Source organism: Triticum aestivum, chromosome 1B (assembly GCF_018294505.1).
Source record: "Triticum aestivum cultivar Chinese Spring chromosome 1B, IWGSC CS RefSeq v2.1, whole genome shotgun sequence".
Classification (NCBI taxonomy): Eukaryota; Viridiplantae; Streptophyta; class Magnoliopsida; order Poales; family Poaceae; genus Triticum; species Triticum aestivum.
The window spans coordinates 158,441,527-158,513,615 of record NC_057795.1 but is presented as its reverse complement, the minus strand read 5'-3'; the positions used below and the strand labels follow the sequence as shown (position 1 = coordinate 158,513,615).

At 43.7% G+C, this 72,089-nt stretch overlaps 1 protein-coding gene, 1 long non-coding RNA gene and 1 other non-coding gene across 4 annotated transcripts; all 3 read right to left on the bottom strand.

Moving 5' to 3' along the window:
* Nucleotides 1-24,820: 24,820 nt before the first annotated feature.
* Nucleotides 24,821-29,157, bottom strand: LOC123113383 (probable mixed-linked glucan synthase 8). The gene is made up of 3 exons (XM_044534603.1): nucleotides 28,702-29,157; nucleotides 26,855-27,602; nucleotides 24,821-26,764 (listed from the first exon to the last, which is right to left on the bottom strand). The coding sequence occupies exons 1-3, from the start codon at nucleotides 28,911-28,913 to the stop codon at nucleotides 25,154-25,156; spliced, it is 2,571 nt and encodes an 856-aa protein (XP_044390538.1). The 5' UTR covers nucleotides 28,914-29,157; the 3' UTR covers nucleotides 24,821-25,153.
* A 5,058-nt stretch (nucleotides 29,158-34,215) lies between these two features.
* On the bottom strand, nucleotides 34,216-34,289 carry TRNAN-GUU (transfer RNA asparagine (anticodon GUU)). The gene has a single exon. It is a non-coding gene; the product is annotated as a tRNA-Asn (tRNA).
* A 1,289-nt stretch (nucleotides 34,290-35,578) lies between these two features.
* On the bottom strand, nucleotides 35,579-39,656 carry LOC123113373 (uncharacterized). 2 transcript variants are annotated; one of them, XR_006455996.1, is made up of 4 exons: nucleotides 38,996-39,656; nucleotides 38,634-38,910; nucleotides 37,894-38,509; nucleotides 35,579-37,787 (listed from the first exon to the last, which is right to left on the bottom strand). It is a non-coding gene; the product is annotated as an uncharacterized lncRNA (long non-coding RNA). The 2 variants fall into 2 exon arrangements; XR_006455995.1 differs by having other exon boundaries at nucleotides 35,579-38,509.
* Nucleotides 39,657-72,089: the final 32,433 nt, after the last annotated feature.

Here is a 72,089-nt window from a genome sequence, read left to right as displayed (position 1 = left end):
CAAAAGAATAAAGCGATTATGAGCTGATTAAAGAACACTTGAACGAAGCACCGGGATAAATAGAGAACGATAACTGGAATGATGGCCTCCGGTGAAAGAAATAAAAAAACAACTCCTGACATGCTCCGGATGGGTAAGTAAAGAGCATCTGACAAATGAAATAAATCGAGAGGATAAAATGAAGCTAGAACCACGAAACTTCTAGAGAACAGACAAGATTTAGAGGAAAAACTCTTCTTCGGTCTTCAAAATGACGACGAGAAACACCACCAAAATTACTGAGATACTCCGGAAGAATGAAAAAGCAAAGAGGTTGAGCCGACGATGAAATGATTTGAAAGAGATCTTGGAGAAGGCAAGTGACTGATGGGATCCATTCTTACATCACAGTTGAAAAGAATTTGAGAATAACTCCGGGGGAATTAGAAGAGTCAGGTAAGATCCTGGGAAAAGACCTGTGGGTTAGGGCCCACTGAAGAGATAACACCATTGAAAAGGTATGTTGAATAGATAGATGATGCACCGGAACAATTGAAATATTTGAATGAGGTGATAACCTCGAATTAATTAGAACACAGACGAATCTCCTGAGATGTCTTGAATTTCGGAATGATTGAATGGCGATATGCAAACGAGCAAGGAGAACACTTTAACCAAGGGAAAGAATACGATCAACACTAGAAAACTTGAATTGAATCCACCGGAAGAGAAATGGATGAAGAATGGCGAACGAGACGAGAATCCACCGGTTGAAATGATTGAGGGAAGACTGAAGAGGCTCCACACGAATGGAATTGATGGTCGAAACAGACTTAGGCTCCGGGAAGAAGAGGGGTGGGAGGGCGGGAAAACAAATACAACTTGGAAGGGGAAACCGACGAATATCTTGAAGAGAAAGCACTGGTTGAAATCATTGAGGAAAGAAAGCAAAGACTTCGCACGAGTAGAAAGCATACTCGATTAGGGACTCCGGTTCCGAGAAGAAAAGGGTGGGCGGTGGGAAAAAGAAAAACAACTGACGATTGAATATGGCAAAGATGAAGAGGCTTGAGTCGACTTGACGAGAAATGCACCGGTTGAAAAGAGCTGAGGAACAACGATCGAAAAACCAACTGCGTGATCCTAAAGAAAATTTGAAAGGGAAGAGAAGTAATTTAAAACACCTACGTCAAGATTCCTCACCAGAGCGACGAAGGGGCAGATGAGTAAAAAGAATTCCTACTGTCCGATATAACTAGACTCCGAAAACAGTTTTCTTCTAGACTCAACAACGACCAAACTACACGATCAATCAAGGGGGCTCCTAGGGTCGGTCGAGGCTCTGATACCAACTTGTCACGCCCAATATGCGACCCTATCCAAAAGGAACTCGAAGGTCCCACCAAGGATAGACCCGCATATTGAAACGCTTTTGCAAGGTGGATATCATTACATCAACATTACATAATAGATGGGGATACATACATAAGGCATACAATGCCACACGAATACAACATCATCTTACAAGAGATCAACATCCGACTACGGATGGAACACCAACAGAAACTCAAACGACATCCACCCTGCTAGCCCAGGCTGCCGACCTGGAACCTATCCCCTGATCAAAGAAGAAGCAGAAGAAGAACTCCAAAACAAGCAAACATCGCTCTCGCGTCAAGATCATCGCACAACCTGTACCTGCAACTGTTGTTGTAGTAATCTGTGAGCCACGAGGACTCAGCAATCCCATTACCATGGGTATCAAGACTAGCAAAGCTTAAAGGGAAAGGAAGGGGTAAAGTGGTGAGGTTGCAGCAGCGACTAAGCATATATGGTGGCTAACATACGCAAATAACAGCGAGAAGAGAGCAAGCGGAACGGTCCTGAAGCTAGCAATGATCAAGAGGTGATCCTGAACTCCTACTTACGTCAAACATAACCCAAAAACCGTGTTCACTTCCCGGACTCCGCCGAAAAGAGACCATCACGGCTACACACGCGGTTGATGCGTTTGAATTCGGATCTGGTGTCAAGTTATCTACAACCGGACATTAACAAATTCCCATCTGCCCATAACCGCGGGCATGGCTTTCGAAAGTTTATAACCCTGCAGGGGTGTCCCAAGTTAGCCCATGATAAGCTCTCGCGATCAATGAAGGATATACCTTCTCCCAGGAAGACCCATCAGTCTCGGAATCCCGGTTTACAAGACATTTCGACAATGGTAAAACAAGACCAGCAAGACCGCCCGATGCACCGACAATCCCGATAGGAGCTGCACATATCTCGTTCTCAGGGCAACACCGGATGAACACTACGTACAACTAAAACCAACCCTCAAGTTTCCCCGAGGTGGCGCTGCAAGTGGCTCTGGTTCGGACCAACACTTAGATAAGCACTGGCCCGTGGGGGCTAAATAAAGATGACCCTTGGGTTAATTACTCCCAAGGGAAATGTAGGTGGTGGTGAGGCAAATGGTAAAACAAAGGTTGGGCCTTGCTGGAGGAGTTTTATTCAAACCGAACTGTCAAGGGGGTCCCATAAATCACCCAACCGCGTAAGGAACGCAAAATCCGGGAACATAACACCGGTATGATGGAAACTAGGGCGGCAAGAGTGGAACAAAACACCAGGCATAAGGCCAAGCCTTCCATCCTTTACCAAATATATAGATGCATTAATTAAATAAGAGATATTGTGATATCCCAACAAAATCATGTCCACCATGGAGTAATCTTCAACTTCACCTGCAACTAACAACGCTATAAGAGGGGCTGAGCAAAGCGGTAATATAGCCAAGCAATGGTTTGTTAGGAAGGGTGCAAAAGGTTAGAGGCTGACATGGCAATTTGGGAGGCTTGAGGAGCAAAAGATAGGTAGCGCAGCAAAGCGATAGAACGAAGCAACTAGCATAGCAATGATAGTAGTGAGATCTAGGGTAGCGGTCATCTTGCCTCAAATCCCGCAAGGAAGAAGAGCGAGTCCATGAAGAAGATGAAGCCACGAAGACGAACCAAGTGTAGACGAACGAATCCTCACGATCGCAACGAAACAGGAATTATCAAGAAGAAGCACACAACATGGTAAACACACCACACATGAACAAGACATGATGCACAACAAGCATGATGCATGACAAGGCTACATGAAGCTACTCATGGCAAGAGACGATGCAAACAAGAGCAACACATAAAGGCAAGTTTAAATGAGGTCAGGAACAACATATAACAATTCCGGTAAGTCCTCATATGCAAGTTTCGAAATTGTGTCCAGATCTGAATAACCCTTATGTTTAAGTTGTTAAACAGCAAGTTAAGATGCACCAAGATGATCTACACGAAATTCTAGTCAAGTTACATATAAAGTTCATTTAGTTCGGAGCTACGGTCTAGAAGATATGAGCAAAACAAGTTAAACATGGCATTGATGCAAAATGCATACAAACATCAAGCAAACACCTCAAACAAGGATGCAACATGATAATATGAAACTATATGCAATTCTAAGCAAGTTTCATATAGAGCACACTCAAAACAAAGCAACGGTTCAACACATACACTCTATACAAGATATGACAACAATCTGTCCAAAACAGCAAGTAGGAATATTGCAAGCATCAAAACAACATTCTACAACACCTCAATATGAAAACAAAAGGCATGGTCATGAAGTACAGGTAGAGCATAACAAAACATGAACACTGAGCTATCTCCAGAAATCACTAGAACATGCTCAAACACACATGGCAAGATTGCAAATAATAACAGTTTCAGACTATCAGGAAATAACATCAGGTTGCAATATTTAGATCTATCAAACAACATGTTACAGGAACTTAACATGGCAAAAAAAGGCATGACATGAAACTACTAATTGCATAGAACAAATGTCCCTTACTGACCATGAGCCAAAAAGGATCAGAAGAAATGATGGCATCCATGTAAACATAGCAAGTTATATGACAGATTCAAACATGGCAGGAACAACAATAAGTAGGCATGTTGGTGAGCTTGAACCACTCACCACAGAGCAATACATGGCATGACAAGGAAACCAACAGTAAGAAGACATGTTTATGAAGCTAAGCACGGCAATATCAAGTTCATAGGGTGCATGGATCACTAGCAAAACACATGGCAAAACTAAACTTAATGCTAACAGGCTGACAACAACATTATTTAGCAAGTTTGGAGCATGATATGAACAATCTACAGCAAGCTATAAATGCAACCAGGGGCATGGATGGATATCTCATAACCATATGTACAAAACATCCTTACTGAAGTATCTCAAAATAAGCATGGATCTCTCTGTAGCATCAAGTTTACACGGCATAAAAATAACAGCAGAACAGGGACTGAAATCAGCAACATCACGAGGCCTAGTTTACATGCTTGTGCTAGTCACCACATTGATCACAAAAATACATGGCATACACCCCTGTAAAGATGGCATGGCATAGTTCAAAACATATGTAGGGCTTAAGTTCATAAGATGCACACATCAATCATGGCAAAAATGACAAATGAGCATGTTATAACAGTTTCAGCAGATTAACAACAACATGCACTCTTGCAACGTTGATTCGGGCATCAAGATGAACTCAAATGAACATGATGCAATGGAATGAAATGAAGTACTCGTTGAGGCGAACAATTTGACATATTACATGCACAAAACGGACAAGTACACATGAAGTTATGATGCGATGAACAGGACATGAAAATACTGCAGATCTGGGGACTTAGACGAAAATATACCCTCCGAAAAGTCAACGCGGCACGGGACGGAGCGGGACGGAGGGATCCGGGTTGCAGGACGGCGTTTGGATCGGCGAACGGGTGGATCTCATCCACCCGCGGCGGATCTGGCCGGAGTGGATTCCGGCGAGGGGCGGGCGGCTCTGGCGAGCTCCGGGCGGCACGGATCCGGAGGCCGGCGACGCGGGCGCGACGCACCCGGCGAGGAGGAGGCCGACCGCGGCAGGGGAGGACGGCGGTGGGGCGGCGACGGCGCGCCGGCGGGGACGGGTCGCGCAGCCGGGCGGCGGCACGGCGGCGCAGCTGGGACGCCGGCGCCGGCGCGGGAATAGCGGGGTGCTCAGGCGGGCGCACGCGGGCCTCGGACGCGGCTCGGGCGCAGCAGGAGGGCGGCGGCGGAGGTCCGGGCGCGGCAGGGCGGCGGTGGTCAGACGTCGACGGGGAGGCGCCGGCAGCGGAGAACGGGCGGCGGGGCTCGGACGCGGGGGCACGAGCGCCCCGGGCTGCGTCGGCGGTGGCTCGGGCCTGGGCGACCCACGGCGGGCCGGATCTGGGCCCTGGAGGGCCCGGCGGCGGGGGAGAGATAGAGGGCGACGTGGCTGCGCGCGAGTGGAGGAGGGAGGCGGCGGTGCTGACGTGTCGCGACGGGATTGGCTGGGACGACGTGGAGGCTGGCGGTGGACGCGTCCGGCACGGGCGGACGTGTCCGGCGGCGCGAGGAGGGAGACGCTAGGGTTCATCTGCATGAAAAATCGCTGAGGGGCACATATATAGATAGAGGGAGCTAGGAGAGTCCAAATGAGGAGCAGTTTTCGTCCACGCGATCGTGATCAAACGACCGAGAGCATGGAAGGGGTTAGGATGGGTTTTGGGCCACTTTGGAAAGGGTGTTGGGCTGCAAACAAAAGAGGCTTTTATGGTTACCCGGTTAACCGTTGGAGTATCAAACGACCTCCAAATGGCACGAAACTTGACAGGCGGTCTACCGGTGCTATACCAAGGCCGCTTGGCAAACCTCGGGCCATTCCGAGAAAGTTTAACACCCGCTCACAACGAAAGACCAAAGGGGAACACCGGATGACATAGGAGTGCCGAATTGCAAAACGGACAACGGGGAAAATGCTCGGATGCAAGAGATGAACACGTATGTAAAATGAGATGCACATGATGACATGATATGAAATGCAGATGATGACATGGCAAAATACAACACGCAAGCAAATGACATGGCAACGACGGCGAATAACTGGCAGACACCTGGCGCAACGAATCCGGGGCGTTACACAACTGCAAGACAGGCGGGTGATTGGTGCAAAGTGGGAAGCCAAATATCCTCCACATAGCCTCCGGAGGGGTGACCCATCTTGCGTCAACGTGTCTCTTGATCTCATCAATGTTCCCATCGGCGTCGGGCTGGTCAATGCTGAAAGAAGCCTTATCATGGCCCTTGTAGATGTACTTGTAAAGATATTTGACGGCCTTTATGCTAGAGCAGACCTCAACATTGATGTGGCAATTGAACATTCACAGAAGGTATGGGTTATAAGGCACAACCCATCTATTTTCCAACATCTTCCCTCGGACCTTAGCACGTCTACCGTCGTCTCTACGTTGATAAACTGGATACGAGTCCTTCCCCTATGATGTGTTTTCATTGAACGGCCTCGGGTATCTGCACTTGCATCCGTTTTCTTGCATGCAAACATTATTTGGGTTGAGAGAACCGCATGGTCCGTGCATCATATGCTTTACCACCATTGCATACAATTCGGGATACTTATGCTTGTCTAGGAGCTCTGCTGATATGAGTCGGTCATACTGCTCTGGGACGATAAGCTTATATGCTGAGTCCATGATCAACAAAAAATGTGTGTGGGGAAGGCCCCTTTTTTGGAACTCGACTACGTATACATAAGCGACCACAACACCTAGGATCTGCTTCTTGAACAACATGTCCTTCATAGCCTCTAGTTTGCCATAGAACACGCGAGCCACAATATCAGGTCGGTCCTGCGCAGTCTGACCAGGCAGCAACTCATTAGTTATCTCTTCCCATTTTGGATTGCAAGTCATGGTCAAGAAGATGCCAGGCTTCTCGTATGTGTGGACAATTGCCATGGCATCAATATGCCTCTTCTTCATGTCGCGATCACCGCATGGGTATGTTCCAGGGAGAACTATCCTTGTCCCAACAGCGCTTGCTCGCGTCTCACCGGATGTGATCGCATCAACAACTCCTTTATAGAAGTCGGCCCGAATCTGCGTCTGGTTCGTCCTGAACCACCTCAACCGACAACTCTCAATCTTAACATACATGTCTACTGCCCATTGCTGCAGCAGGCGTGCTCCACAGAGTATGGGATTGAAGATCGCAGGCCGTGTCTGTAGCATGTAACAGTAATAGTCTCTTACAGAGATGCACAACCTGCTATTCCCCTCTGCATGTGATCAAGTACAATCAAAATGAGGTATTATTCGAGTTAAATTATATTATTTGTAACAATACTTGTTGCCTATGGCATACCTGCATCCTCATCATCATCATGGCCCAGTTGGGGATGTAGTACAACCTCCCAAGGAACATCACGTTTAGGTAGCTTCGGATGCCAACCTAGTTCGCCCCTTGGATAAAATAGGGGATAAGACAACGGGTCATATGCCCCGAAGGTCACACGAATACTGTGCCTTTCATTGTTGTTACCACAAAGTGTTATTCTCCGGTCAAACCTTTTTGCTAGGTCGCTACCCTCGACCCAAATTGCAGCGACCTCAGATGACAACGGTCTATTGTATCTTCTTTGGTCAAACCTCTTATCGGTGTTTAGGTCTATCCTATAATCATCGAGGTTGTCCTTATGTGCACCCAAACTCCTAAATTGCTGTGAGTACGGATTTTCTTTAAGTATGTCTACTAACTTCTTCACGACATCCTGGTCTAACTGTTTGGTGGCCGCCTTACGATGAGTAATGGTTGGGTCATCATCATAGAAGTATAACTGCAGATGTTCTGGACGGGAGCTAGGGCCGAACGAGTGCACATTGTGGTAGATGGTGTCGTGTGCCCGGAATGTGTACACCCCGAACCTCATGTTTGTGTAGTTCTCATCGAGGCTGACGCCAAGGGTTGTGAAGGCGAAATGCCCATTGAAGAACCGTATGTTCTCCCGAAAATGTCTAGAATCTGCATCCATGCTAGACCATAGTCTCATCAGCTCCGGGACTGGTTCAGGTTGTTTAAGTTCGATATGTCCATTGCGACAGCAGAACCCGTCAGTCTCAGACACAAACTTTTTGGCATTGCAGTGTTTGCAGTTTGCGTCTAGTTTCAGGACGTGAGTGGTGTCTGGGATGTTTGTGTAGACAAAGTCTAATGGGTCAACATCGCTAGGTATAGCAGACGACATGCTCGTTTCATCAACATCCTCAATTGTGTCATTATCGGATCCTACAGGCATTTGTTGAGGCAGGATTGTGAAAAAAGCAATCACAATTAACTATAATTGTACTTAAGCTCAACGACTTTGAAGTTCCGACTAACCCATACCTTGGTCTTGAAACATGTAGTACTCCTCATCCATCAAGTCGGATGGTATCGGTTCATCGCCCATGATGGGGTCTCGGAACACATCATTGTCAACTGCATTATAGATGTCGCGAATGTGTCAAGAGACAACATGATGCCAGAACAAAGTTGCTGAGAATTAGAATAAGAACAAGACAAAATCAGTTTCCATACCATTGGTGCTAACACCGTAATTTGGCACTACCGGCGGATTGTCGCCATCCGATGAATCATCTTCGGCGCCCCATCCGAGGGGTATTGCACGGCAGCTGGATGCGGGACATTCAGAGGTAGAGTTTGCTAGGTTTGGACGAGGGAGTGCAAGGGATTCTTTGCATGGGGTGTTTTTCCTTTTAGCATAACTGGCCTTCCTTAGAGCACTTGACTGGCCCTTCTCAATAACAGACATGCTTTTGCGGCGTTGCACATGCTTGTCTCGGATCTTTTCATTCATTCCTTCTCTGTCATCAACCGTTAGTTCACCCTTTTTCTTCTGATAACAGGTTCGGCTACGTGAGTTTCTCTGCTCCCTCATAGCTCGGTCATTGTCATGGGTAACATCAGACGCTCCTAATGATGAAGGGGGTAATGCTGCTTCAATGTGTGCAACGTCTGTATAGCTTGTGCCATCAGGGGTGTCTTTAGGAAAAACGTTGCGAAAATGTCATTAGAACAATCTGATGTAGTGGATAATGAATATTACCACTACTTGTTGCTACTCAAATATAAATCATGTGCATTAAGATCAAGCATTTGACGCTATGCTGTGTGCCTAGTATTCTCTAAAAGAATATGCAGGTATGAGGAAAAAAATGATTACTTCAACGTTAAACTAAAGGCATTGTTTTACCTGATGTAGATATTGGGTCTTTATTTTCATCTGCTTTCAGCTGATCCTTTTTCCACCGATAAGAAGCTCTTCTCAGTGCATTTCTATGATCTCTCTTTCGCTCTTCCTCGGTTAATTGACTGGTTTCTTCAAGAACATTGAAGTGAACGTCTGCTATCATTCATGGCACAGTATAAATGTAGAGAGCAAAACGTAATCTGACCTCGCATTATGACATATCATGCTCAAGTTGTTTACCCTTAAAAGTATTGTCATAAACCAGACCAGATGTGACCGTAGTTGTAGCAGTGAAAACTGTTTCATTATTTGACAATGCTGTATAGTCGGAGCTAGACGGGTTGTCTGGTAAAAAAATGTTAATAATACATACTCATAACTTATTAGTTAAAACCTTAATCTACTGCTACTCTTAATGTTGGTTAGAAGATTTAAATCCTACCAGATAAATTAAGGGCCCGGAAATTCTCTTCTTGCAGATCCCGATCCTTTTTCCGCCGATAAGAAGCTCTCCTCAGGGCGTTTCTATGGTCTCTTTTGCGATCTTCTTCCGTTCTTTGCGGATTATTTTTGTTCTCAATCAACTCATCTAATTCAACAAGCGTGGTGAGTATTTTAACTTCATATATCAACGGTACTATGACCTTGCTCTTATATATACCATGAGTACCTGATGTACCTGCTATCGCATTAGTAGGTTGACAAACGTTCATGATATCACCTAGGGTACGACGTTGAACGATGTGCACATCGTTTTGTTGTTTTTTCAAATTTTCTGTCTTGCTAATGCGATAAGATGCTCGCCTCCATGCGTTGTTAAGTTCCCTATGATCTACAAGATGAATCAATTGTATAGTAGTTAGTGAATGAAATAAGGCCCACTTTTCTATTAAGGTTAGTTTGACAACTCACTTATATCACATGTTTTACCACATGCAAATTTTAGTCAGCACAGTCATGTTAAAGAACTCACCAGAATTTGTCAAGGAGGGCTGATGAACCTCTTGCAACAACACAGTATCTTTATCCTTTTTTCCGATAAGCACCACGCCTTTGTGCGTTGAACTGATCCTTTGTTGTCTCAGCATAGTGTATGCAATTGACGTAGTTTGCATCATGACAAAATTAATAACTACTAAACAGATAGAGCAGAAAACACATATGTTCAATGATGAGCCACTACCGATCACGTCAGTATCGATTGTGGATAAGCGTCCATGTGCATACCTTTTACCACTGTCGCCCCATCTAATGCATCGTTTGAAGGTTCACAGCCTACAGCTTAGCAATAAAAAAACCAGGGTAACATGTATCAGAAGATGAACACACTTGAATATAAGTTAGAGCAACTGAAATGCCAGAATCAAGAATTAGATTACTCAAAGACAACAACGAAGCATCGTGCTGATCCCCAACCAGTTGCGATAATGATCCAACTGTAGAGTTGATACAAGTAGGAAAATAAACACAATGTTATTTAGGAGAAAATATATGGAGCTATGATTCTTGGCATCATAATTGCAGATGAGTAAGTACCATTTTCATCTGTGCAAGATTGTCCTGTTAGTATACTCGGGGCCGAGAATTGAGCATCATTAAGCTCTACAACCGGGTTCGGGAGTTCTATAGAGTTCTATCCAGGATTATTAAAAGGCCAATGACACAGGTGACAATGTATGCGGCAACAAAATGAACAATATTGAGAGAAGCATCTTACGTGGAACCGTAGCATAATTTTCAACAACATTTTCAGCTACGGGGATGATGTTTGCATTCTTATCATCAACATTTCTCCCGCTTGAAAGGACTGCAAAACATTGTGCATATAGCTTGTCAATATAATAGAACCCATGATTTTCACTTTTTGATAGAATTGCAGCATACCGGTAGTAACGTCAACTTCTGGTATGTGTTCTACTGGCTTGCTTTTTGAATTACCCATCCGCACCTCTATAAGGGCAACACACTAACATTGAATGACATTATACTAACGTGAAATATGAATTGGCACAATCTCAGATAAGTAGAATTCTTGATTTACACAGTTATATTATTCTTATGATTCAAATGTTGTTCATTGGAATGTCGTATGCATTCAGTTTCTTATATATGGTATATACATCACAATGGAGTCAGTTTCTTTTTACTTATCAGTAATTGAAAATCATTTGCCTATTTCAATAAGTGTGCTCACTTTATATTGTTTTTGTCACTTATTGCTGGTGATGTTGCTGTGAGCTGCAAAATCAAGAAGAGTTGTTAGTTGCTGCTTCAGATGACAAGGCACAGAGGTAAATCACCACTTGATAACTCCTAAAGTGAGTGTCACTTATGTCATGCCTATCAGAGATTATGCAAATAGAAAATTTGCTCCTGGTGTAAATGGCATAAACTCGGCTTATATGTTGTGATTATTTGCTTCTGCAATCACTTTCCAGCATAACACATATTTGATCCTGGTGTGAATGGCATATAATCTAATTTCCTCTTACTTGGGATTTGTTGGGATTTGTTGTCACTTGCTGCTTCTCTGCTTCTGATGATCCGGCACCGAGTTCAATCACCACCTGCAAACTGGCAAAGTGAGTGTTTGTATGTACATGCAAATACAAATATGGTTATGATGTTTGCATGTAAACTTGGTGTCAGTTATGCGCAGATGGAGCATTGTGATGAAGTTGTGAGATGCATAACTGAAAATTGTTGCCACCGAGATGACTCACCACCTCCAAAACTGGAAAGGTGAGTCATATTTTTTAGATGATCCAAAAACCAGAAATACAAATCATGGTATTACTTGCTGATCGTTTGAACAATAAACTGGAAATAACTCAAGTTTCTGTCTAAATTTGCGGTGGCATTCTGAAGGTTTGCGGAATAGTTGATCATACTTCATGCGTACTCAAATTTGCTTCTGATGTTTGTATGTAAACATGGTCTCAGTTATGTGCAGATAACCGTTGCGAGCTGCGTAACTGATAACTGTTGCCACCGAGACGACTCACCACCTGCAAAACTGGAATGGTGAGTCATATTTTTTAGATGATAGAAAAAACAGAAATACAGATCATGGTATTACTTTCTGATCATTTGAACAATAAACTGTAAATAACTGTTGTTTCTATCTAGATTTGCGGTGGCATTCTAAACGTTTGTAGAATAGTTGATCATACTTCGTGCGTACTCAAATTTGCTTCTGCTGTTTGTATGTAAACATGGTCTCAGTTTTGTGCAGATAACCGTTGCGAGTTGCGTAACTGATAACTGTTGCCACCGAGACGACTCACCACCTGCAGAACTGGAAAGGTGAGTGCTAGTTTTTAGATGAACTGGAAAGGCAAAGAATTTTGAAGATTTAAACTTGGATTCAGTTCTGTGCAGATATAGGCAAATAATTCTGAAGATGTAAGCTTGGATAAAGTTACGTGCAGATATAGGCAAAGAATTCTGAAGATGTGGAAGTCAAACTGGGTGACATCAGGATGAATGCCCATAAGATTTGTAAACGGGTTCCAATCCCCCGTACCTAGGTCTCCTAAAATTCAAAAAAATTGTAAGATTTGAAACGGTTACCACTAATTTGTATGGGTTATTAGAGGCATACCTAGATGATAGCGGTCGACGGCGGCCAACCTTGAAGGGTGACGCCGATCCTGATGATCAGCGGCGTATCATACGGGAAAGGGGTTGGTCGCTACACGGAACAAACGGCTTGCAGTCCGGTGGTGGCGTGAAAGGGGTTGAGCGGCGATGGCGGGGGCGACTGGTTGAGTGGCGATGGTGGCGGCGTAGGGTTGAGAGGCGGTAATGGGAGAAGAGGGTACGCAGCGAGGATAGGGACGAATCGAGGGCAGGACGGTACGGGTGCGAGGGTTTCAGCTGGGACGAATCGGTCCGCCGGTCTCAGATGGGACGAAACGGTTAATTTTCGTAGGTTAATCGTTGTAGATTTTTTAGGGCGGTTTTTTCAGGACGTTTTTCATAGATTAGCATGTTACCATCCCGTTTTTTCTGTCGGTCCGGACCGAGGAAGTGGGGAATCGGTGGGTAGCGGTAGGTTGCATCGAGGACGAAAATTGACCGCGCCTGGTGGGACGAAAATTGACCGGCGGAGACTACCAACTGCTGCATTAGGAGTAGAGATGCAACACTAAAAAATGCATTGTTCCTTGTTTGGCTTTCTTCTCCTCTTTCTTTGTTACTTTTTTCCTCCTTTCTTAAAAGCACAATTTTAATGAATTTGTTAATTTTTTCAAAATAATGAATTTTTATTAAATTCATGAATTTTTCTTCAAAATTGGTCAACTTTTTTTTGTCCAAAATTGTTGATTTTTATAAAAATATTCATGAACTATTTCTCAAAAATCGGTGAACTTTTTTGAAATTTGATGAAATTTTTCTGAAAATCAATGAATTTTTTTCAAAATTGATGAACTTTTTTCAAATTTGATAAAAAAAATCAAAATGGATAAACTTTTATCAAATTCATGAACTCTTTTAAGATTTGTGAACTTTTCTTTCAAAATTCGTGAACATTTTGGAATTCTTGAATTTTTTTATTTTTTCTGGATTTTTTATATATTTTTTCACTATTTTTTCAAAGTCAACAGTTGACCGGTCAACTATCGACCGGTCAACCGAGATCGAATGAACGAGGCGAGAGGTTGAGCCAACTGAGCGACCTAGGCCGGCCCAGTTTGCGGACGCGTGAGTGGCAGTGATGAGTTTGGGCTCCTGAAGCACCCAATAGGAGCTCCTGGAATAAAATGCTTCCGCAGCACGAGCAGTGGCCACCGTGGCAAGCAAGAATCCACAGGTTGGTTTGCATTCGGTTGCATCTTGCATTGCCTCAGGACATATGGGTTGGGGAGCACTCCATCTCGTGCACTGAGGCCCCACGTAGAATCTTCAGATCCTGGTGCAATGCAAAAGGTTTAGTTCCACTCCCACACCGCCGAGGCTAGGGAGCGGAGACCACCTTATAAGGGATCTTAAGTGAAAGTCTAAACTGTTTCTCAAAAAAAAGTGAAAGTCTGAACTAGTAGACGCATATGGATGAAGCACTATACACATCGCTTGAGTTTTCCGTGAGATAGACATAGCAGTTTAGACATTTGGCGCCCTCGTGGCTCCCTTGTGTTCGTAAAGCATGTTTGTATTTTTTGTTTCACATGCAAGGTGCATATCGTATATGGTTGTGCCAAACTAAGTATCTTTGAAAATTTTAGCTATATGCAAGTCGCCTGAAATTTAATTCAGGGTCGGTCAATTTGTGTGCCGTTGATATTGCTTTGCGATGTGTATTTTTATTTTTTTTTACTGGTTTGTTCTTCAGCTGTTTGGCTTGTGTTAAATCGACTGATCACGTATTTGGGTCAGTCGATTGCTTAACAGTCCGAAGCCCATTACCAGGTGCAACCCATCTCCTTTTATTTATTTTTTATTTTTGTGCTTTTTTTTCTTTATTAGTTATTTTTTGTGTGGCTATTTTGTGATATTTGGTGATTGTAAATATATGCAGACAAATACTATACGACATGTGTCAATATTGCACTATCATATGGTTAATCTTTGCATATTAAAAAAGTGTAATTTTGATGCAAAGTTGTGTGCAACTTTTTTGTTTCTCTATTTTCTTCCTTCTTACAGGATAATACATATGCTACTAATTCATTCTTCCTTACAATTTTTTATTTAATTTATTTAGTTCTAATTTATTTTTATTTCTTATATAAGCATACTACCAATGCTATTAATTCACTTCTTTGTAGGAAACTTATTTTTTGCAAAAATTCCACTTTATTCTTACATACCTTGAAAGACCGCAAGTTTTTAAATACTGTGTTTAAATTTTGTCATTGTTAGTTTTATATTTTATTTCATTTTCTTAAAGGGTAAATGGCATGCCACAAATTCACTCTCTCTTATAAAACTACATTATCTTCAGTTTATTTTATATTTTTTCCATTTTATTTCTCCTTAAAGGGTAATACCAATGCCACTAATTCATTCTACCTAAGAAACCCTGATTATTTCGATTTTGTTTTAGTTCTTATTTCATTTTATTTCTTCTTAAAGGGTATTACCAAAGCCACTAATTCTTTATTTCTTAGAAAACTTCATTATTTTGACTTTACTTTAATATTTATTTCATTTTCTTTCTTCTTAAAGGATAATATCAAAGCCACTAATTCATTCTTCCTTAGAAAACCTCATAACTTTGACTTTGTTTTATTTTTATTTCATTTTCTTTCTTGTTAAAAGGGGGATACCAAAGCCATCGATTCTTTTTTTCTTAGAAACCTTCATTGTTTTGATTTTGTTTTTACCTCATTGTTTCAATTTAGTTTTACTTTATGTCGTTTTCTTTCTTATTAAAAGTGTACTACCGAAGCCAATAACTCATTTATTAAAAATCTTCATCATTTTGAATTTGTTTCATTTTTAATTCATTTTATTTCTTCTTAAAGGTAATGCCAAAGCCACAAATTTGTACTTTCTTGAAAACCTTCATTACTTTTATTATTATTTTACTTCTTAGTTAATGGTAATGCCAATGCCGATAATTAATTCCTCCTTAGGAAACTTTTCTCTTTTGCAAAAATTCCACCATTTTATGCTTATTCTTGCATATACAATATAAAGGCACAATATTTGTGTAAGTTGTGTACAAATTTTGTCATTATCACTTTTATTATTTGACATGGTCTTTCTTCTTAAAGCATCCGAATGCCAACAATATTTTTCTTAGAAAAATCATTATATTGATTTAATTAAATTTTATTTCTTATTTAAGGATAACATGAGTGCCACTAATTCATTATTTGTCACAAAACTTCTTTTGTGTGAAATTCCTCTATTATATGCTTATATTTTGCATGTTATAAAAAAGTGTAATATCTGTGTAAGTTGTATGCAAATTTTTTATTTAATTATGCTTTGCTAAAGTGCGATCTTTCATCATGTTAAGGGTCATATTAGATTTGTAAAATTAAGAAGACCGAAGTCATTTTTGTTTGCTTTTGTTTTTTATTTGTGACGTCTATCCTTCATATAATAGTGAAATAATGTCTTTTTTTGCGAGTAAATAATGCCCATGTCCCTGTTAGAGTAATAATAATGAAACTGAAAGGTGTGTTTCTTACGTCAAACACAACTAACACTAGCTCGCTTGCATGCATGCACTACTCACCTTTACTAGATCGGGATCGCGCCTTGGAGCGAGGGTGCCGGTCCCAACATTTAATCAAGCGGGTAAAGCTAAGTCTGTAGGAATCCAGATTTAACATATGCATTCATACATAATAACAATAAATGAAGAAAGAAATATTCAATTGTGATGGGAGCTAGACATAATGGTGCTCAATATCGGCATGAGACTACAAGGCAGAATCAATTTCAGTGCGTTCATAAGAACACAAAAGATAGCCGTTGGACGAAGTTCGAAACCAAAAACGTAACCAGTCGACATGAAGTTCGATACCAAAAATGTTATAATAGGAGAGGGGGTAATAAGAGAAGGAACATAATAAAGGAGAGACAACTAACTACCAAGCCATAGCTACTAAGCATACTGATAGGTGTCTTCATTCAACTGCCTTGTTGATAAACTTCATAGGCGCCACTTCACACGATCCTGATGCAAACTGATCCAAGAAATCAATGCCCTGCCACCATGGCCTGCCTGCTTCCTAATCTATCTATCAGAAAATTAAGCTACTTGAACATGTAAAGAATCTATAACAAAAATAACGACTATGAATTTCCCAGCAATGCAACTACACATGGTCGTTACGAAATAAACAAAAGAAGACGAAATCAATGTAGCCACATCAGCATTTTCTTAATTTTATTAGAAGCATAAATTAGGTGAGAACCTTTCAGCCATGTAATGCAAGTAGTATTAACAATGCAGTTTAGAAATAATTGAGCTAACATTTCAGCTACAACTACCACCATAACTCAGATTTGACCGAGCAAAAAGGCTCCCTATATTAATCAGTTTCTAAAACACCAAAATAAATAACACATTAATGAGTTAATCAAGCCATGGCACCCCATGCAGCATTTCTCTTATTGTGCAAGGTGTGCTTCCAGAGTGGAACTAACAAAATTTAGAAATGATGGACATTGCATATTCATGGTGATAGTTGAACAGAACATTTCCTAGCTCCACATAGATCCTAGCCAGCATCAAGTCAAGTAATTGTTCATTTAACAGAAATGAGAGATAAAGAGAGTATTTTCACCTCGGGCTTGGACCATTAATGTGGTTATGGTGATGCCGTCCATATCGCCACCATGGCAGGGTCACTGGTGCAGTTGCTGCTCCACGACTGGAGCTAGCATAACTTCCATAAGTCAGTCTTGGTAGGAACTCCCGTACTACTAACCTGAAAAAGGTTACTAAAATTCAGAAGCAAACAATTAAGAAAAAGATAGGTTTTCTCCAACCAGATAATCTTTTTTCTTTTTACCAATAGAGAATCAATTATGTCCTAGTTAAGCCTAACTGGTGAAGCCAGTATAACTTCCAAAAGCTAGTCTTGGGCTCTTGGCTACTAACCTGAAAGAAAGCATTCTATATCCAAATTGCCAAAATGATGACAAGGTCCAGATTTAGTTTTGCAAAGTAAGGCATGAGAAATCCTCATCTTTCACCATAAAATCAATCCCATTTATTTTAATTTTTAGATGAGAAGATGTCGTTATCAGCTCATATAACCTTTAGCACAAAATTGGAGCCACATATCTATGAGTGAGATTTTCAAATAAACATTGGAAACTTCCCTATGGAAGAAGCATAATGTGGCGTGACGTACAAGATGCATTTTTCTCTGCTCTATGCTGACCTAGCAACATCCACTGTCTAGTTACATCTAGTAAAATGTTACGATTTCAACTTTATATAGTGTTTTAGATACTACTAAGCAATGCTAACTACTAAGAAACCATAGAAGAGAAACTAATAATTTAGCTATCCTGGACAACTTACTTACCCTCTAAAGCGACCTAATATGGAAGAAAGCTCTCTTTGCTCAAGATAAAATTTCTTCGATAAGATCACTGGAATACCTCAAACTGGATAAAACGGGAGATGATGTCAAGTCGATGTGCATTGCTTTTAGAAAGAACATGTCTTGTACACCAGGGATAAAGGGAAGAAGTGTCCGGCACGCAGCGGGCTGCAGAAGCTCAACCCACAATGCGTCGGAAGTGCCCAAGAAGTCCTCCACGCGGTGGATGGCCTCGGCGTCAGCGGTTACCAGCAGCCTGCACATAATTTATTTCGCATGGGCCTCGAACGATGTATAGGTCCTTCCACCACAACGCCGCCCCATTCACCAAAACTGTCAAAGGGAACCAGATACTGATATTATCCCGCCACCGGGAAAGGGGTAGAGGGGGAGGCACACGGCATTGGATCGGCGACCAGCGATGGAGAGACTGTAGTGGAGAAAGGGCAATGAAGAAATATCAGACGCACACGAAGCCACAGATGCACACAACACGACTGGATCGATCAGAAGAACCACGGCCGGTTGCACAAACTGAAGAAGGCACCAAAATTACTTCTAAAAACAAAAAATTAAACAAAACATACCAGGAATATACTGATCGGAAGATCCACGGCATCAATTCCTTGGTCGAGGCTAGACAGTACCTCTGTGTGACCAGACATAACAGGTTTCAGTTAATGAGAACTTTGAATACAAAAAACTGCACGCCCATTCACCCTCAGACAAAAATAGCAGCAGAGAACAACAATTGGTGAATAAAATAAAAATAATCACATTATGCTTAGCAACAATGAAACAAATTATACCAAGGCTAGCAACAGTTGTTCCTGAAACAGATCCCAAGACCTAACTTTGAGTGTGCGTCTACATGCATTATGATCAGGGAAGGAACCAAGCCTTCAGAAATGCATAGTAAGGTAGGCTAAACCTGATGCTGGAAGTAAGATAGTGATTGTCTAAATGCAAGTTAATCTTGCTTCTGTGTCATTGATAACCAGCCTCCATGATCTAACTGAATCAATCAATTTACCTTAACCAGGATTAAGAAACCCTGTAGAACAATTGAATGCGGCAATTAACCACTAAAACAGAGGCATGCTAGGCTAATCGGGGTGGTTATTGTTTTAGCAGCAGACGCATACAAATCTAACGATGAAGAGAAACAAGCTTACCAGGGGCAACGTGCTCAAGCAGCAAGGCTAGGTCGAGCAGCAAAGGACGTCATCCATTATTCCTGTACAGTCCAATGGTCCTTTTCTCCCTGCACATCTACAAGAGAAGAGCAGACCAATTGTGAGTGTTAGGGATTAGAGAGGGGGAGAGAGACATGGATGAGAAAATGGACCTTGTCTTGCTCACTGAAGAGCTGCATCCCAGGCGAGCAGAAGCACAAGGAGGAAAGGATGTACATGGTGTAGGCACGGAGCAGGCAGCGGACGGAAGAAGCATCCCTCCGTCGAGGGAACCACGCCAGCTAACTCCTGGTTGTCGGGCTGCACGGCGGCCGCCGTGCCCCCCCCCCCCCCAAGGCGGAACATGAACCAGAGCAGCGCGGCCGCCTTGGCCTCCGTGAGCGCGAGCAGGCATCCATCCGTCGAGGGAACTGCGCCGACGAGCTCCTGGTCGCCAGACTGCTTGTTTAAGGTAGTAACTGCCACGGTCAAAAATAGGAGATTTTGGTAATTATAACCCGAGTACTTGACACACTCAGACAAAATCTAGAAGGACCATCTAGCCAAACCATAAAAAGTATATATTCATGTTATCACCTGAAACCAAAGTTCCATGGAAGCATTCAGTTCAATGATAAACCATGCCATCTTGATTCATGCCTTGTAGGTATATGGAAAGGACCAAACAAGGATATCTCACAATTTAGCCCTCCCTCAGTGTGAGCCTCTCCTGCATATGCAGTTTTGAAATAAAGAAACTTAGACAAATGCACCTTTAAATAGCGAGTTGTGCATAATTCTTATTGAAACAAAAGAAATATACTTCGCGAAAAGTAAAATTAATTAATTACATTCTGAAAGATGTTGCTCCAACATCCATTACTGAATCCTACATTGCTTAAGCAAAAATACACACAAAATTCTAGTTCATTGCCTAGATCGAGAACTCCAGCACATAAGAGTAAGAGGGATTGCCCAACTTAAATGATCAAATCATAATGACCCCTGAGCAGACTAATGTATAGAATTGCCCTCTGTTTTTAAGGCGTCCCGCCTTGGACGCTTAGGCGACGCTTAGGCGATAAGGCGCCCCGCCAGCGCCTTACAAATATGCCCGCCTTAGGCGCTTAGGCGTCCGCCTTAGGCGCTTAGGCGTCGCCTAGGCGATAAGGCGCCCCCCCAGCGCCTTAGATCGCCTTACCGCCTTAAAAACATAGGAATTGCCATGAGGTGCATAAAGATAATATGGATAACAATCCCATGTTTCAGCAGGTAGCAACCCTACAAGAGTATGACTATATGTATGCCTTTCATAAGCTATACATACACACATAAGCGCTTCCGGTATCTAAACTCCTATGAAAATAAATTATAATGAGCTCCTAGTTCAAAAACATTTCTCCGAGTATCTTAGCACTATCCAAATAACCAGAAAATATGCACACTGTCTTGACTGATTTACATGGGCACTGATCATATGTATCAAGCCTAAGAGATGGAACACGGCTTAGAAAAACTCATCGCATACAGTAGCCGTTGTAGGCACATTGCTTAACATGATCAGTGGGATCAGAAAATGAAACAAATGTATTTATCATTTGCCTTTATTCACGCATATTTAGGCATCCTCTTTCAGCGCCTCCAAACATAAGGCCATCTGGGTTCACCTGAGAATTTATTCCGACGCCATCAGAAGAGGATCTGCTGCCACCTGGAACATACATTCAACAAAGGAATCACTGTAAAAAGAAGTGTTGCAGTGCTTTGGACAACCGACATCATTTTGACTGGTACAAAGACAACATCAGCGCACATACTACAATTTTCTTAACTACATAGAGCCTAACTAAGAATGCAATAACCAGTCCTAGGCTAGTGCCTTTTCCTATACATCTTAAAAACTACAGCCGCATCTCCTGTAATTCATGGGATGGTGAAAACCTGCTACTTGGCCATTGTTTACACATTCTTAAATCTGAGACATATTTTTAAGGCTGCAAGATCTCCAAGTCACAACAGAAAAACAAATATATGTGTACAGTGGCCAACAAACATCGGTGCATTTCGTGTATGTTCCCCTTCATTCTAATTGTAAATGGTCAAATAAGGCATCATACTTCAGAACAATTGAAAGCTAGCTAGCTATTGCTTTCAAGGTTAATAAAGTAGCTTAAAAATCACATCTAGAACTTATGGTGTAATCAAATGCGGCTATCAATCTTCACACATGGATTATGGTGGCTAACTGTGCAGTATGGAGTATGGAAAAAAAATTAACCAGCACACCCTGAGTACAAAGAAGAAGGAACCAGCAAGGCTAAAGTAACAGGGGGTGAGGGCAAGGCATGCGAACCTGTTCGGAAGTGTGGCGTGGGGGTGGGGACGAGGGCGACTTTGACATCGGAAGAGGTGGTCGTGTCCGGTCGCCGGCAACCTTGGGGGCCCGCACAGATGCTTCGGCCGGCAGTGTAGAAAGTGCGGCCTACCGCACCCCTGCCCCGTCTTAGCTAATTCATAAATAAACAATATATATCATAGATGAAAATGTAGAGACGTGGCAGACTGGTAAAAGAAGTTTAACCCAACATTTAGTATTACTCAAAGAGTAGAAGATATTTTCTACTTCACTATTATAAGATACCTGAATGTTCTTTTCCAATCAACTATGTGACCTATCTGGCCTGTGATTATATGGCTAAGCAATGATCAAATTAATCTAGCACCTAAAAAATCACTTTGATTCAAACAACCGCAACCATGACGTATTTGTCTTGTGACTATAAGGTAAGCAAGAAACAAAATAATCTAGCACCTGAAAACAACACTTCGATCCAAAGAACTGGAACCCCACCGCAGGCATAGATCCCACATCTTCTACTTAACCAACAATGCGACTTTGCTGATCTCCAAGGTAAACTATAATGCACCAGTATAAACCAGAGGGCACATAGTTTATTGCATCCAAACCTAACCCTAACCCAAGGAAGAAACTAGACCAAACCAAACTAAAGCCCACATAATTCACTGCACACACCTTCCTGGCAGCACATCCACAATCCCAAACACTAATCCCAATACACATCATAAGAGTGCCTCCTAATTACTAAACGACTTCAAGAACCTAAGCAGAACCAAGTCCCTTGTGAACAACAAAAGCACATTTTATGCAAACCACCTAAAGCTAACAAGGCAACAACAAAAGTCCACTTTTTGGAACCTAGTCAAACCATCGATCCAAAATATCCCAATATTTGGAACCTAGCTAAACCCTTCTCTCTCTCTCCCATCGATTCCAAAGAAGGAAGCACAAAAGGCCTCAGAAAAGTGGCCATCTTTGGAATATAGTCCGAATCCAACAACATCTCCAGACAGAGAAGACAAAACCTACAAGCCCAAGCCTACAGACAAACAAGAAAAGAGAAAGGAGGGAGAGAAGGGGTCAACCTGCAGTTCCCTGGACAGAGACAAACCCTAGCCTCTCACCAATTATGCTGCTTCTTGCCCACCGCCGCCTCGGGCGCCAACTTCTTCTTCCCGGATGTGGTGCCCTTGCATGGGCACTTGGTGACCGTGGCCTCCTGGTCGGCCTCGGGCGCGGCCTTGACGGAGGTCGTGTGCTTGACAGGAGAGGAGGGGACAAGGAGATCGAGCCAGCAGCATCGCGGCGCGGCGTGGCACCGGCAGGAGGGCTGGCACTGCGATGAGGAGGGATCTGCCGCCGCCGCCGCACGGGGGCACGGCTCTGCGCCAAGGTCCAGGCCTCCTCATCGAGTGGTCGCGGTCCCTGGTGGCGCGGTCATCGGCCACGGTGAGCGGGACGGGCAGGGAGGAGGCGGCGGGGCATCGGCCATGGCGAGCGGGGCGGGCGGGGCGGGCCGACGGGGCCGCGGTCATCGGCCACGGCCACAGCGAGCGAGAAGGGCGGGACGACGGGGCCGCGGTCATCGGCCACGGCCATGGCAAGCGGGACGGGCGGGGCGGGGCGGGCGAGACGAGGCGAGCGGCTGGGAAGGGAGAGAAGAGGCGGCTAGGGTTCTACGGGAGGAGCCGGCGACATTTTATACCCAACAATGAAATGACTAAAATGCCCTCGGGGGGCGCTGGAATTACGCGCGGTGGCACGAGATCTTTTACAGCGGGAGGTAACTATTCATTCCTACAGTTACCCCTCTCCGATCCGACGGCCCAGCTCCTCCCACCTCTGGATCCAACGGCCGAAAATACATCAAGCGGCCAGATCCAATGGCGAGGAATCCAAACAGCTGAGGAGCCGGGAGGACGACCCGCATCCTTATTTCTCGATTCCCAGTCGCATGCATGCGTTTAGTAGAGGCCTCGAATTGACTGGCAACTGGTCTTTTGATCCCGAGCGAGTAGAGTAGTTAGCTGATTGTAAAGAAGAAGAAAAAGAGACTGGCCGAAATTGGAAATTCAGTCACATGGTCCCTAGCCGGTCCCATCTTTGGACCCTGAAACTGTGAATGTAGACAGCCTTAATTCCATTGTATACTACCGATTATTATACTGTTGGTTATTCGGATAGAAAATGTAGAGCGTAGAGCGACCTAGAGCAGGGTTAATAATACATCCAACAATTGGTTATAAAGAGTTGTCATGTTATCTAGAACCAACCTTATAGCGGGAATGTACAATAATAAGTTTTATATATGTACTAATACTTTATTACTAGTTGACCCACCTTACAATCTCATAAAACGTTTTGAGGCTCGTATTAGAGCCGGTTACTAACCAAGAGCCCGCTTCTCTTCACTCTCTAATTAAGCAAAGATATAATATTCTAATTCTTATAGCCTGCTTATGTCACCTTATTGTACATGCTCTTAATACAATGTTGAGATACATTTTACTTGTTCATTCTACATTTATTGATGCATATTATGAGAACAGAGCGTCACAATCTTGGCAAGCGCTGCAGGTGCGCACGCTGCCCGCCCAGGTTTGAGACTTGGGCTCGACGGGTGCTCAGGTTGCTTCTCCTATGAAAATATGCCATCAAGGGCTAGTCCTGGCAGGTCTTATTTTCTTAATTAATGCATAGTACTTCTTTGTGTTTTTTACGTGCGATGAACCACCCCTTTCGCACACCTTGATGCATAGCATTTTTTTGTGTTTTTAGGTGCGATGGACCAACCCTTTCGCACACCTTAATGCATAGTACTTCTTTGTACTTTTTGGGTGCGATGGACCACCCTTTTCGCACACCTTCAAAAAGCGACGGGTCAAAGCTTTGTCAGCAAGAATAGGTTTAAATCGTTTGCATATGACCCATGCGCACTAGTGGTTATTCAACATGTAAAAAGCCCAGCAAATTTTTTGGCTCGTCTGTGTGGGAACCATGCTAGCGCAGTGGACGTCACGAACTGCTAGTTAGACACCGCTCTCAGTTTTTTTTACGAAAATAATCTATATCTATTATCAAATTTCATCGAAAGTACAAAGCACCTCAAATAAAATAAAAGTTACATAAAGATATCAAGACCACCGAACGACTACTACAGCCGTCAAAACAAGCCGCCGACACACCGCTCGCCGCTCCCGTACCGAACCGGCTTGACCTTGGAACACGTTCACCGGCACAAAACACCTCAGCTTTTTTTAACCGGCCACGCCGGGGCTGTGTGTGTGGAATACAGCTCACAATATTTCCCTGCAAAAGAAAAGATTGCATGCCTACCGTACCATAACACAACCATTAAGGTAAGGAAAACTTTATTACATGCTGCAATTTAAACTATGGGTGTTTTGACTCACAGCTCTTACAGGCTTTGCAGCATTACTTATGAGTGCAAAATTTAAACTAGCTTTATTCCCGAATGCAAGTACGGTAGGGAGCCGGCGAGCGCGACGTACACGGACGCGGTGGCAGCGACCGCGGTGACCAGCACAATGAACAGGATGTATGGCCTCTTGCTCCAGCGCCCCATTATCCCGAGCGCGAACGGGTAGAGCAGCAGCAGCATCCACACGTTGAAGACGAGCCCGCTGGCCGCCCCGGCGACCTGCGCGGCCGACCACCGCCCAGCGATCGCCTTGCCCGCCGCCGCGCCGATGGCGGCCACGTTCACGGCCATCACCACCACCGTGGGCACCAGCAACGGCACCCACTGCACGTCGTAGAGCTCCGCGAGCCTCTCCCTCGTGCCGCTCGTGAGCTTCTTGGCCGTCAGCTTGAAGGACACCCCCTTGATGCCGAGGGACCTGAGGATGATGTGCAGCATCGCCATAGGGTACACGCCGGTGGTGCCGATGATGTAGAACTGCTCGTTGCGGAACCAGTCGAGCGGCGTGAGGCCGGCCCACCTGATCTCCACCATGCCGATGAGCTCCACCGTGGCGATGACGATGACGACGAAGAGCGCGAACGTCTGGAACGGCCTCTGGATGTAGAACTCCCCCTGGAAGAGCCACATCACCGGGTAGAAGTAATACATGCAGATGAAGAAGGTGGAGACGGGGTAGGTGGTCATGTTGATGTAGGCGATGCGCTGCATGGGGTGGAGGCGGCGGCCGGCGAGGAGCGGGCAGAAGCGGGAGAAGAACATCTCGAGGGATCCCCCCGACCAGCGCAGGATCTGGTAGAGCCGCTCCGTGAGGTTGATGGGCGCCGTGCCGCGGAACGCGTCGGGCTCCATGGCGCAGTACGTGGAGCGCCACCCCGTGCGGTGCAGCCGGAAGCCGGTCACCACGTCCTCCGTCGCGATGTTGTACACCCACCCGACGTCGTTGCCCCACTCGGTGCCGTCCTCGTAGGCGCACGTCATGGCGTCGGCGAGCTCCGCCTCGCCGACGGTCGCCGGTGAAGGGACGGACCGCTCTTGGTTGGCGGCCGCCGGCACCGAGTTGATGAAGGACGTGGATTTGCCGAACATGTTGGGCCTGTAGCGCGAGGCCTTGGCCTCCTTGGCGTCGTCGGGGCGCCAGCGAGGAGGGTCGGCGGAGTAGAGCGCGACGCGGCGGAACATGCAGCCGGTGCCGACGAAGGAGGGGCCCTGGATGCCGTTGAGGCCGAGGAGGGTGGCGTCGAAGAACATGCGGTTGTGGTTGCAGTAGCGGTCGGTGGGGTCGACGTCGTCGAAGCGCTGCGGGAACTGGACGAAGGCGGTGTCGGCGCCGTCGCGCGGGTCGAGCATGAAGCACATGGCGGCGCGGAAGGCCTGCGAGTTGTTGACGTAGTGGTCGCCGTCGAAGTTGATGATGAAGGGCGCGTTGGAGAGCAGCGCGGAGACGCGCAGCTGCACGTTCATGGCGCCCGCCTTCTTCTGGTGGTCGTACCCCGGCCGCTTCTCCCGCGCGATGTAGACCAGCATCGGGAGGCGCGCGTCCACGGCGCTCAAGTCCAGAGGGTGGCCGGAGCTCGCCGCCATGCCCAGCTCAGGATCCTTGCTCGGTTGATCCAGCATAACCTTGAAGAACCATCATCACATTCACATGTTAGCAACAGTTTTATTATATTAAATCGCATGGGGAAAAATCTGATTTATTTTAATTTTTACTTGTAGAATTGCAGGGTGGTGTCCTTTCCGGTGGCCCTTTGCCGGCTTGATCCACGTCCCCTGCCATTGCGTGGACCCATCAGCCATCCAAGTAGCATCTGCACCCTCCTCTTTCCCGTTCGCACGGTTGCACGCCTCCGACCGCTGCTCGATGGCGGCAGAAAGCCCGTCCAGCCTCACCTTGAACTCCTCGTACGCCGCCCGCATCCGCCGATGGTCGTCAAGGAACTCCTTGGGCGCGGTGCCCGCGTACTCCCCGCGCATCTTGGCCCAGAAATAGCTCTCCGGGGCCCGGGGCTCGACGCAGTGCTTCCGGCAGAACGGCACCCACGACGCGGCGAACTCCGCCGCCAGCTGCAGCCCCTCGTAGTGCACCAGCGACCCGCCGTCGTCGGAGAAGTAGGTGGCGTACTTGTCGACCGGGTAGTCGGTGGCCAGGATGGAGAGGATGGAGTTCATGGTGTAGAGCATCGGCTCGTCCACCGGGTCGACGGTGTTGATGAACACGTCCAGGAGGGGGAGGTCGGAGCCGCCGTCGGGCTGGTCGAGCTGCTCTCTCAGGACGGAGATGCTCGGGACGCATTTCCTGGGCCTGAGCTTGGTGATCTGGTTGAGCAGCCATGTCACTCCGAACCAGAGGTCGCCTACCACCGAGATCCACCACAGCCACATCGCGTCCGAGTCCCGGTGCCTCATGCGCCATGTGAAGAATAGAATAACCACTATCACTCTGACCAGAGTCAATAACCTGCAGTGCAGTTACGTTTGGACAAATGAAATGATGTACGTAGTACTGGTGAGAATAGGTTAAAGCTAGTCTTGGTAGAAGTACAACGACAAGTCCGACAAGGTTAGAATCTCTAACTACTAGTACTATAATAATAGAACAAAGTTTGCCAAGTTGCATGCGTAGTTATATGAGTATACTGTAATAATTGTAGTTGAGCTCACGTGCTCTTGGATTAAAATACTACACTTACTATTTTTAGCACTGGCTACAAATTAAGATCCAGCGAATGCATGTGCAGAGTGAATATTTGCACAGTATAGATTCTAGATTTCTGCCTTAAATGTTTTTAAAATTTCTTGGCCGGATCAGGATCCGAGCGTCGAGATCCGCAATCTCAGCGGTTAGACATTCCGGCGCATGCTAACAAAGCATATTTGGAGCGTCAAATTATAAACATATAAAACTAAAATAAGCTAATTTCGCCTATCAGTATGGAACTAACTAGCTGGCCCTCAGCGAACTACTAGTAGTTTAATTTAGCACTATTTGACCGACAAAAAGGTACTGCCGTCCGGATAACTTTTACTGTGCCCCCGTTCGGATCCGGCCACAAGTCACAAAGGTCACGTCCCCTATAGCTTGAGCCTGTGCTGGCGTCGGTGCATCTGCTTCGTTATCCGAATATCCAATGGCACGCCCATGCTGCACAGTAATAAGCAATGCAGTGCCATTTGGATCGTTTCCAGCTTTTGCCTACTTTGACGCTGTCCTCTCAGTGCACTTTGGGTGCCTCGAGATCACAGCACGTTCTGTTTCTTAATATTGTACTTGCTGCTTTGGAAGCAATTAACTAATACTCCGTCAGTGTGCATCAGAATTCAGGCAAGCATACTGTTTAGATTCAGGTATCATCTGGTTTTGTTTATATAAAATGGAGCGTTAGATTCAGGCAAACATGTTTAATTTGTCAAGAAATACTGCAAGCACCGTCCTTCGGGTTAGAGTACGTATGAAACGTAAGGGTTCGATCAAGTGGCACTGTCCTTCGGGAACATACATCTATGGCGAAAAACAAGGGGAGAGGTAGGAAGGAACTGAACTGAGACGATGCTCACACCTGTAAAGGTTGATGAGGGGGCCCTTGACCCTGAACGTGCGGTACAGCAGCGGTGCCCGGCCGTCATCGCCGCCGGCGCCGCTCCTGTGCGACGCCAAGATCTCTCTCTCGTCGGCGGGTACCCAGTACTTATCCTTGGGGCCGACGACGACGTCGGTGGCCAGCAATGGGTCAGCTAGACGACCCCCGCCGCCGGCCGCCGGAGAAGCCATGCCACCCTGGTTCGCCTACCAAGTAGCAGAGCCGGCTCCTGCACCCTGAGTGAGTGAGAGAGTGATCTGCCGGAGCAAGCAGCCAAGCACCGAACTGACTAACACGGGGTAGTTAGCCAGCCACAGCACGAGACGACGCTGGAGACGCTTAACCACGCCCCGTTATATAGTGAGAGAGAGAGAGAGAGAGGCGCGGTGGGGGATCGGACACGGGACGTGCATCCCCATGCCCGGAAACATGATGCCGAGGCACGAGGGCGTGGCCACTGGCTACTCGATTCGACAAAATGCCACTGGCTGGCTACTTGACTGGACGAGTGCATCGAGATCCGCGTGCCTCACGTGACGCTCACTGCTGGACGTCCAGTGCAACTACAGCTGCGACAAGGCAACTTGCCGGGCATAAAACGTGCGCTACCTTTACGTCCGTCCGTCCGCTGTTCGTTTACAGGGAAAGTACATGTGGAACACTGTTCGCACCTGAAATTTTGCCTCCATTTGGACTTAAGGCCAACTCCACGTGGGATCTTATCTTATCCAGGTGCGTCCGTTTAAGATAGAACGGACGAATAGCGCCATCCAACGCGCGACCTTAAATGTACAAATGTCCGGATTCCGTCCATTTTCGACCCATCCCCGGTCCAAACTTGCGCCGAGTTTGGGGTCAAACGGACATCGCGCGGACGGGCTGGCCGCACGCCCTTGTCCTCCCGTGGCCCGCTTGTCGGGGACACTAGCAGTCCCTTCGCTTCCAGCGCCTCCACCCCCTCTCCCCGCCCCGCCCCCGGCCGGCGCCGCCGCTATTCTCCGGCCACCTCCTCACTGCGCAGGCCACGACCGTCCATACCAAACAACGTCTCGACATGGCCGCCAACACGCCCGAGCTTTCGTCATAGTTTTGGCTGTCGATCGGAGGAGGTTTGGCCGTCGCCATCTTTGCCGGTGGCAGAGGGGATACGACCGCCGGCGACGTACCACGGCGGCCGTGGCAGCTTCCGACGAGAGCTCCAGAGCGGCCAGTAGCCGGTCGGCAACCACCCCTGCTGCGCCGAGGTGATCATCGCGGCCTCTTTGCCACCACGACCGCAAGGTGTTCGACATTTTGCCCACAAAGGTATGGACAGTGGAGATGAGTTTTTCTTCCATCACTTCATTTGTTCATCGGACGATTTGTCGTCGGATGATGAAGATCTTGTGGTGACTGCACTGGTCGTTCACGACCACATTCAACAGTAGCTTCCTCGGTACAGGGGGTCAGTCCCTGGCCGTGCCCCCAATCTGAACCGCAACAGGGAGAGAGGTCACGCCCTGCTCTATGCCGATTACTTTTCCAACACCCCGCTCTTCAAGCCGGATAAATTTCGTTGCCGCTTTCGAATGGCAAGGCATTTGTTCAATCGTATCCGAGAGGGAATGGTTGCTCATGACCCATACTTCGAGTGCAAGACGGATGCCCTTGGCAAGCTTGGATTCTTCTCTTACCAGAAATGCACCGCGACCATCCGCATGCTTGCATATGAAATTCCAGGCGATCTGGTGGATGAGTATGTGCGTATGAGTGAAACAACATGTCTGATGTCACTATTCAAGTTCTGCCAGGCTGTGATCAAGGTGTTTGACCTGGAGTACTTGAGGCAGCCAGCTGTCGATGATACAGAGAGATTGTTGGCGACCAACGCAACTAGAGGCTTTCCAGGCATGCTTGGCAGCATAGATTGTATGCACTGAGAGTGGAAGAACTGTCCATTTACTTGGCAGAGCCAGTACAAGGGGCATGTTAAGGCGTGCACTGTCATATTAGAAGCGGTGGCTTCGCAGGATCTTTGGATATGGCACTCTTTCTTCGGCATGGCAGGTTCTCACAATGATATCAACGTGCTGCAGCGTTCTCCGGTCTTCACAAGGCTTGCAGAAGGCCACTCCCCACCTGTCAACTTTGAGATCAACGGCCACCAGTACAACAAGGGATACTATCTAGCGGATGGTATATATCCTCAGTGGTCAACTTTTGTGAAGACAATCTCGAAAACCCAAGGTGAGAAGACAAAGAGATTTGCTCAAATACAAGAGAGTGCTAGAAAGTATGTGGAACGTGCTTTTGGTGTGCTTCAATCCCGGTGGGGTATCGTTCGGAACCCTGAACTGTCATGGGATGAAACGAAGCTTTGGGAGGTGATGACTGTTTGTGTGATCATGTACAACATGATCATCGAGGACGAGCGTGATGAGAGTATCTTCGACCAAGGATTTGATTATCAAGGTGAAAATGTTGAACCCCTGCACCAAGAACTGGACACATTTGAACAATCTGTTCAATTCCACCGTGAGCTGCGTGAGTGGCACACTCATTTGGGTCTTCAAAATGACTTGGTTGAGCACGTGTGGGATCATATTGGCAACCAATAGATGTATTGGTTCATTTTATGTTCAGTCAAGACAATTTTGATTTGGTTGTAAAACTATTTTATTAGAGACAATTTCAATTGGGTTATAAAATTATTTTTATTTTCAGACAAATATTTGGACGTGCAAACTAGTTTTGATATGAAAATATGGGCATTTTTGGCCCCGGCGGACAGGATGGGGCAAACGGATGCGGCCGCGCACTAGGGGCACGGCCACCGCATCTCAGAACAGATCCAGGACACGACCCCATCTCCTACCCAAAGGGATAAAATTCGGCCAAACCGAACGTTCGTTTGGGGTCGCGCGGTGGAGTTGGCCTTAGAGAAACTACAACGACCCAAAAGGGACACGCTCTTTGTCCAATTTTTGTGCCTTTAGATCGGCTTTCTGCTCGTCCGCCCCTTTTTGCGTTTGGGTCGGTCGTGAGCCCAACCGGCCAACCCAATTCACCTTCATAGATCATGCCAGCGGCCATGCCATGCTGAGAGTTTATGCTGGTGACATGCCAGCCTCTAAAAAAACATCACACAGTTCATGCTGGTGCACTTGCCAGCGACCGATGCACATGCCAGCACACAAAAAAGGGGCGAGAGTTCAACCACGTCATCTCGGCCGTGGTCATGCCGGCACACTTGTCGGCATAAAAAAAGAATGGCGCTCTCCGCCATAGATCACTCGTCATCGAATTTGAGCATGTCGGCCTGCATCTTCTTGAACCAAGGCCTCTTCCTCGGGGACACCTTGCTCAAGTAAACCTTCGTGATCTCCATCCACGTCATCATGGAAGCAAGCTCTACTTCTTTTGCCTTGGTCTTGGCATTGGCGACCTCGATCTCCTGCATCTTCCTTTGCTTCTCCGCCTCCATCTCGAGCTTCTTCGCTTGCTTCTCCGCATCGAGCTCAAGCCTCCTCCTTTGGATCTTCATGAAGGTCTTCATTTGCTCTTCCTTGTCTTGCCGGCGCTTCTCCTCCCTTGTGTCCTTCTTGGTCAACATGCCTTCCGAAGTGGCACGCAAGGCAATCGACGCCGTATCGCGCTTGTCCTCTTTCTTGGAGTTAGTCTTCCCCCGCGGACGTGGCTTCTCGCCCTCACCAAGATCCTCGACAGCTTCCTCCCCTCCGCACGCCTTGATGGCGGCATATTGCGTCTCGAACTTCTCGTCCATGTTGTCTGTTGATGACCATCCAACAATGAGTGAGGTTGAAGGACTTGTCGTCATATTGGGCCTTGAATGCCTCCAAAGTTTGGAATGCCTACAAATGAAATAGCATGCAAGCATATGGGCAAATGGAAATGCAAGCATATCGGCAAATGGACATGCAAGCACAATGGACATGCAAGCATAAAACAAGAGGCTTTTTTCTCACACATGATTGATTGTTGAGATGCTTATTTTCCTATGCATCGTTACATGTTAAGTTGCCATTCTTGCATGTTATGAATTTAAGAGAAATATGGATAATGATGATCAATTATTTGAAAAATTATATATGATTAGTGGTAGTTTGGAGGAGTTTTTTTAAATTCAAAGTCAGATGAGAAAGCAACATAGAAAAAGTAAGGAGAAAATATAATACCAATACCAGTAGAGGTTTTTTTAACTCAAAGTCCGACTACAAAAGCAACATAGAATAAGCTAGAAGTAGGTGTTTTTAAGTAGGTGTTTTTAAGTCAAAGTCAGATTGGAAAAGCAACATAGAAAATATAAGAAGAAAATAAAAAAAAAGACGATAGAAGAAGGGTAACTTTTTTTAACTCAAAGTCGGATTGGAAAGCAATATAGAAAAATAAGGAGAAAGTATAATAAAAATACAAATAGAGGTTTTTTTTAACTCAAAGTCAGACTGGAAAAGCAATATAGAATAACCTAGAAGGAGTTGTTTTTTAAGTCAAAGTCGGATTGGAAAAGCAACATAGAAAAATGAGAAGAAACTTTAAAAAAGCGATAGAAGAAGGGCAACATATTAAAAAAAAGAAAATAAAATAAAATTACCGCTAGATGGGTTTTTTTAACTCAAAATTGGACTCGAAAAGCAACATAGAATAAGCTAGAAGGAGGTGTTTTTAAGTCAATGTCGGATTAGAAAAGCAACATAGAAAAAATGCGAAGAAACTTAAAAAAAGGTAGAAGAAGGGAAACATATTAAAAAGGGAAATATAATAAAATTACCGCTAGAGGGGGAGTTTTTTATATTCAAAGTCGGACGGGAAAAGCAACATAGAATAAGCTAGAAGGAGGTGTTTTTAAGTCAATGTCGGATTGGAAAAGCAACATAGAAAAAATAAGAAGAAACTTAAAAAAAGCGATAGAAGAAGGGCAACATATTAAAAAAAAAGAAAATAAAATAAAATTACCGCTAGATGGGTTTTTTTAACTCAAAATTGGACTCGAAAAGCAACATAGAATAAGCTAGAAGGAGGTGTTTTTAAGTCAATGTCGGATTAGAAAAGCAACATAGAAAAAATGCGAAGAAACTTAAAAAAGGGTAGAAGAAGGGAAACATATTAAAAAGGGAAATATAATAAAATTACCGCTAGAGGGGGAGTTTTTTATATTCAAAGTCGGACGGGAAAAGCAACATAGAATAAGCTAGAAGGAGGTGTTTTTAAGTCAATGTCGGATTGGAAAAGCAACATAGAAAAAATAAGAAGAAACTTAAAAAAAGCGGTAGAAGAAGGGCAACATATTAGAAAAAGAAAATATAATAAAATTACCGCTAGAGGTTTTTTTTATATTCAAAGTTGTGCGGGAAAAGCAACATAGAATAAGCTAGAAGGAGGTGTTTTTAAGTCAATGTCGGATTGGAAAAGCAACATAGAAAAAATAAGAAGAAACTTAAAAAAAGCGGTAGAAGAAGGGCAACATATTAGAAAAAGAAAATGTAATAAAATTACCGCTAGAAGGAGGGCTTGAACCTCCGACCTTGTGGTTAACAGCCACACGCTCTAGCCAACTGAGCTATTCCAGCTATATGTTTATTTTCATAACAAAAGGTATATATTCAGTAGCTTTGTCCAACCCTGGGCTAAATGGTAAGTCCTAAACCGGAATTACCACTTCTTGTAATATGATTTTGGCATCGTATTTCATTTCAATAAAATAAAATATGCCGACCTGAGCAAACAACAATGGTACTCATCCAAAAAAACGAACATGTAGCGGCTGAGAAAAGGCTTGCATCCTCCTTATTATATTATACTAGTGGACCCGTTGTGCCAAATGGCGCAGAGGCACGCTAAACCCATGCTCGCAACGAAAAGAAAAATATGGTTTAATTCCTTTTTATAGAAAATACGGTGGATTGTTGACCCGTTGCGCCAAAAGGGGTATTTATCGATCTATTTATCCCCTCAAAATTCTTCTAAAAAAATATCCCCTCTTCTTCCTCGACAGCTCCATTTGGTGAGAAGAGAGGCTCTTCGGTCAGAGACAAACTCCTAGAGTTCTTGTGGCTCCAAAGCTGGTAATATTTCTGCCCCCCCTTTCTTATTACCTTGAACTGCTCTGATGCATGGATCTGGCCCGCATTCATCTGGATTTGACATCTTCCCTCATTTTCATGCTCTTTTTACTCCTATGATGCCTTTTTTTAGGCATGACACATCTTATTTTGTGTCTTTTTCCACATAGGGATCTACTTATACCAATGGAAACAAATCCCTGCAACTATTGTAATAGTTTTGTTGTCTATGTAGATTACGGTTGCGATTGGATCTCGGATTTTTTTATGGACATCTTTTCTGGCAGATTTACACGACGTTACATTAGCATACCTTGATTTGTCTGCGCTGATTGAAATTCTTTGTTGTTTTTGGTTTCCAGCCCGGCTGAGCATGAGGAGAGCTCACATCAATGATCCTGTGAAAATTAGCTCTCATGAAAGTGGACAGTACCTCTGATGAAGCCTTGCACTTGCCAAATGGCGCGAAAGACGAACTTGAACCAATAACTAAAAGAGGTTATTTCACTTTTTTTTAGTTTTTTTTTTTTGCAGGGAGCTTTTTTTAGTATATGATGTTGATATATACTTGTTTGTGAAGTGTTATGGAGCACGAAAGCCCTATTTAAACCAAGAATTAACTAAGGAGCATATGGTGTTGATCTTGGTTGGCATAAAATGTTAGCCTTTGTACATGACGTTGAATGAGAAATACAATATCTTTGTTGGTGCTGTAAACAAACGTGTGATAGACAAATTAAGCATCAATGCAAAGATATAATGTTAGTGTAGTGATCATTAAACAAAGGTCCACAAGGAGCAAATATAAACATAATTTATGGCCCATAAGTGAAGCATTATTGAATACTCCATTCAAGAGAAATGGATCACACACATTATGATTCTCTCAACAAAACAATAGGCTATAATCAGAAAGAATGAACTTGTTGCATCAACATAGAATTCAAAATTAGTCAAACAGTGCATTTCTTCATGGCATGCAAAACAAAGTTCATCCTCGGTAAAAGAAAGCGCATAAAACAATCATGTTTCCATTGACTAATAATGCAATCGCTTCGGTGTTATCGGTTTTCATCAAACATTCTCCTGTCTTCCATCCAATATCCCTACTATTGCAGAAAGTGTCAGTAACCTGCAGAAAAATACGATCTCTAACAATAAAAAAGAAGTGGCAAGGTCAACTTTGCATTATATACATGCAAATATAAGTAAACCATTCAAGTGATAATAAACGAAGGCCCTGAAATAGAGTAAATAGCGTAGCGACAATGTCAGTTACCAAAGAAAAAAGGTAAAAGTCAAAATGAAAAGCTGACAAAGTAAAGGTATGGTTTTAATCTACTCCCTCGCCTAATATAAGACCTTTTAGCGATTTCACTATTGACTACATTCATACTATAATGAGTGAATATAGTCATATGCACACTAAAATGTGTCTAGATATATACGAATCAAGAAAAAGCTAAAAGATCTTATATTAGGGAACGAAGGGAGTAGTATGCGGCACCGACACAGATGTGGACCAATTGGACAGGGAGGTAGTTTAATTATTATAAATGCTAATGCGTAGTGCTAGTAACTCTCTCTATACTTGGCGGACATGTATCTAGCACGCCGGGTTTTGCACGATCTGTTATTTCATTTTCATATGTTTCAATACTAATCGGAGAAAATAAAAGTTCCTCCGTGCTACTCTGTTTGACTCACAAAATAGACTGGCAAAGATACTACTCAAGGTTTTTCTTTTTTTCGAGAAATAACCACTCAGCTTTTGACTCGGCAAAATCAAATGTGGAACTCTTTTGACATTAGCATCGTTGGTACCTTAGCTGAGGGTCTTGTGATGTTGCCATGTTTTGTTTTAAGCTGAATCTTTCGGCTTCAAAGTAATTAGTTAATGCTCAAATAGTCAGTGTTAATCAAAGGTGTAAACAGACTGTAAAGCAAACAAGTAGTTGCAGTGATCTTCTTCATCACTTATGTAGATCGGGTTGCTGATGCCTTTCCCTATCATACTGTAACCTGTACTAAAGGTCTGGAAATGGTGTGCACACAGGAAACTATATTGTGCCCGAAACTACATTTTCCAGAATTTGCATACAGGTTCCATTACTCTGTTGGGAAGCATAAACCATTGATCTATACAGTAAATTGCTTTTTCTTGAATTTGCATACAAGCTTGGGTTTGTAGTAACCAAACAATACTCAGTGGCATACAAAACTAAAAGGTACTTCCTCTGTCCCAAATTGGAGGTAGTATGTTGCTTGGTGGGCAATGGCATGTATGTAAACAGAGATAGAAAACAGAAATGGAAATAGAATTGAAAGAGTAAGTGACCAGATTGCGAACCTAAACAGAAAGAATATACAAAGGGCATGCATCAAAATATATTTAAGTTAATAAATGGCAACACATATATATTAAACAACCTAAACGGAAAGAATGTACAAAGAACAAGCATGAAAATATATTTAAGTTAATGAATGGCATCACATTATATATTAACCAAAATACACGAGTCATCCTAAAGCCAATATAAAAAACCAACTAATAAACCTGAAAGTAGGAATCGGCAATGCATTAATATCAAAATCTAATTGTTCGGCAATGAAGCAAGTAGCTTGAGTGACTCTAAGTGCGCTTTGTCTTTCCCTTTGCAAGTGTGATACGTACTAAGCTATGTTTAAATATTTACCAAAAAAGTATGGCGACGACGAAGCTGATACAAAAAAGGCCAGCAACTCCTAGTGCAAATCACAACTGCAAAATGTTCAAACCAACTATTTGCTCAGATGTTGCAACCATCCTGCACAACCAGTACTTTCTACCATACCATGAAACACCTATATCCCGAACAACGTAAGCCATTACCCTAATATGTAAGGCTACTATTACAGGAAGGAACTTTACCTAGCACTTGGCTGGGCAGATGGCTACATAGCTATTTCATCCTTCTAAGTAGTTATGCATGGTCCTTGCAGAATAATGCCTAAAAAATAACTTCCCTGAACAATAGGGAACACAACACATACAGTAGCCTCAAAGCACTGTAGATCTCTCTAAAATAAACCATGCTCATAGTAAGTAAATAGAGGAGCACAAAAGGCATACATGCAGCAGAGCCAGATCGTCAAGTGTCTTCCTTTTCTGAATATCCAAGAGAAAACACTGTCAGTTTTTTTTCACAAACTCCCATGTGCCTTTGGAACAGCAAAACAACCCTAAAGAGCATAATCATATTCTTTCATGGAAGAAATTTTTAGGAAACTAACAAATCTACTCTTTTAACCACTTCCTACCTAGAGTCTTAAGAGACTGCAGATAGCAAGTAGATCAAAACAAAATCAAACTGAAATCGGACCATAGAACATCGAGTTCGCGCCGACGGCCAAAGTCCTGGCCGCCACCCCATACACCATGCCCACATACGTTTTTATAGTCAGTCCACTAATGCGAGCACGCCGATTAAACACAGAAAATGTATAGTGGCGAGTAGGCCATTCTGTGAAGAAAATGACTGATGGAGGCCATTGAAAATTCAGTAGTAAGCAGGAAACATCAAACCGTGAGCCTTGCCAGTCGCCGCAGCTTACCAGCTTTCCACCAGCGACCTCCTCTGACTACCCACCCGCACACAGAGCAGCGCAGCCTCCGGCTCCATCCCATAGAGGCATGAGTCAAGCTTTCACATTTTCACAAAGAAGTTTCTATCCGGCATTGGATCGACCTACAACCAAACCACTCAACTAAGTTACAAACAAAGGACAACTAATGCATTTACTATTCAAAAACATGAACGATACAAGTTATTAGCATTCATGATGAAAAAACCAAATAGACAAGGTATTCACCTGGGGCTTGCAGTATAGATTCAAGTAAAGCGTGCCGATGCCAAATTACCAATCTTAGGCCAGCCGTGGAGATCAAGAACAACCTAGATTGCATATGAACATTCTAGTACCAAATCATTAGTTTTCCGAAAATTAAGCATCTATGGGTGGTGGGGAGAACAGGAGCACAACCGAGATAACAGCTGAATTGTTGTATACCAATGATGGCCGCTACCACCGCCGGCATAGGGTTCAGCTACCACTCAAAGCCCAACCATTCCAACTCATACATCATCATCTGCAAAACAACCAAGTAGAAATAATTTTGTAAACAGCTAAATCTCTTTGAGGTAGGCACTACAACAAACATGTCGCGGGAAAACCTGCAGGTTGTGCTGCTGCCACCTCCACAAGAACTTAGTAATTCATCTCAGAAGAAGGAATCACATCATGCAATGGAAAGGAGAGATTAAAATCACTAACTAACATGTGATATCAAGACATCTAACAATTTAGAAATTGAGAGAGAGGAGAAAAGGAGTCGAGCCTACCTCGGTATTGTGCAGCCTTCATCTTTCTCCACTTTCTGCCTTCCATCCCCGACGGACCCACGGTGCTCGAGGCTGGCGGGTCGAGGCGGCACTCGCAGGAGGCACCACACGATGGAGGAGGGATGTAGGCAGTCCAGCAACCTCATAGATCAGCAGGGGCCGATCCATGGCGCCGTATCAAATCAAGCGCCGCTGTCATTGCGGTTTGCCTGGAGGTCGCCGACCACCCCCAAAAATTCTCCTGCTGCCTCCAGACTCCTCTCTCCCGCAAACTCCACCCCCAAAAAATCCCTCGCTGTCTCCAGACTCCTCCTCCTCCTCCTCCTCTCCTCTCCCTGCAATCGCCGCCAACCCTCCTCTCTCTCTCCTCTCCTCCCTCCTCGTCCACGCGCCCAGCACCCAACGCCCGCGCCCTCGCCCCCCGTACCAGCCATCGCCGCGCCGTTGGGGCTCGGCCTGCGTGGGTTGCCATGGGGAAGGAGCAGATGCGGGAGGAGGGCGACTCGTTTTTTTTTTGTCCAGAATTGCCAAAAAAGACCACATGTCAAAAACATTGTCAAAAGGATCCCTCACTAGTGGCGGCAGGCGCGGCAGACGACACGTGGCATCTGCCGCCACGCCACGAGGCGGCGGGCCCTGCCGCCACAGCAGGAGGCGGCAGCGCGGGTTGTAACGGGTTATGTACAGCGCAGCAGCCGCGACGTAACGGGCGAGGCCAGGTGGGCCATGCCGTCACCGTGTGAGGCGGCCACTGTTGCCGCTGACACTCGCGGGCCGACAGGCCGTGCTGCTCGCGGGCCCAGCGTGTGGGCCACGCCGCCACTGCAGCAGGAGGCGTCCCTGTTGCTGCACGCGCGACAACGACGTAGACGGCGCTGATTCCGGTGCTGACGGCGCAGATTTTCACGGGTGCTGATTCCACGGTTCCTTGTTTTGCTTTCTGCCACAAGTTTCGATGATCTGGAATCAGATTCCCACCTAAACTTTGCAGTAATGATTGCTATGTAGACGACACTGATTAAAGCAGTGCGTGATTCTCGCTTCCGTCTATTGCTCCAGCCGAAGCGACAGCACTCAGGCATGCTGATTTCAATGCGTGTTTTCCTCCCGCACACTCGAGAGCGTTGTTGTTGCTGCGTGTGAGACACCGCGATGCTGGAATCCATTAAGGTAAAACTACTAGCAAGCGTCTGCAACTACTAAAGATTCATTAAGGTAAAACCCAACCATAGCATTAAAGCATCAAGTCCACTTTATCCCATACGCAGCAACCCCTTACTCGGGTTTATGTTTCTATCACTCGAGCAACCCACCATAAAAGAATCATGAACGTATTGCAACACCTACAACGGGAATCCCTCACGCTTGCATGACATGGAGGGCGCAATAGCACAGCAACATAACCACAAGCAAATTAAACCAATCATAGCAATTCATCAATCACCGGTAGGACAACGAAAATCTACTCAGACATCATAGGATGGCAACACATCATTGGATAATAATATGAAGCATAAAGCACCATGTTCAAGTAGAGGGTACAGCGGGTTACGGGAGAGTGGACCGCTGAATATAGAAGGGGGAAGGTGATGGAGATGTTGGTGAAGATGACGGCGGTGTCGGTGAAGATCACGGTGATGATGATGGCCCCCGGCGGCATTCCGGCGCCATCGGAAGTAAGGGGGAGAGGGCTCCCCTTCTTCTTCTTCTTCCTTGACCTCCTCCCTAGACGGGAGAAGGGTTTCCCCTCTGGTCCTTGGCTCCCATGGCTTGTCTGTTTCTGCGTTCTCAGATTCTGCCTCTTCATCGTTTCTTTTATATCCAGAGATCCGTAACTCTGATTGGGGTGAATCTTTCGCCCAGATTTTCTCATAAAATTAGATTTCTTGCGGCAAAAGAAGAGCGTCAACCGCCTTACGGGTGGCCCACGAGAGTGTCAGGTGCGCCCAGGGGGGTGGGCGCGCCCCCTGTCTCGTGGCCACCTCGGGCACTGTTTCGCGTTGATTCTTCCTCTGGAAAATCCCAAGTATTCCAAAATAATTCTCCATCCGTTTTTACCCCGTTTGGATTCCGTTTGATATTGGGTTTCTGCGAAACATAAAACATGCAACAAACAGGAACTGACACTGGGCACTGGATCAATATGTTAATCCCAAAAATAATATAAAAGGTTGCCAAAAGTATATGAAAGTTGAATAATATTGGCATGGAACAATAAAAAATTATAGATACGACGGAGACGTATCAGCATCCCCAAGCTTAATTCCTGCTCGTCCTCGAGTAGGTAAATGATAAAAAAAAGATAATTTTTGATGTGGAATGCTACCTAGCATAATCTTGATCATATGTTTAATCATGGCATGAATATTAAAACACGAGTGATTCAAAGCAATAGTCTATCATTTGACATAAAAACAATAATACTTCAAGCATACTAACCAAGCAATTATGTCTTATCGAAATAACATAGCCAAAGAAAGCTCATCCCTACAAAATCATATAGTCTGGCTATGCTCCATCTTCATCACACAAAATGCTTCCATCATGCACAACCCCGGTTTCAGCCAAACAATTGGTTTATACTTTTTAACGCGCTTCAGCTTTTTCAACTCTTACGCAATACATGAGCGCAAGCCATGGATATAGCACTATGGTGGTATATGGTGGTGGTTGTGAGGACAAAAAGGGAGAAGATAGTCTCACATCAACTAGGCGTATCAACGGGCTATGGAGATGCCCGTCAATAGATATCAATGTGAGTGAGTAGGGATTGCCATGCAACGGATGCACTAAGAGCTATAAGTGTATGAAAGCTCAAACTGGAAACTAAGTGAGTGTGCATCCAACTTGCTTGCTCATGAAGACCTCGGGCGTTTGAGGAAGCCCATCATCGGAATATACAAGCCAAGTTCTATAATGAAAACTCCCACTAGTATATGAAAGTGATAACTCAAGAGACTCTCTATATGAAGAACATGGTGCTACTCTGAAGCATAAGTGTGGTAAAAGGATAGTAACATTGCCCCTTCTCTCTTTTTCTTTCATTTTTTTATTTTTTTTATTTTTTTGGTGGGCTTCTTTGGCCTCTTTTTTTTCAATTGAGCTTCTTTGGCCTTTTATATTTTTCATAAAGTCCGGAGTCTTATCCCGACTTGTGGGGGAATCATAGTCTCCTTCATCCTTTCCTCACTGGGGCAATGCTCTAATAATGATGATCATCACACTTTTATTTACTTACAACTCAATATTACAATTCGATATCTCGAACAAAGATATGACTCTATATGAATGCTTCCGGTGGTGTACCGGGATATGTAATGATCTAGCGTAGCAATGACATCAAAAAACGGACAAGCCATGAAAACATCATGCTAGCTATCTTACGATCATGCAAAGCAATATGACAATGAATGCTCAAGTCATGTATATGATGATGATGGAAGTGGCATGGCAATATATCTCGGAATGGCTATGGAAATGCCATAATAGGTAGGTATGGTGGCTGTTTTGAGGAAGGTAAATAATGGGTTCATGATACCGGCAAACGTTGCGCGGCACAATAGAGGCTAGCAAAGTGGAAGGGTGAGTGTGCGTATATCCATGGACTCACATTAGTCATAAAGAACTCATATACTTATTGCAAAAGTCTACTTGCCCTCGAAGCAAAGTACTACTACGCATACTCCTAGGGGGGAGGTTGGTAGGAGTTAACCATCGCGCACCCCCGACCTCCACTCATAAGGAAAGCAATCAAAGAACACCTCATGCTCCAACTTCGTTACATAACGGTTCACCATACGTGCATGCTACGGGACTTGCAAACCTCAACACAAGTATTTCTCAATTTCACAATTACTCAACTAGCACAACTCTAATATCACCACCTTTATATCGCAAAACTATTGCAAGGAATCAAACATATCATATTCAGTGATCTACAGGTTTCATGTAGGATTTTATGACTAACCATGTGAATGACCAATTCCTGTCATCTCTCTAAACTGATATAAGTGAAGCAAGAGAGTTTAATTCTTTCTACAAAAGATATGCCCACGCTCTAACAATTATAGGTGAAGCAAAAGAGCATTCTACAAATGGCGGTTTTCTATGTGAAGAGAAACAGGCAATCCAAACTTCAAATGATATAAGTGAAGCACATGAAGCATTTATAAAGCCATACTCAAAAGATTTAAGTGAGGTGCAATGAGAATTCTATAAATCAACCAAGGACTATCTCATACCAGCATGGTGCATAAAATAAAAGTGAAAACTAAATGCAAAAGATGCTCTAAGACTTGCACATATCGCATGAACGAAACAAATACGAAAACATACCGATACTTGTTGAAGAAAGAGGGGATGCCTTCCGGGGCATCCCCAAGCTTAGACGCTTGAGTCACCTTGAATATTTACTTGGGGTGCCTCAGGCATCCCCAAGCTTGAGCCCTTGCCTCTCTTCCTTTTTCTCATATCGAGACCTCCTCGTTTAGATACTTCATCCACACAAAACTTTAACAGAAAACTCGGTAAGATCCGTTAGTATAATAAAGCAAATCACCACTCTAAGTACTGTTGCAAACCAATTCATATTTTGTTTTTGCATTGTGTCTACTGTAATATAACTTCTCCATGGCTTAATCCACTAATATAAATTGATAGATTCATCAAAACAAGCAAACTATGCATCAAAAACAGAATCTGTCAAAAACAGAACAGTCTGTAGAAATCTGAACATCCACCATACTTATGGTACCCCAAAAATTCTACAAAGTTAGGAAAAATAAACAAGTTGTATAGAAAGACAGTGCAAAAGGAATCAGAACCAATTGACATTCCAGTTCAAAATGTAAAATCGCGCACTTCAGCCAAAGTTTCTATCCTGCACCATACAAACCAACAAGCATTGTAAACATCCTAAAGGCAAACCTTGGCACATTATTTTTATAATACAATGGAATTATACAAGGGGATAATTATTTTTGTTAAAAAGTTTCTGTAATTAAGACTCACAAAGTTTTTGTGAGCATGAACAAAGTTCAAGGAGCTCTCCCACTTCAACAATGCTTGTCTCTCTCACTTCCACTTTCCTTTTTGAAAAGTTTTTGGGTTCCCCTCTTTATTTATTTATTTGTTTTTAAACTATATGAAAGCACTCAACAGAAATAAATGACTCTCTAAAACTTCCGGGTTGTCTCCCTGGCAGCGCTTTCTTTAAAGCCATTAAGCTAGGCATTTAGTGCTCAAGTAATGAATCCGCCCAGATCCCAAGGTATATCAAAGCCAATTTTAATTAACAATGATTTGTAATTTAGTAGTGAGCACAAAGCAACATATATCAAGCAATGACGAAGTCTAACTCTCTTCCTATGCATCGACATATCATAAAAGAACAATTCATGCACACCAAGTAAAGGCCAATGCATAGTATAAGCAGTTTCTTGCAATTCTATCATGTTGGAAACATAGAGAGGTGGAGATATAGTTCCTCTCTCATAATAATTGCAAGTACGAGCAGCAAGCACATGCATATTATATCTATCAAAATCATCATGTGTAGTAGTAAAAGGCAACCCATCAATATAATCCTTAATAAGCACAAACTTCTCCGATATAGTGTAGTCGGGAGAATTCAAAAAGATAATAGGACTATCATGCATGGGTGCAATAGCAACAATTTTATGTTTAACATAAGGAACTATAGCAAGTTCATCTTCATAAGCATAATTCATATTGGCATCTTGGCCACAAGCATAGCAAGCATCATCAAAAAGGGATATTTCAAGAGAATCAACGGGATCATAGCAATCATCCTTCGGTAAGCACGAAGGGGAATTAAACAATGTATGAATTGAAGAGTTACTCTCATTAGAAGGTGGGCACGGGTGATCAATCCGCTCTTCCTCCTTTGTTCTTCGCTCTCTTTATCATCTTTTTCATCGAATGAGCTCACAGTTTCATCAATTTCTTCTTCCATAGCTTCCTGCAAAATATTAGTCTCTTCTTGGACAGCGGAGAATTTCTCAATATATAGTTTAACATAGGCATTAGAAGCATAATTATCATAACAATATTCAAGTATGGCAAAATTTTCAGATTTGTAGAGAGTAGCATCATACTTTTCAATCAAAGAAGCAATTTCATAAGCACCCTTAAAAGCAACAAATTATTCAATTTGTTGAACATCATAGTAATTATAAACACCCTTAGCATATGAAGATACGATTCCATTATCAATAAACTCACATTGGTAGGGAAGGTGTTTCTTAGGGTTTTCAGAACAACAAGTAATATCATATATTTCACATAATTCCAAGCATAGCATTGCAAACGATGAATTTGATCCTGTAAAAGTTTCCATTTTTCAGATATATGGTGTCGCACATAACAAGCATGCTCATCTAAAGATTTGCTCTCAACTAAGCTAGTTGGGGTTTCAGCACGAGCACAAAGGGATCGAAGATGATCCAAGTAAAAAGCTTCAGTAGTGTGATAGATTTTGAGTGGTTCTTCAACCATTGGTTCAGTAGGTACAACTAATTTTTTTTGGTATTTTGCGTTTCCTACCCATAACTAAAGATAGAAATTTAAAACAACTAAGAACAGCAAATAAAAATTACTTAGTGATAAAGCAAACAAGCACACACGAGAATATTCACTCCACGCTATGACTCCCCGGCAACGACGCCAGAAAAAGGTCTTGATAACCCGCAAGTATACAGGATAGTTGTAGCCTCTTTCGATAAGTAAGAGTGTCGAACCCAATGAGGAGCTAAAGGTAGAACAAATACTCTCTCAAGTCCTATCGGCCACTGATACGACTCTACGCATGCTTGACATTCGCTTTACCTAGAACAAGTATGAAACTACAAGTACTTTGTAGGTGTGATAGGATAGGTTTGCAAGATAATAAATAACACGTAAATATAAACTAGGAGCTGTTTAGATAAAGATGCAATAAAGTAAACAAAGCGAGTGTGGAAAAACGGTGGTAGGAGTTGTGAAAGTGTCCCTAAGCAATTGACTACGTTGCTAGACCGATAGCAAGTTTTATGTGGGAGAGGCATAAGCTAACATACTTTCTCTTCTTGGATCATGTGCACTTATGATTGGAACTCTAGCAAGCGTCTGCAACTACTAAAGATTCATTAAGGTAAAACCCAACCATAGCATTAAAGCATCAAGTCCCCTTTACCCCATACGCAACAATCCCCTTACTCGGGTTTATGCTTCTGTCACTCAAGCAACCCACCATAAAAGAATCATGAACGTATTGCAACACCCTATAGTGGGAATCCCTCACGTTTGCGCGACACGGAGGGCACAATAGGACAGCAACATAACCACAAGCAAATTAAACCAATCATAGCAATTCATCAATCACCGGTAGGACAACGAAAATCTACTCAGACATCATAGGATGGCAATACATCATTGGATAATAATATGAAGCATAAAGCACCATGTTCAAGTAGAGGGTACAGCGGGTTGCGGGAGAGTGGACCGCTAAATATAGAAGGGGGAAGGTGATGGAGATGTTGGTGAAGATGACGGCGGTGTTGGTGAAGATCGCGATGATGATGATGGCCCCCGACGGCGTTCTGGCGCCACCGGAAGCAAGGGGGAGAGGGCCCCCCCTTCTTCTTCTCCTTCTTCTTCCTTGACCTCCTCCCTAGATGGAAGAAGGGTTTCCCCTCTGGTACTTGGCTCCCGTGGCTTTGGAGGGGTGAGAGCCCCTCCAAGATTGGATCTATCTCTCTGTTTCTACGTTTTCAGATTCTGCCCCTTCACCGTTTCTTTTATATCCGGAGATCCGTAACTCCGATTGGGTGAATCTTTCGCCCAGTTTTTTCTCATAAAATTAGCTTTCTTGCGGCAAAAGAAGAGCGTCAACCGCCTTGCGGGTGGCCCACGAGAGTGCCAGGCATGCCCGGGGGGTGGGCGTGCCCCCCTGTCTCGTGGCCACCTCGACACTGTTTCGCATTGATTCTTCCTCCGAAAAATCCCAAATATTCCAAAATAATTCTCCGTCCGTTTTTATCCCGTTTGGATTCCGTTTGATATTGGGTTTCTGCGAAACATAAAACATGCAACAAACAGGAACTGGCACTGGGCACTCGATCAATATGTTAGTCCCAAAAATAGTATAAAAAGTTGCCAAAAGTATATGAAAGTTGAATAATATTGGCATGGAATAATAAAAAATTATAGATACGACGGAGACGTATCAATCCTCTTCTTTTTAAATGCACATCCGCGGCTCCGTTCGCATACACTCTCTCTCGCATATCTTTGGTTGCCTTCTCTGCCTCTTTGCTTTCTCTAAGTGTAGAAGAATACACAGACAGAAAGAAAAACTTGGTAGCCACTTTCACTCGTGATTTTGGTCGATTTAGAGTTGGATTTCGAAGATGATGATGTTGAAGAAAAGATAGATTAAGGTAAGATCTATCCATTTTTGTTGGTTTCGTTCGCATGCATGATGTTTTCGTTCTGTTTGATTAGTTCCTAAGTGTGTATTCTCTGTTGTTTTAGGCATAATTTTAGCACTTAGAGGAGTCATTTGGAGTCATTTAGAGCTTGAGGAGTAGGATTTGCGTAGCGAAAGTGAACTACGAAGTTGAAGATCAAGGTATGAGCTTTGCAATACATGGAATTTTTTGTGCATGTACGATGGTAATTAGTTAGTCTTTTAGCTCGTCATTAGCTATGCGATGTTAGTGCTTAGTGGTTAGAAATAATTTCAGACGATAGATACACCATATATAATATTTTTTTAGAAGAGTAGGTTGAAGATGTTGTATCTATGTTAGGTGCGTCCATTAGTATTGACATGCGAGAAATCTTAATACGGTAATTAAGAAAAAACTTGTACTGTAATTGTTTATTGCATGTGGTATGTTATTTCATGTGGTATGTTTATTAATAAGTCTATAGTTTGGAAGTCGTAGGTCTACTTTGTTATGTCGCAATAATCTAAATTTTATATATTAAGATTATGTGCTAATGTACTTGATGATGTATGTAATTAGATAAAATAATTCATCTTAGTAGCAAACAAGGATGAGATGACGTGATTGAAGAAATTGTGTTTCCATCTTTGTTGTCCCTTTTGAGGGGATGGCCACATACATGCAAGTGCTATTTTCATACTTTTCATAGCAGAAAGAAAAATCCATGTGTAATATTGATGTTCATGTGATAATAGGTTGAGACCGTTCATATAGTATTGGTGACCGAAATTTATTCGAGCCATTTGGACTCTTAATTGCATTCGCAAGCACATCCATATTGGTGCTAAGGTATAAAATGACACCGTAATTTTGTTAATATTTTTTATATTGATGTACTGTTGTGAATAATGTGCATGCCGCTGCAAATATTATTATTTGTAAATAAATAATTGCTATCGTATGATATGAAAAAATTATATAAAGCCGGAAGAAATTAAATGTTTTACTCATATGATATTAAAATGTTATTATCGTACTATTATGTTTAGTGGTTGTTTGGATAGTGAGTAATTACCATCGGTTTTGTCATAACCTGCTGTGAGAAAATTAGTTTTTACTAATAGTCGTTTTTACTCTCGTAGATGAGTTTGAGAAAAAATAGATCTTTAAATACACGTTAACCAAACAACCCCTTAAAGTCTAAGCAAATGATTCTAGAAACAAACCGAATATTTGTAACGAAAATACGGTTATTATTTTAGTCGTATGATATGTAAATGTTGTCATCGTTACTAAATGTTCAGTTACTAATTATTTGAAATATAAACATGTATGGTGGTTAGGTACTATGGAAAATTTAGTAGTATACTATGGGAACGTCTTACGCGACGGTCCTTTCGGGGTGAATGTGTCCTTGTGCGAGTCGACTACAGTTGTAGTGAGAGACATGGTCAACGTGGGTTACGCAGCAGTTAGAAGGTGCATCCAAGCGGTGTTTAGCCCAGGGATGAAAAAAATGACAATGGAGGCCTTTGTCGTTGACGGAGGAAATGATGGGACAATTGCCCGTTGGGGTTTGCGGCCTGTCACAGGTAATCGGTCGTGGGGGCCGTACATGAGGTTTGCAAGCAATCCCAATAACTCAATGTATGGTCAGCCGATGGTGTATGTGGAGTTCATTTCAGTCACTGATGTTGCCGGATGAAGTAGCAGGGGTGGTGAGGTCGAGTTGGCCATCACATCAGCCCCTAGCGTCGGCCCATCGGAACCGACGGGCGGCCAGCCTGTGTATGACACAGGATATTGGTCTGCGGCCGTTGACATGAGCGAACACGTGGAGGGATTGCCGGAGCGCTAGATGATGATGACCATTCTTCTGCGTCTTCGGAGTCAAGCGAAGAAGAAGATGTTCCTCCTCAGAGGGCGGTCGCAGCGGCACTGCAACCAGGGTTTTTACAGGATATGAGCATCACCAACGAATTTCACTCTGCTTCTGGCCTATGAGCGGGGAGCCTGGAGGTTGGGCAAGTTTTCCCAGACAAAAAGTCTGCTTACGAGGCAATGGGTAGCTATGCAATCGGCATCCACCGCCAACATAGAGTGAAGCAGTCTGATAAAAAAAGAGTTGAGGGTCATATGCATCCACACCGCGAAAGGTTGCCGCAGAAGAGTTCTCGCTAGACTGAAGCCTGGGGTATGTCAGTCATGGCATATCAAAAAATAGTGGAGCATACCTGTGAGCAAACTAGGACTCTTTCAAATCACTGCAATGTGACAGCAAAATATGTGGCACAGACGATGGAAACGATTGTGCAGGAAAGTCTCAACATTAGTGTTAGGGCTCTACAAAAAGATGCAGAGGATCAAATTGGCTTCCCTATTAGCTACAGCAAGGCTAGGCGTGCGAAGAAAAATATATTGAAGAACTTGTATGGTACCTATGAGGAGGCCTATTCTTATGCCCCTAGAATGCTTCATCAGATAGCAAGCGCTAATAAGGGACTCAAGTTTGGCGGAGAGAACGTCCAAACCCAATGAACCCGGGTGAGCTAATCCTGGACCGCTTATTCTGGGCATTCGCCCAGACTATACAAGCCTTCAGGCACTGTCGCCCGGTATTATCAGTTGATGGTACCTTTCTCACTGGAAAGTACAAGGGCACACTATTGGTGGTAATTGCAGTGGATGCAAATAATCAGCTTCTTCCTATTGCATATGCATTGGTCGAGAGCGAGAACAAAGATAGCTGGTTGTGGTTCCTGAGCTGCATGAAGGTGGGTGTCGTGAAAGAGCGTGAAGGTGTTTGCATCATCTCTGATCGCAACACTGGATTATTAAGCGCTCTTGACATAATTAAGGCATCGGAAGAAGAGTGGGGCTGGCCCGATCTAGAGGGAAGGCGGTGCATGAGGCATTTGGCAGCAAACTTTTACTCCAAATTCAAAAATAAGGATTGGTTCAAGTTATTCAAGAGGATGTGCATGCAAAAATTTGAAGCCAAAATGAAAACGATCTGGGCAGGTATCAATGGTGAGATCGACCGCGTGGCCTTGCCGTAGAGAGAAGACCGGAGGGGTCGTAGGACGCCCATAAATTTGAGCCAGTGGATCGGCGAGAATTGCCCTTATTTGGATAAGTGGGCGCAGGCTCACGACACCGGGGCTCGGTATGGAATAATGACCAGCAACATGTCAGAGGTGTACAATGGTGTTCTTAAAGGGGTGCGAGCACTGCCTATCACAACCCTAATTGAAGAAACTTGGAACCGGACCCTGTCATACTTTGCAGACAGGGTCACTGTCGCCAAAGCACAAGTTGAATTGAACAAGCCATGGTCCGAGAAGATGCAAAGACATCTGGACGAGAAAGCAAAGAAGTCCCAAAGTCATGGCTGCAGGAAAGTGGACGCACTTAGGAATAAGTGGGAGGTCAATGTGCGAGCCAAGTACGTTAAGGGTCACCACAAAGGATCAAAAAATTAAGTTGTCACCCTCGGCTCAACCTCCTGTGAGTGCACTTGTAACAAGCCCAAGCTTGAGGGCTACCCTTGTAGTCATGTGCTCCGGGCGGCTGCTGATCAAAAAATCAGCGTCGAGCCATACATATCGTCGTACTTCAACATGTACAATCTATACAACACTTGGAACGGTGAGTTCTGGGCTTGGGGCATTGATATGAACTACAAAATGTTGTGTCCAGATGGGCCGAAATGGGTTCCGAACACCGACTTGATGAGAACCGCAAAGGGATGACGTCAGTCTAAGCATTATCGCAATGACATGGACCATAGCCAGATGGGAGAACCAAGGCGATGTCGCGTTTGCAGGTGTCCTGGATATTCACGCAGAGAATGTCCGTATCGAGCCAACAACAATGCATGATGTTGATATATATGTACTCGCTATGTCTACTTATATTTCTACTCGTTATGTGTACTTATATTAAATTTAAATTAAATCTCTTTGTATTATTGTACTCATGATGTTAACTTCAGATAATTAATGTAAATCATATCTCTTTGTATTTTAAGTTAATTTTGGTTTGCATTTGTATTTGTGTCTTCCTCGTAATTTATATTTGTATGTCTGTGTGCAGGTTATGGGTGAAGTGCCAGTGCTTTTGCAGGGGCCCCATGATGCTGGCCACTGTTGCCACCTATTTTTGAACCCAAATACTAAGCATGATTATCGGCCTTTTAGACTTCGAACCATAAAGAAAACATGGTCAATACACAATTCTTTCCTTGCTCAACTTGACGCATATGGAATACAAGGTTTTGCTAGGCTCACATCATGCGACGACCAAGTACGTTTGGACCAATCCCTTTTGACATCCGCCGTTGACCGGTGGAGACCTGAAACCCACACCTTTCACTTTCTTTTTGGGGAGCTTGCACCTACACTGAAAGATGTTTCTATGATCACTGCTCTACCAATTAGAGGTGAGCCGTTAGTCTCTCCACGAGTGTCTCCATCTTGGCATTAGATATAGCAGCCCGTCTTGGGATGGAAATGCCAGAATCACAACGTTCTGGTGGCCCTCGGGGCATCCCACTCGTCTGGCTTCGTGATAACTTTCGTATTTTATCTAGCTTCACCAATGAGGAGACGAGAAAAAGACATTTGTTTGCGTATTTGTTGTGGCTCCTTGGGACTCTGTTTCCAAATTCACATGGGGACTGGTCTCATCTAGATTGTAGAGAATATGGTAGATGAACCTTTACCAGAGCAGCCAAAATACAGCTTCGGTTCTGGCATGCTATCTCATACATATAGAGGCTTGTGTGATGCCACATAAAAAACCTCTTTCGCACAAAAAGCTCCATTACTTTGTGTCGCCTACGAGTTTCTACAGTTGTGGTCCTGGGAATACCTCCCTGTAGGACGACCTCATATAGTACAACCCGTACACCCATACAACTTTAGCGAGGGTGGCAGTGCAACTATGGCCACCAGGTGGACAAAGGCACATAAATGTTATTCTCCAGATATTGCAAAAAATTGTTACCCTATGTACCACCAGCAGTTTGAGATACTTGATGAGGTAGAAGTCATATGGAACCCGTGGACTCAGGACCAGCTAGAAGTGGTCTTTGATGCTCGACCCTTCACACCAGGCATCTTGAGCGATAGTGCATTCTGGCTGACTCGCTGCAACTTATTGTTCCTGTGGTGTGTTGAGCCTTACAACCCAGAGCGTGTAATGAGACAGTTCGGTCTCTATCAAGAAATTCCACCACCTTTTCCAAGACATATCGATGAGGAAACCCATAAGTAAGATGTGACCTCCCTAAATAGTTAGTGTCTTTTTTAATTTACTAAACTCACACTTTGTTACATAATTTGCATGCTAACCAATATGGGCAGGGGTTGGAGTTTATACGATTGGAGGGAACACAACATTCAATGGGTACACAAGTGGGAAAATGAAGCGCTAGCAGATATAGTGCATCAACTTAAGTATATTTTATTTACATTATTTTATTATGATGATCATACGATGCGTGAAGATGCTTTGCTTTCATCACAACAGTTTATGTAATTATTTAATTTTGCAGACTGTACGATGGAAGTACAGATCAAGCATACAAGCAGTGGTACTGCATCAACACACGTGCTAGCCTGGCCAGTCAGCCAGCTACTATACCAACACATCTCACAGAGGAGGAGCATGCGTGGAGACGTATTGAGCTACATGCAGCTTACTATCGTGACCAGATGGTAATCACTTGTAACTTTTTTAGGTCCATCATTTCATAATCATTTGAACCAAATAACATCCAAATATTGTTCAGCTTGAAAGTTGCAACGAAGTAGGGCAGATGGCTGCGGAAAGCATGCCGGCCCAGGGCCCAGCTCGCAAGTCATTCAACAAATGTTTTCAACAATACATGGCAACAAAGTTCAGATGCGGTAGAGGCGACGACATTATCACTGGAGCGTACAACATGCCGGTAGCGAGGTCAGCCAGACCGAGTGCGGCGCCGTCGTCCAGACCGAGTGAGGCGCGTACGAGCCATGGGCAGTGGGGGGAGGGTCCGAGTACTAGAACGACATTGCCACGACATGACTCATCTCTACCACTGCATCGCTCTTCTTCGGTGCAGCTTCGTCAGGGGCAGACATCTCAGGACCATGGCACGGGCTTGGATTCGATGCCCGAGCATACTCTTTCCCCTAACCCATATGCGTAAACAGGATATGACGCATACACCCAAGGTGAGGGATCTCAGTCGTATCTCTCCACACGAGGGATCTCCATGCCCGAGGAGACTCATGTACCAGATTTAAACCAGTACCACGTACAATGGCCAGAGAATATAGACGAGGGATCTGATCAGGTAGTCATGTTTACATTTTAATGCATTTACAATGATAACATATATTATCCTCTAACAGTTTGTTTACAATGTTTCTATGTGCAAGGCATACCTGATGTTAATTGGGACGATGAGAACACCCAATGTGGCGTCAACATAGGCGTCCGTGGAGCATCACATGATCATGGCGACACGGTTACATCATTAGTTACGGAGTTCTTCGGAGGGGACGTTATTGGCCCATCTTTTATTCCCGCGGAGTCACAACCATATGCCTACAATTACGCTTCAGGTTCGCAACAAGGATTCCCGACTCCACCACCTACGTAGGACTCGCAGACACATGAAGTCGAATTGGAGTACGGCCGCGGTCTTCGTGTAACTCGGCCACCTAATCGCTTGTCACTTTCCGGTCGTAAGGAAAGGCCAGGTGGTCGTCGTAAACTAGGGTGATTCATCTATCCACGTGCGCGACCCATTGTATCTACATATGTCAGTATCAGACTTTTCGATCTGAACATCTATGTATGCTGAAATAAAAATGCACCAGTCACGAACAATTTTTCCTGCCTATATCTCCCGCCATACTATCCCGCTCCATTCTTCGGCTTATGTTTTCGCGCAACCCTTTCCCCTCAATATTTTCCCGCCAACGCTTTCCCTCCATATGTTCCCTCCACCCGTTTCCTGCCAACCCCTTCCCGCCATATCTTCCTGCCACCCGTTTCCCGCCAACCCCTTCCTGCCATATGTTCCCGCCAACCCTTTCCCGCCATACTGTAGTCGTTCTTTCCCGCCATTTTCTCCTCTCTACCTATAAAAACCCCTTCAGACGGAGGTGGATAAGCATTCGAGTGTAGTGTAGTCAAAATGTCCCATTATCCTTTCGATCGTAGTTTTCACCCTGGCATGAGCAGGACTATTCTGAGGCTAGCTACCAATTTCAGGATGGACAATAGGATAGTTCCATGGGATGAACTCACCGGTAGTGACACCATAATGAATGAGTTGGCTCACCAATTATGTAGGTCTGGGTGGCCTGATAGGACCTATGAGGAGGTACGTAAAGAACTTCTTAGATTGCATGCAAGGTGGAAGAAGGTAAGAGTGAAACTTTCAGAAGGACTGCAGAAAAGCATCCATTTTTATGGACTGAGGAGAGCGAGGACGAAGATGATACCTTCATGCCACCGCTTACGGGTTCTGCATCATCAAAGGGCAAGAGTTTTGCATCGTCTAAGGGCAAGAGTACTGCATCCTCGAAGAGCAAGAGTTCTGCATTGTCCAAGGGTAAGAGTTTTGCATCATCGAAGGGCAAGAGTTCTGCATCGACGGAGGATGACGATGATGCCTTCATGTAGTTTTTAAGCTGTATTCTAGTTCTACCATTTAATTCAGATGTACTTGCATTATTAGTTTGTACTCTCTTATTGTAGGGCATTATGTTCTATCTTAATTTCATTTTGCAGTTGTTGCACGATGTTCGATATTAGTGGAGGGAAAGAAAATGCCACTACTTTATTCTAAAACTATATATTTTTTCCATTACGACATGGTACAACTGAAAATAAGATACATCATAGAATTGAAATAAAGCTACATTTAACTACTGAAATAAAGCTACATTAAACTACAGAAATAAAGATACAAATGATTGCGAAATTTAAAATACTACCACAGGAATCTACTGAGTCCAGCGTGGATATTTTCCTTTTCCATCGCCAGCTTCTTCTGCTGCCTTGGCCTCACGAGTCCTTTCTTTCTTTCTCTGCCTCTCCGCCTCACGAACCTCCTTTCGCTGTCGTTCCTGCTCCTCCATGCGACGAGCCTCTTCCCTGTTTTTCTTTCCTAAATCCTGAAAAAACGGTGTTGCTCCACATAATATTCTTTTAACTCTCTCTCTCTTGCTCTGCTTTCTTCTTAGCTTCCACCTTCTCGCGTCGCTCTTTCGCATAGAAACTATTCCATGCACAGGCACTTCTTTCACGAATCTCAGTCACTGCCCAAGCCGGCATCTCCGTGTCAATCGAATGATAGTACATGCACAGAGGCAGAGGAGACTACAACAAGAAACAAGAATATTATTAAAGAATCTATCAAAATACCAACAATATCTATTTGTGATGGTTAAAGCATACCAGAGGCTTGTCGTACTCTGAAATAGCTATGGGTGGATCTTCCTCATAATTGGCGCACATGAAAAACTTCATGCCCAACCAATCTGAAAAATTTGTAACCTCCTTCACCTTGCAAAGATTGCCACATCAACACCGCAGGACTGCCACCCCCAGAGGCAAATTTGCATTCTTCATTTTCCTCGGCCTAATGCTTTGATCCGAGCAAGGCAAACTCATATCGACTGAAAAAATGTGTTACCCACTTTGCACAGTGGCGATTTCGAGGATGGATGGACAAGAGCCTCGGTGTCTCCTTTTACAAGCTCAGACGATAAATGACGGCGAGAAAATTAAGCGGGAAATTTTAGGATCCCTGTAGTGTCGGCACAACAGCTTCCTGCAGCATCGGATTCCCGCAGCGAGTGACTGATTCCCGCAGTGCCGTCGCATCCGCTCAAGCAATAGCCAGAGCGATTCTCACAGTGCTGTCCCATCCGCTGAGGCAAAAGAAGCTAAAGCAGGATTGATTCCTGGGCGAAAGAACCTAAAGCAGGGCATCAGCATGCATTTTCTCGCGCATGGGAATCACCGCCGTCAGCGTCGCTGTCGCACACGAGAATCAGCGCCGTCAATATCCCCTTGTCCCTTGTAGTAGAGAGGCCGCCTCACCCGGTAGCGGCATGGCCCGCAGTCACGTCGCGAGTGCAGTAGGGCCTGCCGGCCTGCTACTGGCAGGAGCAAGAGGGACCGCCTCACCGAGTGGCGGTAGGGCCCACCAGGCTCGCCCCGTTCTGTCCTGGCTCGTGGAACTGTTCGAACAATGTTATACACCGCGCCGCCGCCTCCTGGGGTGGCGGCAGGGCCCGCCGCCTCCTGGCGTGGCGGCAGGTGCCACGTGTCGCCTGCGCGCCTGCCACCACTAGTTAGGGGGTCCTTTTTGTCCATGTTTTCAGCAAGTGGTCCTTTTTGGCAATTCTGTTGGCCAGGGGGTCCTTTTGAACAAAAATTGGGCGACTCATGCGGGGGGTGGAGAAAGAGGGCGGTTGTCGTTTTGCTGGAAAGGGGATAGTGTTTGTGTAGTGGGATAATGGGTCCAGTGCGTGAGGCTTTGACGATGAAAGACCCATGTCGTCAACCACGTCCCATGGTTCCCGCGCTTGGCACACCCTTTTTGCACGTCTTCTGGCTCCCGTCCGTGGTGCTCTCTCTTGCTTCGTCAGCCACAGTGCCAGTCGGACGGCTCACGCACGCGCACGCGCACGCACCGTACTGGTTGACTTACACCAAGGTTTGAAAATACCCACATTGAAAACAGAAGGTCCACAGGTCATTCAACCAGAAAAAACAGAGAAAAGGTAACAAAATTTACCATGCAGTCAACTGATCCAACGACCAACAATAAAAGTCAAACGCCATCCGACGGCCACGAACGATGCGCACGGGAGAAGCTCCATGGAGGAGGGTCGGCTAGCATCCTTATAGGTTAGAATTTACCCACCTACAAAATTGTACACTACGGCCAATGTTCTCACCGTAAGAACTCGAACTACACGTAAAAAGAAAAGAACTCCAACTAAATTACATTTCAATCAATTCCAAAGAGGGCAACTATTTTGGGCCCAAGTGTTCGAATCAAACAAAGCAAACACTTTCAGCCATCCAAGATGGACCCTATATTGGGTCGGACTTCACGGGATCCCTGAGTTCAGCCTCAAATTGAGGGGTGAAATAGGAGTGTCCGGGCATCTGTCTTATCGGATCCGACAGCCCAGACACATGCCAAAAACCCTACCTTGTCTCCTCCTTTTCCCACACCCCCTTCTCTCTTCCTGCACTCGAGCTTGATGCGACGCCAGATCCACCTCGAGCATTGCTGCCGCCGCTGCAATGGATCTCTCCGGCCTGACAAACCCAACCTCGTCCAACATCTTTGAGGTGCAGTGATGACTATCTAAGACATGGGATTTGTTAAGTGTTGTTGAAAGGTGTAGTCATCACTGACAGACGAGACCGGTCAGTGATGACTATCTAGGACTGACCGGCCTCTAGACATGACCGGTCAGCATTACAAAATCAATGGCTTAGGATTATTACTCTAATGGTCGATAATTGATTTTTAGTGGCAAGCCCATTGAGTTGACTCTTTGAGTACGACCTAGTTGTTTTTCATGTTATTTGTATATATTTGGTTCTTCCTTGAGTTGCGTACTAGTGCGATCACAGAAATAAACAAATGTATTTCTACCCTTACCAAACAAATAAACAAATGTACTTCTACCCATATATGGGACTAGACATAAATAAACAAATATTACTTTTACAAGGTGTGAGACACCCCAAATAAACAAATACACTCCTATGCTAATATGATAATAAGACTATTGTAATGACACAAACTATAAATGCGAGTATGCAATTTCAACTCAAAATCATGGTCTTTGTTATAGTTTCTCTATCCAACCAATTTATCCAGTTCTATGTTAGAATAGATGACGGCAGACAGCTTGCAATCCAACACAATGGTGGATATTGTCCTGCTACCTAATCCACGATCGTGTGCATTCAACTTACTCATACAACTCAGAAAAGAACTTACTCGCGGCCATTCTAATATGTTTTAAATTCAAAATGTTATCCCACTGTAAATCTTACAAAAGACCTACTATGATCGTGGAGACTTTTCAGTGGCTACAACATGATCTTTTGTTATATTTACGCTCTCTTTTTAATTGCTCCTAAGCCGGCGATAACTCCTCATTTTTATGGCTTCATAGCAATGCACAGGCATTGTGCTAGTATAACAGAGTGTGGAATATATAAGATAAAATATAAGGCACACGACATGTAGGTGCTAAAACAAGAAGATGTTCGGTTCTACGTTAGGTGCATCGGCTGCAAAATAAATTTTTCCTACGCGCAGAACAACCAGGAACATGCTACGAGAATGTATCACAGATCGTTACCACTAGACGCGTAGTGCCGTGCGGCGGAAGTAGGGTTGGGTCAACGTGTCCGGAGTCGTCTCCTCCTCGCTCGATCTCCCTCGAACAGCCGATCATCGGATCCCACATACAGGTTCGCCGGAGCGGCGCAAGTGCATCGCCTCTAATGGTATCTGCACATGTAGGAGGAACACTGTGCGGCGGACTGCTAGGTCCGATCACACAGTCGGCGGTGAGTGGATGTGGCTACTTGCAACACATGCAAAGCCCTAGTAACGGCACCGAAATGATCAATCGAAACCTTATGCCAAACCTCCACTATATGTATGCATCCGTCATGGGCTCAATACTTGGGCCTCACATGGTCCCTAAATCCCAAAGTTTGTTCGGCTTGGATCCGAGTCCGAGTAGGATCACATCTGACTCGTGGAGTCGGATCCGGCCTCACAGGTTCCTTCCCTTAAGCGCGTGACCCCTTAGGTTCAAGTCGGCTTGGTTGCAGGCCAGATCACCTCCGACTTGCTCGGCTGGTAGCGGCCTCTAGCAAAGCGTGCTGACCACCAAGTAGACAATGAAGCCGGTTGGCGAACCTATACAACATGTCACACTTCTGTCCCTTTGCCACAGGATATATGTTGTTGGGCTCGAAGGGGAGTCCTTCATCCTTGTGCTAGCCCGACCACTTTCTCGTTCGAGTGATGCCGACCACAAACCGTGTTATCTCATAATCCTTGTCGCATGGTTATGCTTATCTTGGTAGGATCACACGAGGGGCCCAGAGTATATCTCTCCTGGTCGAAGGGGCAAATCCCATCTTGCTCAACTATGTCTCACAGCATGGGTCTGGACAAGACAAAAACCTACCTTTATAACTACCCAGTCACGGAGTAGCGTTTGGTTGGCCCAAAGCAGGTCTGTCACCGTCCCGGGTACGTTTGCTAGCTAAGGTCTTAGGACATAGAACGTATTGTTGGGAAACTTAGCATGCAATTTCAAAAAAAATTCCTACGATCATGCAAGATCTATCTAGGAGATGCATAGCAACAAAGGGGGAAGAGTGTGTCCACGTACCCTCGTAGACCGAAAGCGGAAGTGTTTAACAACGCGGTTGATGTAGTCGAACTTCTTCTAACTCCGCCCGATCAAGTACCGAATGCACGACACCTCCGAGTTCTGCACACATTCAGCTCGGTGACTTCCCTCGCCTTCTTGATCCAGCAAGATGTTGATGTAGTATATGAGTTCCGTCAGCACGACAGCGTGGTGACGATGATGGTGAAGTGATCCTAGCAGGGCTTCGCCTAAGCACCACGAAGATATGACCGAGGGTGTAAACTGTGGAGGGGGGCGCCGCACACGGCTAGGCAATTGTCTGTTGTGTCTTCTAGGTGCCCCCTCCCCACATATATATAGCTGGGAGGGGGAGAGGACAGAAGGCGCCCAAGGGCTAGCCGCCGGCTCCCTTGGGGCTTTCCTTGTCCTGCGCCCCCCTTTCCATGTATGCATGAAGAGGAGGGAAAGAGGGGGGTGAGGGAAGGAAGTGGGAATCCTAAATCCACCTTTCCTTTCCCTTCTCCCCTTTCCTTGTCCACCTCATATGGCCCTATAGGGCGCACCAGCCCCTTGTGGGTTGGTGCGTTCCTTCACAAGGCCCATATGGCTCATAGGATTGCCGGGGGTACCCAAAAAGGCAGTGCTTAGGAGGCGCTTAGGCATGCCTAGGCGCTAGGCAACGGCCAAACGCCTCGCCTAGGGCATAAGCTAAAGTATAGGTAGAGCAACTAAGAAATTCTCTACCCAAGCGAGAATTCATGGCATATTGCACTGATATGCCAAAAGGGCCATATTCCAATTGTAGTAGCTGGTAGTTGACATACTTATATGCCCTAAATTAATAAAACACACATGTAATAACCACACATACACCGTGATAGTAAAAATTATATAACCGCCTAGGATGCGCCTAGGGCGCTTAAGCACCGCCTAGGCACCACGTGAAGGCCAACCACCTCGCTTATGCCTACCGCTTTTTCCAACCTTGCTAGGGATACGGTGTTTTGTCTATGTATCCACACATGTATCAAGTTTCCGGTTAATACAATTCTAGCATGAATAATAAACATTTATCATGGTATAAGGAAATATAAAATAACAACTTTATTATTGCCTCTAGGGCATATTTCCTTCAGTCTCCCACTTGCACTAGAGTCAATAATCTAGTTCACATTGCCATGTGATTTAACACCAATAGTTCACATCTTTATGTGATTAACACCTATAGTTGACATCGCCATGTGGCCAACGCCCAAAGGGTTTACTAGAGTCAATAATCTAGTTCACATTGCTATGTGATTAACACCCAAAGAGTACTTAAGTGTGATCATGTTTTTCTTGTGAGAGAAGTTTAGTCAACGGGTCTGCCACAATCATATCTGTATGTACTTTGCAAATCTATGTTTACAATGCTCTACATGAAGCTACTCTAGCTAATTGCTCCCACATTCAATACGTATGTAGATTCAAACTTAGAGTCATCTAGATTGGTGTCAAAGCTTGCATCGACATAACTCTTTACGATGAACTCTTTATCACCTCCATAATCGAGAGACATTCCCTTAGTCCTCTTAGGTAACTAAGGATAATTTTGACCACTATCTAGTGATCTACTCCTGGATCACTATTGTACCCCCTTGCCAAACTCATGGTAAGGTACACAATAGGTCTGGTATACAACATGGGATAGAACCTATGGTTGAGGCATAGGGAATGACTTCCATTCTCTTTCTATCTTCTGTCGTGGTCGGGCTTTGAGTCTTACTCAACTTCACACCTTGCAACACAGGCAAGAACCCTTTCTTTGACTGATCCATTTTGAACTTCTTCAAAATCTTGTCAAGGTATGTACTCATCGAATGTTTTATCAAGCGTCTTGATCTATCTCTATATATCTTGATGCCCAATATGTAAGCAGCTTCACCGAGGTCTTTCTTTGAAAAACTCCTTTCAAACACTCCTTTATGCTTTCCAGAAAATTCTACATCATTTCAGATCAACAATATGTCATTCATATATACTTATCAGAAATGTTGTAGTGCTCCCACTCACTTTCTTGTAAATATAGGCTTCTCCGAAAGTCTGTATAAAACTATATGCTTTGATCGACTCATCAAAGCATGTATTCCAACTCCGAGATGCTTGCACCAGTCCATAGATGGATCACTGGAGCTTGCACACTTTGTTAGCACCTTTAGGATCAACAAAACCTTCTCGTTGCATCATATACAACTCTTCTTTAATAAATCCATTAAGGAATGTAGTTTTGACATCCATTTGCCAGATTTCATAAAATGCAGCAATTGCTAACATGATTCAGACAGACTTAAGCAACGATACGAGTGTGAAAATCTCATCATAGTCAACACCTTGAACTTGTGGAAAACCTTTTGCGACAATTTGAGCTTTGTAGATAGTAACACTACCATCAGCGTCCGTCTTCCTCTTGAAGATCCATTTATTCTCAATGACTTGCCGATCATTGGGCAAGTCCACCAAAGTCCGCACTTTGTTCTTATATATGGATCCCATCTCAGATTTCATGGCCTCAAGCCATCTATCGGAATCTGGGCTCATCACAGCTTCTTCATAGTTCGTATGTTTGCCATGGTCTAATAACATGACTTCTAGGACAGGATTACCGTACCACTCTAGTGTGGAACGTGTTCTGGTTGACCTACGAAGTCCAGTAGTAATTTGATCTGAAGTTTCATGATCATCATCATTAGCTTCCTCTCTAGTTGGTGTAGTCATCATGGGAACATATTTCACCGATGAGCTACTTTCCAAATTGAGAGAAGGTACAACTACCTCATCAAGTTCTACTTTCCTCTCACTCACTTCTTTCAAGAGAAACTCCTTCTCTAGAAAGTTTCCATTCTTGGCAATAAAGATCTTGCCTTCGGATTTGTGGTAGAAGGTGTACCCAATTGTTTCTTTAGGGTATCCTATGAAGACACACTTCTTCGATTTGGGTTTGAGCTTAGCAGGCTGAAGCCTTTTGCCATAAGTGGCAACCCCAAACTTTAAGAAACGATGACTTAGGTTTCTTGCCAAACCACAGGTCATACGGTGTCATCTCAACAGTTTTAGACGGTGCCCTATTTAATGTGAATGCAGCTGTCTCTAATGCATAATCCCAAAATGATAGTGGTACATCGGTAATAGACATCATAGATTGCACCATATCTAATAAAGTACAGTTACGACATTCGAACACACCATTACGCTATGGTGTTCCAGGTGGCGTGAGTTGTGAAACTATTCCACATTTTAAAACGAAGGCCAAACTCGTAACTCAAATATTCGCCTCCGCGATCAGATTGTAGAAACTTTATTTTCTTATTACGATTCTTCTCCACTTCAATCTGAAATTCTTTGAACTTTTCAAATGTTTCAGACTTGTGTTTCATCAAGTAGATATACCCATATCTGCTTAAACCATCTGTGAAGGTCAGAAAATAACGATACCTGTCGCGAGCCTCAACACTCATCGAACTGCATACATCGGTATGTATTATTTCCAATGAGTCATTAGCTTGCTCCATTGTTCTGGAGAACGGAGTTTAGTCATCTTGCTCATGAGGCATGGTTCGCAAGTATCAAATGATTCATAATCAAGTGATTTCAAAAAGCCCATATGCATGGAGTTTCTTCATGCGCTTTACACCAATATGACCTAAATGACAGTGCCACAAATATGTTGCACTATCATTATCAACTTTGCATCTTTTGGCATCAATATTATGAATATGTGTATCACTATGATCGAGAATCAATAAACCATTTACTTTAGGTGTATGACCATAGAAGGTTTTATTCATGTAAATAGAACAACAATTATTCTCTGACTTAAAGGAATAACAGTATCGCAATAAACATGATCCAATCATATTCATGCTCAGCGCAAACACCAAATAACATTTATTTAGGTCCAACACTAATCTCGAAGGTAGAGGGAGTCTGTGATGGTGACTTATCAACCTTGGAATCACTTCCAACACACATCCTCACCTCGCCCTTAACTAGTCTTTGTTCATTTTGCAACTCCTGTTTTGAGTTACTAATCTTAGCAAATGAACCAGTATAAAATACCCTAGGGTTACTGAGGGAGTCCTGGATTAGGGGGTATCCGGACAGCCGGACTATATACTTTGTCCGGACTGATGGAGCGTGAAGATACAAGACTCAAGACTCCGTCCCGTGTCCGGATGGGACTCTCCTTTGCGTGGAAGACAAACTTGGTGATCCGGATATTATATTTCCTTCCTTGTAACCGACTCCATGTAAACCCTAGCCCTCTTCGGTGTCTATATAAACCGAAGAGTTTAGTCCTTAGAGGGATGATCACAATCATAATCATCATAGGCTAGCTTCTAGGGTTTAGCCTCTACGATCTCGTGGTAGATCAACTCTTGTACTACTCATATCATCAATATCAATCAAGCAGGAAGTAGGGTTTTACCTCCATCGAGAGGGCCCGAACCTGGGTAAACATTGTGTTCCTTGCCTCCTGTTACCATTAGCCTAAGATGCACAGATCGGGACCCCCTACCCGAGATCCGCCGGTTTTGACACCGACATTGGTGCTTTCATTGAGAGTTCCTCTGTGTCGTTGCTGCAAGGCTTGATGGCTTCTTCAATCGTCAACAACACGGTCCAGGGTGACACTTTTCTCCCCGGACAGATCTTCGTGTTCGGCGGCTGATAACCCACAAGTATAGGGGATCGCAACAGTTTTCGAGGGTAAAGTATTCAACCCAAATTTATTGATTCGACACAAGGGGAGCCAAAGAATATTCTCAAGTATTAGCAGCTGAGTTGTCAATTCAACCACACCTGGAAACTTAGTATCTGCAGCAAAGTGTTTAGTAGCAAAGTAATATGATAGTGGTGGTAACGGTAACAAAAGTAAAGACAACAAAAGTAATGTTTTTGGTATTTTGTAGTGATTGTAACAGTAGCAACGGAAAAGTAAATAAGCGAGAACCAGTATATGGAAAACTCGTAGGCACCGGATTAGCGATGGATAATTATGCTGGATGCGGTTCGTCATGTAACAGTCATAACATAGGGTGACACAGAACTAGCTCCAGTTCATCAATGTAATGTAGGCATGTATTCCGTATATAGTCATACGTGCTTATGGAAAAGAACTTGCATGACATATTTTGTCCTACCCTCCCGTGGCAGCGGGGTCCTATTGGAAACTAAGGGATATTAAGGTCTGCTTTTAATAGAGAACTAGAACAAAGCATTAGCACATAGTGAATAAATGAACTTCTCAAACTATGGTCATCACCGGAAGTGGTCCCGATTATTGTCACTTCGGGGTTGCCGGATCATAACACAAATAAGGTACTATAGACTTGCAAGATAGGATCAAGAACACACATATATTCATGAAAACATATTATGTTCAGATCTGAAATCATGGCACTCGGGCCCTAGTGACAAGCATTAAGCATAGCAAAGTCATAGCAACATCAATCTCAGAACATAATGGATACTAGGGATCAAACCCTAACAAAACTAACTCGATTACATGATAAATCTCATCCAACCCATCACCGTCCAGCAAGCCTACGATGGAATTACTCACGCACGACGGTGAGCATCATGAAATTGGTGATGGAGGATGGTTGATGATGACGACGGCGACGAATCCCCCTCTCCGGAGCCCCGAACGGACTCCAGATCAGCCCTCCCGAGAGAGATTAGGGCTTGGCGGCGGCTCCGTATCGTAAAACACGATGATTTCTTCTCTCTGATTTTTTCTCCCCGAAAGCCAATATATGGAGTTGGAGTTGGTGTCGGAGGGCCACCAGGGGGCCCACGAGGTAGGGAGGCGCGCCCAGGGGGGCGCCCCCACCCTCGTGGACAGGGTGTGGGCCCCCTGGTCTTCATCTTTTGCGAGGATTTTTCTTTATTTTTTCTAAGGTGTTCCGTGGAGTTTCAGGACATTCTGAGAATTTTTATTTTCTGCACAAAAAACAACACCATGGCAGTTTTGCTGAAAACAACGTCAGTCCGGGTTAGTTCCATTCAAATCATACAAGTTAGAGTCCAAAACAAGGGCAAAAGTGTTTGGAAAAGTAGATACGACAGAGACATATCAACTCCCCCAAGCTTAAACCCTTGCTTGTCCTCAAGCAATTCAGTTGACAAACTGAAAGAGAAAAAGAAAAAATTTTACAAACTCTGTTTGCTCTTGTTGTTGTAAACATGAAAAGCCAGCATTCAAGTTTCAGAAATTATTATGAACTAACCATACTCACAATGACACGTAGGTCTCACAATTAGTCATATCAATAGCATAATCAGCTAGCGAGCCATAATAATAAAACTCGGATGACAACACTTTCTCAAAATAATCATAACATGATATAACAAAATGGTATCTCGCTAGCACTTTCTGAGACCGCAAAACATAAATGCAGAGCACCTTTAAAGATCAAGGACTGACTAAACATTGTAATTCATGGTAAAAGAGATCCAGTCAAGTCATACTCAAAATAAACCAATAATAATGAATGCAAACGACAGTGTGCTCTCCAGCGGGTGCTTTTTAATAAGAAGGGTGATGACTCAACATAAAAGTAAATAGATAGGCCCTTCACAGAGGGAAGCAGGGATTTGTAGAGGTGCCAGAGCTCGGTTTTGAAATAGAGATAAATTATATTTTGAGCGGCATACTTTCATTGTCAACATAACAACTAAAAGACGACGATATCTTCCATGCTAAACAGATTATAGGCGGTTCCCAAACAGAATGGTAAAGTTTATACTCCCCTTCCTCCACAAGCATCAAACCATGGCTTGCTCAAAACAACGAGTGCCTCCAACATTCAACGGGTCCCAAGGGGAGTTTTGTTTGCAGTTATTTTGATTTAGTTTGCATAAAGCATGGGACTGGGCATCCCGGATACCAGCCATTTTCTCGTGAATGAGGAGCGAAGTCCACTCCTCTTGAGAATAACCCGACTAACACGGAAGATAAGGGCAACTCTAGTTGACATATGAGCTATTCGAGCATGCAAAACAGAATGTTTATTTGAAGGTTTAGAGTTTGGCACATACAAATTTACTTGGAACGGCAGGTAAATACCGCATATAGGTAGGTATAGTGGACTCATATGGAATAACTTTGGGGTTTAAGGAGTTTGGATGCACAAGCAGTATTCCCGCTTAGTACAGGTGAAGGCTAGCAAAAGACTGGGAAGCGACCAACTGAGAGAGTGACAACAGTCGTAAACATGCATTAAAATTAATTCACACTGAGTACAAGCATGAGTAGGATATAATCCACCATGAACATAAATATCATGAAGGCTATGTTGATTTGATTCAACTACATGCGTGAACATGTGCCAAGTCGAGTCACTCAATACATTTAAAGGAGGATACCATCCCATCATACCACATCATAATCATTCTAATAGCATGTTGGCACGCAAGGTAAACCATTATAACTCATAGCTAATCAAGCATGGCACAAGCAACTATAATCTCTAAATGTCATTGCAAATATGTTTACTTCATAATAGCTGAATCAAGAATGATGAATCATCATATTTACAAAAACAAGAGAGGTCGAGTTCATACCAGCTTTTCTCTTCCCAATAAGTCCATCATATATCATCATTATTGCCTTTCACTTGCACGACCGAACGGTGTGTATAATAATAAGAGTGCACGTGCATTGGACTAAGCTGGAATCTGCAAGCATTCAACTCAAGAGAGAAGACAAGTAATATGGGCTCTAAGTTAAATAAACAATCATGCATATAAGAGCCACTAAGCATTTTCAATATGGTCTTCTCGACCCCCCAAAGAAAGGAAAAGAAATAAAAACTATTTACACGGGAAAGCTCCCAACAAGTAAAAAGAAGAACGGGAAATATTTTTGGGTTTTCTTTTTAATTCTACTACAAGCATGGAAAGTAAACTCACTAATTTTTTTGGTTTTTTCTTAAGGTTTATCAAACACACAAGAAGAAAGCTAGGAAAAAGAAATTTAAACTAGCATGGATATTACAGTGAAAGAGTATGAGCACCGACATCTAGCAATGAGTGTGTGTGTGAACATGAATGTAATGTCGGTGGGAAATACGTACTCCCCCAAGCTTAGGCTTTTGGCCTAAGTTGGTCTATGCCAGGGATGGCCTAGCGGATACCCGTAGGTGTAGCTGGGGTCATACTGTGACGCAGCGGCTATCGCCGCCTGAGCTGTAGCATGGAGTCGAGCAGCCTCCGCTCTCCTTTCGTACTCATCTGCCTCCTCTCTGGTAATAATATATCTTCTTTTTTCTTGTGAATCAAAGAAAGCAGGAGCAGGAAGAGCGACATGGACTACACGACGTCTGTCAAAGATTAGTCGATACTGGAGAGGTGGTTCAGTCCTCTCAATAAACTGGTGGGAAACCATAGAATCAAAATCTAAATAAGAAGGGGGTAATTCCATATCACCCTCACGAATGTCTATCTCAAGAAAATTAGCTAAGCGGGTTGCATAAATTCCTCCAAAGAAATCTCCGCTATGTCTATTCTGATGCAACCTGCGAGCTACAATGGCTCCCATATGATAAGATTGGTCTCCTAACACAGCACTCCTAAGAATATTGAGATCTGGGACACACATGTGACATGCTTCATCCTTAGCATTTATGCATCTACCTATGAAGAGAGCAAAATAATGTATAGCAGGAAAGTGAACGCTCCCTATAGTAGCTTGTGTTATATCTCTAGATTCCCCCACAGTTATTCTAGCAAGAAAGTCTCTGTATTCAGATTTAGGGGGATCCCTGACATTACCCCAAGATGGAAGTTTGCAAGCATAAGTAAAATCCTCTAAGTCCATGGTATAAGATTTGTCATAAAGGTCAAACATGACTCAAGGAGAATTACGCGAAGATGAAAACTCAAACCTCCTCACAAATGAACTTGTGAGATCATAATACTGGGGGCATTTGTCAGCTTCAAAGTCCTCAAGACCGGCGTTACTCAAATATGTGCTAAATTCTTCTTTGATTCCCACTTGATTCATAACATTTTCATCCATGGCCATTCACAAGGCCTCACAAGAGCGTCTCTTGGTGGTTCCTCGTCAGCATCACATATTGCAAGCCCGGGACCTTGCTTCCTTGAAGGACCACCTTGGAACATCCTCCTAAGCATATTGTTTCCTCTAAAAAATTTCTGAAATTTTTAGTAACTTCAAATAAAAGTGAACCAACTTCAATAAAATTGATAGTAACAACTCCCACAAGTGCCTAGAGCCTATATAAAGCATTGGAACTACTTGGAACCATATAAATTTGACATGCAAGCTCAAGAACATGGTCACCTATGCAGCACAAATTTGCAATGAATAAAGCACTAGAACAAAAACTAATTGGACCAATGGAGGAGTCACATACCAAGGAACAATCTCCCCAAGCAGTTTTGCAAGAGGTGCTTTGAGCAAGGAGATCGAAAATCACATCAACGGGGGTTGGAACTCGTGCTTGAGTTGGTTTTTCATGTTTGTGTGAGGCAGAGGAAGAAGATGGGTGCGGGAATAAGTGGAGGAGGGCTACCATGGGCCCACGAGGCAGAGGGGCGCACCCAGGGGGGTAGGGCGCGCCCTCCACCCTCGTGGCCAGGTGGCAGCTCCCCCCGTGGTAATTTTTGCACAGTAAATCCTCAAATATTCCCGAAAAAATCATATTAAATTGGCATGGCATTCTGAGGACTTTTATTTTTGGGATATTTTTATATTGCATGGATAAGTCAGGAAACAGACAGAAAAATACTATTTTACTTTATTTCTACTAAATAACAGAAAATATTGAGAGGGCACAGAAGGTTGTGCTTCTAGTTTCATCCATCTCGTGATCATCAAAATGAACCCACTAACAAGGTTGATCAAGTCTTGTTAACAAACTCATTCCGAATAATCATGGAACCGGAGAAATTTCGAATGACACTAAGTTACCTCAACGGGGATATGAAAATCCCCAACAATAAGAATATCATACTTTTTCTTGACAGTAGGGAGAGGAAATTCAAAACCTCCAAATATAATCGATGGAATTTTTCCAATAGAGTTGATACTATAAACTTGAGGTTGTTTCCTCGGAAAGTGTACCGTGTGCTCATTGCCATTAACATGAAAAGTGACATTGCCTTTGGTGCAATCAATAACAGCCCCTGAAGTGTTAAGGAAAGGTCTTCCAAGAATAATAGACATGCTATCATCCTCGGGAATATCAAGAATAACAAAGTCCGTTAAAATATTAACCTTCGCAACTACAACAGGCACATCCTCACAAATACCGACAGGTATAACAGTTGATTTATCAGCCATTTGCAAAGATATTTCAGTAGGTGTCAACTTATTCAAGTCAAGTCTACGATATAAAGAGAGAGGCATAACACTAACACCGGCTCCAAGATCACATAAAGCAGTTTTAACATAATTTCTTTTAATGGAGCATGGTATAGTAGGTACTCCTGGATCTCCAAGTTTCTTTGGTATTCCACCTTTAAAAGTATAATTAGCAAGCATGGTGGAAATTTCAGCTTCAGGTATCTTTCTTTTATTAGTAATAATATCTTTCATATACTTAGCATAAGGATTTGTTTTGAGCACATCAGTTAATCGCATACGCAAAAGATGGGTCTAATCATTTCAGCAAAGCGCTCAAAATCTTCATCATCCTTTTTCTTGGATGGTTTCGGAGGAAAAGGCATGGGTTTCTGAACCCATGGTTCCCTTTCTTTACCATGTTTCCTAGCAACAAAATCTCTTTTATCATAACGTTAATTCTTTGATTGTGGGTTATCAAGATCAACAGTAGGTTCAACTTCTACATCATTATCATTACTAGGTTGAGCATCAACATGAACATTATCATTAGCATTATCACTAGGTTCATGTTCATGACCTGATTGTGTTTCAACATCAGAAATAGAGCTATCATTCGGATTCTCAGGTGGTTCAACAATAGGTTCACTAGAAGTTTGCAGAGTCCTATCATTTTTCTTTTTCTTCCTTTTAGAAGAACTAGGTACTTCAATATTGTTTATCTGAGAATCTTGCTCGATTCTCTTAGGGTGGCCTTCAGGATACAAAGGTTCCTGAGTCATTCTACCAGTTCTAGTAGCCACTCTAACAGCATAATCATTTTTCTTACTATTCATTTCATCAAGCGCTTCTTTCTGAGCTTTAAGTACTTGTTCTACTTGAGTGGTAACCATAGAAGCATGTTTGCTAATAAGTTTAAGTTCACCTCTAATATCAGCCATATAATCACCCAAGCATTTAATCATAAAAGTATTATGTTTTAATTGTCTACCAAAATAAGCATTAAAGTCATCTTGCTTAAACATAAAGTCATCAAACTCATCCAAGCACTGACTAGCAATTTTAGTAGAAGGGACTTCAGCTTTATCATGTCTATAGAGAGAATTTACCTTTACTACCTGTGTCGGGATATCAGGAGGTTCTTCATTAAATAAGTAATTGAGATCATATACTTCTTTAACATGCGGTAAATTAAGACCATGTATTTCTTCAATAGGAGGTAAATTCTTAACATCTTCAGCTTTAATACCTTTTTCTTTCATAGATTTCTTTGCCTCTTGCATATCTTCCGGACTGAGAAATAGAACACCTCTCTTCTTCGGAGTTGGTTTAGGAATAGGCTCAGTAATTGGCTCAGGAACTGGCTCAGGAGGTGGTTCAGGAGGTGCCCAATTATTTTCATTTGCCAACATATTATTCAATAGAATTTTAGCGTCATCAGGTGTTCTTTCCCTGAAAAGAGAACCAGCACAACTATCCAGGTAATCTCTGGAAGCATCAGTTAGTCCATTATAAAAGATATCAAATATTTCCGGTTTCTTAAGAGGATGATCAGGCAAATCATTAAGTAACTTGAGAAGCCTCCCCCAAGCTTGTGGGAGACTCTCTTCTTTAATTTGCACAAAGTTGTATATTTCCCTCAAAGCAGCTTGTTTCTTATGAGCAGGGAAATATTTAGCAGAGAAGTAATAAATCAT

Bases quoted from the DNA above. Each gene is read 5' to 3' on its own strand.
- LOC123113383 (XM_044534603.1), bottom strand. From the start codon at position 28,913: ATGGCTTCTCCGGCGGCCGGCGGCGGGGGTCGTCTAGCTGACCCATTG. The intron at 27,603-28,701 runs GTGTGAGCATCG...ACTGCACTGCAG, and splicing joins CCCCTCATCAACCTTTACAG to GTTATTGACTCTGGTCAGAG. The intron at 26,765-26,854 runs GTAAAAATTAAA...TGGTTCTTCAAG, and splicing joins ACCACCCTGCAATTCTACAA to GTTATGCTGGATCAACCGAG.